This window comes from Populus alba, chromosome 16 (assembly GCF_005239225.2).
Source record: "Populus alba chromosome 16, ASM523922v2, whole genome shotgun sequence".
NCBI classification, from domain to species: Eukaryota; Viridiplantae; Streptophyta; class Magnoliopsida; order Malpighiales; family Salicaceae; genus Populus; species Populus alba.
Genome location: NC_133299.1, coordinates 6304159 through 6358897, shown reverse-complemented (window position 1 = coordinate 6358897; position 54739 = coordinate 6304159). Strand labels below are relative to the sequence as shown.

Here is a 54739-nt window from a genome sequence, read left to right as displayed (position 1 = left end):
CGAAAATTTCCAAAACTTTCAGGAACATGACAAAGAACTAGCTGTTCCTCTTTTGCAGGATTTCCGGTTCCTTAAAAACAAATCGTACGAAAACACCAGCGACAGATCATTATTAGGAAAACCGCAGAAAAAATTCCCAATCTTCATCGAAATTTGGTTACCCACATCAAGACAGAGCTACGAATTTTTTTTTCCCCCGTGCTAGCTATTAAATAAATATATATAATTTTTTAAAGTTAAATTATTAATTTTTATATATAAATTTTTAAAATTAACAATAAAATTTTAATTCAAATACATTATTTAAAATATTAAAAAATAAATTTAAAAATATATAAAAATTAAAGTGAAAGTAAAAATAAATTCATTATTAAAGTTACATCTTTCGATGTTTTGTGAAATAATAATTCATCTATGATTAAATCTGAATCGATATTGTAACAACCCCTCAACCTGGATAAAATAATAATGTTATGTCAACTGAAAAATAAAGTAATTAAATTTTTTCACTTTCTCAATTTCTCCTTCCTTCACTTGATTCTTTTTTAGATTAATATTTTACAAGTTAGACTTTGTAAGTTTACAAGATTATTCTCTAACTTTTCTTATTTTTTTTCTTAGATTTATTTTATGTTTTCCCCTTACTTTTCTCTCTTTCTCTCTCGCCTTTTCTTTTATTTTTTTTCTATTCTACTTCTGCCCAGTTGGCAACATATAAAAGGAAAGAAGAACTGATTTGTTTTATTTTTTAATGGCAAATAACCATTTTACCCTTAATAAGTCGTTTTTCTTTTATTTGATATATTTTTTTGTTAGCACTACCAAACTCTATTCATCCTAAAATTTTAACCAAAATTTTATTCAATATATTTTAAGATCCCTCGTAAAATTTCAGATCAATTTGATGGTTATATTGAAAATTACAACCAATAACGTAAAAGTAGTCAAATTGTGATTTTTTTTTTTATCAAATTTCTGAAATTTTATCCCAAGCTAAAGCATCATATTAGAAGACTTTACGTTTGATACCTCAATTAAGAATTACAAATTTTCTTTACATAAAACTAGTAAAAAAATATTGATAAAATCTTGACCTAGGCTAGAGCCCACCCGAGCCCATACATGCCTCCGCCCTTGACCCACATAAAATCATTGTATTTAGACTCAACCCAATCTAAGTCTAGGTTTCAAGTTTTGACTGAGTCATCAGGTTGTCCGGGATAATTTTTTTTGTTTTAAATCAAACGTTGTCGTTTTAGTAAAAAAAAAAAAGGGAAAACTAACGGGCTTGCAACTGGGTTTTTTATTGGGTTTTGTCAGGTCATACCAGGTTTTTCTTTCTCTATTTTGTTTTTCAACCCAGCCCGGTTCCAGTTATAGGGTGGCTAGATCCTGAGTAACCTATCGGGACAGACCAGATTTCAAAACTATGCATTAAAATAATGATAGACATCTAACCTTTTTATCTTTAACCAAATTCTCTCTCTCTCTCTCTCTCTCTCTCTCTATATATATATATATATATATATATATATATATATATATATATATATATATATATATATATACACGCGCGCGTGCGCTTAGTTGTTAATTAACGTACGATTACTGTTACAATTACACAAGAAACTGTTTGGGAATTTGAACATTTTTCCGTCTTTGTTCACCCTAACTCATAACTGTTTATTTCTACAAAAACGCAATTTTTTTATTATTTCTTTGTGATTTCACCCCCAAGTTAAATTAGCATAGTTTTATGTATGGAGATTTTTCGCACTTTGCATGCTCTCACAACATATACGAAGTGTCCAGAAATTGTTTTATGTAAAATTAAAAATCAATTTTACTAAGTAAAATTTTAATAAAATAATAAAAAAACAATAATCAAATTAAATAATAAACAAAACCAAAACCCATTGTTAAGACGTGGGAAGCTTCAGTTTTATTCGTAAAAAGTTTTAATATATACATTATTTGGTCCTTAAAGTTTTAATATTTTTATGTTTTGTTTTTAAAGTTTATTTTTTTCAGGATTCATTTTGCATGCTCTCACAACTTATACGAAGTGTCCACAAATTGTTTTACGTAAAATTAAAAAATCAATTTTACTAAGTAGAATTTTAGTAAAATAATAAAAAAAAAAAATAATCAAATTAAATAATAAACAAAACCAAAGCCCATTGTTAAGACGTGGGAAGCTTCAGTTTTATCTCAAAAAGTTTTAATTTATGCATTATTTGGTCCTTAAAGTTTTAATATTTTATGTTTTGTTTTTAAAGTTCATTTTTTTCACGATTTATTTTGAGTTTTGAAAAAATAAATAGAAAATTACTGAAAAATAGATGGAGTAAGAAAGTGTTTGGCAGACCACAAAAAAATTAGTTTTGGTGTCAATAGGTTTATCTTTGCATCGGTGTTCAATGAAGATGGAAACGTCCATTAAGCATACTAGAAAAAAAAAAAGATCAGGGTAAATAGAAGTTTTTTTATTTATATAGTTTTTATTTTTTAAAGTGATTAAAAGGTTTTTTTGGGATTGAAAATAAGTTTATTGGGGTTTTAAAAATGTTTTAGAGGTGTAATAAGTTGAAAAACAAGTTGAAGAAAGAGTTTTGTGAGGTAACAAAAACTCAAACTCTAATTTTCTAGTTCATATTTTTTAAAAAAAAATTGTTATATTAAGCTTAAATACCATCTTTTCATTTTCTTAATTAAAAAAAACATAATAATAGAAAAACACATTTATTATCGATAATACTAATACCTTCTTCTCTTGCACTAGAAATTAACTTAAAATTCTATCCACGGCATAGTGGGGGTGATATGACTAATTTAAACTATTTGTGCTTAGTTTGGTGAACAAAAAATATTTTTTTTCTTGATTTATAAATTTTGAAATTTAAAACTAAGAGATTTTTTTTGTTATACATGTTATAAACTTATATGGAGATATATTTTTAAAATCAACTTATAAAAAATTATAGTCTTAATTGACATAAAAATTGACTTGAAAATATACATTGACATCAATACACACACACACCCCTCAACATCAAGAATATGTGTTAACAAAACTCTAAAACATATGCAGAGAAATCAGTGTATGTACAAACATAAAAAACTATTCATTTCTATATTGATATTACATTTTATACCATTTGAACAAAAAATAGGATGCATTGGTATTAAGGGTCATCCGGTCTTTTTCAACGTCCATTGATCATTAAAGGATTGTCAAGAGTATATGTATCTTATTCACTTCTAAGACATTAAAATGAATAATTCACCTCCAAGTAAACCAAAAAAAATTAAAACTATTGACCAAGGGTATTTCTACTTTTAGAATGTCGTAAAAGAACATTTTTTTTCCCTTGGATTTAAATTAAAAGAAAAAAAAAACAAGGGGCATTTCTTCCTTTAAAGAGTTTTTGTTGTTAATTATATACTTATTAAGGGCATTTTAGTCTTTTAACATTGAATAATTAATTTTATATTCAAAAAGCTGATGGCACATGTTCTCCACAAGCAGCACGGGGGATGTGCCTGCGGCCTTTGGACAGCTTATGTGATGCATCTTGTTGGCCAAACCTGCTTTTTTGTCATGTCGTTGGAAGCTCCTTTGCATCTATTTCCTTCAAGTGTGGCACATGAATGCTGCTGATAGGTTTATCACCGATGATAAATTTTTTTTCTCTCTCCTTTCTCAAATATTACATGTTGGTCCTTTTTATTTTTGGTATTTTAATTTCAGCCCTTATTTTTTTATTAGTAATTTTTTTTCTTGGTCCTTTTATATAAATTTTTTTTGCTTTCAATTTATTCCTTCAATTACAATTTGTCATATATTATATTATATTCTTTTGATTTCAATTCTTTTGTCCTTGACCCTTTGGTTAAAGTTTTATTGGTTTTCAATTTTATCCTTCAATCAAATTTTATGGTCTTACTTTTTTTAATTTGGTTCTCATTCTTTTGATTCTTTTTTCTTTTGTTAATTTTTTTTTCTTTTTAGTTTAATCATGCAATCAACAAATTTACGTTGCCCTCTAATTCTTGTTTTATTTTGATTTTCACTCTTATTCTTTTAATTACAATATTTTGCTTTAAATCATTTTATGTAATTGATTTTTTTTTTCTAGTTTCATCTTTAAGCGTTTAATTTGTTGGGGATTGAACTTCACAGTTTTTTTTTATTTATAGACCTTGTAGTCTAATCACCCAAGTCACAAGTTTGAAAAGTTAACTCAGGTTGACATTCTTTTTTAGCTTTTTATTTATTTATTTAATCGTTTGACATTATTATTATTTTTTTTAAAATTACGTTTGTCAATTTCTTTTCTATCTAGTTCAATAAGTCTCATGACTTGGACCACGAGTTTTGGAGGTTAACTTGAGTTGGCTTGCCTGTTATTATCTAGGTTACATGTCTATCATGCTAACTCAGGTTGACTCAAAATTGTTTTATTTGTTTTTTTTAATCCAATTTTGTACTTCTAATTTAAGTGATACCTTTTTTATATATATTTTTAAAAATTTATGTTTCCATTGATATATCTCCTTTACGATTTTTTATTTTCTTATTTAGCCTTTTTCTGAATCGAGATTTTTATTTTTAAGAAATTTTTTTGTATGTATTTATTTTATTAAGAGAATATTATGATTCATATATAATATTTTTTATGTTTTATGTTTTATATATATGTATTTTATTTTTAAGAATAAAATAATATTTTTTAGATAATATTTCTAATATGTGCAACATTGCATAATATTCTTTTCCGTTTTATTTTATTCAATTAGTTTCATGTATGTATCTATTTCTATTATCATTTGATTAAATAAAAAAATAATTTAATAAAACAAACTCACTAAATACAATCAAGTAAATATTTTATATTGTAGAATCAAATATCAAGATCTATATTTATCTTTTAGTTTTCTAGTTTTGCTTTTAGTTATCTTTAATGTCTTGATTCTTTAGGTCGGTTTATAACTATAATCTAATTATTTGAGTCTAGATTATCTAGGACTAGTTGTTGTTAAAGTTTGTCCATGTTTGAGTACATTCAATTTCTACCTATCCAACTTTAGAATCTAATGTGTTTATGGAAGTCTATTGTACTTCCTTTGTACAGGCTAAACTACCATGCCATTTAATAAATATTTAATAGAGCAGCATAGTCAAATAGTTAATTGAACTAGTTTATAAATTGGAACTAGGGTTTGCTTAAATTTAGTTGCTATAAAATTGGCTTAAATAGTTACAGATTTAATAAGCTACATCTTGAAAGTTGGTCGGTGGTATAAATGAGTTTATTACAAGTATTGGTACTAATACTAATAAATTTTTTGTATTTTATAATTTTGATATAATATTTTGCTTCTCATATGTATTTTTATTCATGCAGACCGTGGCACTAATGTTGTATCAAGTTGATGTGTATGTGTTGGAGCTTTAGTTTAATGTTTAATTGTCTGGCATAACAAATTAGATATAATGCATGTTATTAATTGAAAATGCAATCTCTAGAAATTAGAGGTTATTTATTGAAAAATTGTGCAGGTTATAGATTTTGTAGAAGAAACAAGCACCCTTGCAAAAGACTGGTGATCACGAGGAAATGTTTTCTTTGAGTTGAACCTGTTTTGTTTAAAGAACTTGTTGTTAAATGTTCCTATTTTATTTGTTTAAAAGGTGTACTTGTTGTATTTTTTTTTCTAGCATTTGAAATACACCCCTCTCTATTAATATATTAATGTCTGATTTTTATTGTTTATTTATGTTGTTAATCTATATGATTGATGTAAATTTGAATGATTTTTAAATTGCTATATTTAAATCATTAGATAAAAAAAAAAATAGATCTTTATATTTTGGTATTTTGTTCAAATTGAAAAACGGATATCCAATGAATACCTAAGGGATGAACAATGAATACTTAAAACCTAATTGAGTTAGGTTTAAATTATACTTGATCAAGTTCAGGTTTGGGTTAGGATGGAGCTCAGGTGCATATATTGCAATTCCAACGCAACGGTAACATCACCGATCTTAGTTTAATACATGAAAAGAGGGAAGTTAAAGAAAGTGTTTGGCTCTGTGTTAGATGTTGCATTTTTTTGTCAAACTCAATAATATAATGTTTGGTTATTTTTAGCAGCTGCGTTTTGGCTCACGGGACCTACAAAAATCTGATGTTTGATCACAGGTTTTGCGCAAGCAATTTTTTCATGCTTCTTGCTGCGTTTTTGTTAAGTGAAGAGTTGTACTCTCCACTTGTTAAGTGAAGAGTTGTACTCTCCACTTGTAATCACGAGGAAATGTTTTTTTGGAATTGAACTTGTTTTATTTAAAGAATTTGTTGTTAAATGTTTTGTTTTATTTGTTTTAAAGGTGTACTTGCTGTTTTTTTATCTAGTATTTGAAATGCACCCCCCTCATTGAGCATGTTAATGTTTAGATTTCTATTGTTTATTTCTATTGTTAATCTATATGATTGATACAAATTTGAAGTGTTTTTTAAAATTGTTATATTTTAAATCATTAGATAAAAAGATAAATCCTTTTACTTTTATACAAGATTTATTAAACGCACAACACGTTATATTTTGATTTTTTTGTTCAAATTGGAGTATGAACATCTAATAAATACCCAAGGGATGAACAATGAATGCTCAAACCCTAATTGAGTTAGGTTTAATTTATACTCAATCAAGTTCAGGTTTGGATTGGGATCGAGCTCAGGTGCAGATATTGTAGTCCGACCCAACGGTAACATCACCGAACCTAGTTTAATACATGAAAAGAGGGAAGTTATAACAAAGCAGGTCCACTTTTCTGTCGTCCTTCTCATTGGTTTTAAAAAAGCGAGGCGGACAAATTATTGAATGGAGACAGAGCATGTCCTGTTGTTGTTTGTTGCGCATGATTTGGGTGATCAATTTGTATATGCCTTGCAGTTGAACAGAGAGATGAGCTCCAGAATATGCCCCCCCCCCCCACAAACTTGTCTGTCGTCCTTCTCATTGGTTGATTCTTATTGGTGATTTTTCTAGGCAATTAAAAACCGTAGTAATTAGGACCTGGAAATTAACACCCCCACAAACTTTCCATGATTCTTTAGCAAATTAAGCTGTTTCCTCTTGGTAAGAAAACAAGAACATATACAAAAGAAAAATCATCATATTCCTGCAGCCTGTTTTTTTTTTCTTTGTTTTAAAAATTTAATTTTTTTTATTAATTTTAAATTAATATGTTTTTAGTTTTTTTAAATTATTTTGATATGCTGATATCAAAAATAATTTTTTAAAAATAAAAATATATATATATAATTAGCATGTATTTTAACATGAAAAATTATTTAAAAAACAACCATAATTATATTGTTAAATAAACTCTATATGATGAAAAAAATCCACCCATATATCCCATATCAAATCCCATTATAGGTAGGAGCTAGCTACTTTGGTTGCAATCCACACACAAGAGATTGGGATTTTTCTTGTGTAAAATTAATACTTTCGAAACAATTCATACGTTAATCAAATTAAATCTATTTTAAGATTAATGAATTTATGCACTCAAAATTGAAGGATAAATAAGGGGTTAGTTTGAGGTAGCAATTTGCATGGAAGAGGTGGAGTATTTATTGAAATCATGGAGGGGACCACACATACATGGAGTAAACACACCTTCGATCTACCCCTCCGACCTAAACTACCATCCTTTCGCTTCAATACCCACAATTCGCGTGAATAATTTTTATTTTATTTATTTTTTATTTATTTTTGACCTAAATATATACATCCATGAAACAATTTATCCATAATTCGCCGACCAACTTGGGCCTTTATATGAATTAGCTTGCACCCTTTCTAGCCTATAAGCATCTCAGTTATGCCACCTTTGCAGGTCCAACCTCATGTTTTTTCTTACCATTTGGTTCTTTGTATGATAATAATAAAAATCATAAATATATCGAACACGTGTCTGTGTCCAATAAAAATATTATATTCTTCACACTTTAAATTATCACATTTATGTCAAAACCAAAACTTAAAATATATATTTTTATTTAAAATGAAATAATAAAACATATATAGATATGTTAGGAGACATGTAGAATTAAAGGCTTTGGAAAAACTCTTTCCATACAGACTCAGAGGTAATATTTACTTGAACATGATAATTTTAGACTTCCCATACAAATTATTAAGTTGGTTACCGTGTGTAGTAGTTATTATTAGATTGTTTAGGGAAAAATAAATCTTTTTATACGATGAAACAACTCCACTGAAACCACATATTTTAAAATTGATGTCCAAGGAATTTTTGTATTTTTAATCTGTTTTCATGAATATAAAATATAGAAAAAAAAATTTAAATTGATTAATGCGCTTCAATGCACACTCTAACGTGTGGGAGAAATTGATGTTTCTCAGGCCATACGGGCAACGTCTTTTAATATTTAAAAATATTTTTTTATTGTATCATTTGAATTGCCGTGACATCTTTTTTCTGCTAAGGTATTGAAATGATGGTTTATCACCAATATTTATAAAATATAATTAAGTTTGTTAATTTATATTTATAATTTTTATATAAAAAAAGTTTTTTTTTCAAAAACCTGTATTTTTTATGAAAAAATAAATATAACCCATGTTGAATCGCAAATTATTAAGACTCTATTTGTATGTTAAAATTTAATATAGTTTATATGTTTTGGATCATTTTGATATGCTGATATTAAAAATAATTTTTTAAAAAAATAAAAAAATATTATTAACATATATTTTTACATAAAAAATTATTTAAAAAACAATTCCTATTCCATTGAAAAACATACTCTAAATAGCTAGTGTGTATATAAAAAAGGTACTAAACGGTCCTGAGGAGAAGCCATGAACCGGTCAAATGTAAAGTGTACTGCGTTAACACCAATGTACTGTTCACTGCGGGGGAGATGGACAACACTGTCCTCCTCTGATTACAAAGAAGAAAAATGTCCTGACACAGCTACAGAAGTACCTGCCTGACATTCCAACCTTTAGCAGTTGCTTAGCCCTTGCAATTCTCAGAATCCCCCCACCGTCATGATTTATTAGCCTTTTGCCTCCTTTCTGATCACCAACAAAAAAAAAAAAAAATCACCATTTTTAGTGATCAATCCCTTGTTAACAACGGAATTGAAATTTAAAAAACAAAGAATTAAAGGAAAAGAGATTCAGGGTGTGTTTGTTTAATTGTAGTTTTTATATTTATGGTGTAAAAAAAATATAATTAGATGTTTAGTAATATATCAGATTGTATTTTATACTGTGAAGCCTATTAAAAACTTGAGTTTGAAATCATAATTTTTTGTGAAGCGGTTTTGACATGTTTTTTTATATTTGTAGTTTTTATGTTTATGGTATAAAAAATTATAGTTAGGTGTTTAGTAATATATCATACTATGTTTTATATTATAGAGTCTATAAAAAACTTGAGTTTAAGATATAGTTTTTATTAATTAATTTTTTATATTTTTTTTAACTGAGTTTCGTAAAATTTTATTTGATTTTATGTTTCAAAAGTATTTTTTTTAAAAAAAAATTTAATTTTTTACTTTACTTCAAATTAATTTTTATTTTTTTTGTATTTTCATATCATTTTGATGTAATGATATTAAAATAAGTTTTTTTTTAAAAAAAATATTTTAATACATTTCCAAGTAAAAAACACTTTTGAAAAAACAATCACAACTATATATTTTATACATATTTTTTTCTATATATAAACCTCAACCACAATTTTTACCAAACATGTATCTAAATCCAATTAATCACACCTAACCAAACTTCTTTTAAATTTATTTTTTAAAAATTACAATCACAGAAGCTATCTTAAAAACAAACACATTTTTTTTTATTTTTAATATATTTTCAAACAAAAAAAAATCACTTTAAAACATACCTATCATCAAAATATCAATCTACGCTCTTAGTAATTCTTTTTGTCAATTTAATACATGAAAAGAGGCTAGTTATAACAAAGCAGGCACCCTTTTCTGTCTTCTTTCTCTTTCGTTTTAAAGAGAGAGGTGGACAAATTATTGAGTGATCAATTTGTACATGCCTTGCAGTTGAACAGAGATATGCACTCCAAAGTACGGCCCACGATTGATTCTTATGGGTATTTTTCTAGGCAGTCTATAAGCGTATTAGCACCTGCAGGCTGCAAATATCCCACAAACTTTCATGATTTTTTAAAAATATGTTTTTTTATATAAATATATTGATATAATATTTTTTTAAAAAAAATTATTTTTAATTTCAATAAATTAAAATAATTTTAAAAGCACTAAAAACTTAAATTAAATTAAAACCAAAAAAATTAAAAAATAAAGAAATGTTTGAAAGTGTAATAAAGATTGATTTTGAAAGATTTTTTTACTTGAAAATGTATTAAAAATAATAAATTTAATTTTTTAAAAAAATTAATTTTTAACATCAAAACAATAAAAAAAATTAAAATAATAATTTAAAATACAAAAATTAAAATGTAATAAAAAATAACGGCAACTTCTAACCTGTGATTGAGCTGCTGCTCTTTGCAAGGAAAAAAAAAGTAAAAGAAAACCATCCATCTTATTTTATATATATTATATATATATATATATATATATATATATATATATATATTAAAAAAAAAAAACTGAAAATCATGTTCAGATAATGAGTAGGACCCATTTGCGGGGAATCTTGGTAACAACCTGCCTTCCTTCTGACAGAAAAGGAAGGAAATCATCACATGAAAAATAGTTAACAATCCTGACGAAGATTTTTTCTTGAAGAACACCGCCCTCCCCAACTAATTCATTTGAATTCCAACACTAAAGAATAATATATAATATATATTATTTTATTAGAATTATTTTATTAATATTTGTATAAAATACACAGTATTCAGTTACAACTTTCAATTCCCTTTCTCCTCCTACCTCCTCCTTTCCCCTTCCTATATAGGAGTATAAAATTCCATCTCTCTCTCTCTCTCTCAGAACTAGCTAATCAAGAAAGCAAGCTTTTTCTTTGTAAGTTCTTCAATGGAGTACTAGCTAGTACTGTCAACTTCTTTGGTTTCTTTTTGGGTTTTTGTTTTCCATCACGAACTCATAAATTTCATTTCATTTCTTTCTTTCTTTCTGGGGGTCTCATTTTTGGTTCTAACTAATACATTTTGCAGGAGACCAAAGGGTAACCAAGGCATATTGTCATCCTAAACATGTATGTAGAGACAGCTTGCTTTGAACCCAACAACTCCATGGTAGAAGATGTTACTGATGATGGGTTTTGCCATGCTATACCACTCATGGCAGGTAACAGTACCACAAATAGCTTTGAAGAGCATCTCAAACTATCCATGGAAGAGTTTTCCAATCATTACCCCCAAGAAGAGTCTGCTGCTGCTGCCTCCATGGAAGAAATCCAACTTCAACATCACATGGCTTTCAGCAATAACAATACCAACCACCATTTAATGCAACAGTACCCTACTCAACTCCTATCATATGACCACTCCTCCAATTGGGATCCCAATATCATTCAATTCCAAGAGATGCACCAAGTACTTGATCAAAATAGTAGCTTTGATGCTACTGCTAATACACAATCCTCCTTGCCACCAGACCTTCTTAATCTTTTCAACTTGCCTAGATGCACATCAACATCTACTTTGCTTCCTAATTCATCAATTTCCTTTACAAACCCTGCCCATAAGGCTCCTTTGGGCTTCATGGGGGTGGACAACACATCTGCGCGTTTCGACCCATACACACTTGCTCCACAGCCTCATTTGTTTAGGGAACTGGTTCAGTCTTTGCCCCCGCATGGTTATACTTTGCCCACGCCCTTGTTTGGTGGAGGCCAAGGGGATGATCATGTGGATGGACAAAGTGGTGGAGGCCTTAGTTACCAGGATGGGGATCATGGAGATGGGGTTTTTGAGTTTACTGATGAAATGGCTTGCATTGGTAAGGGAATTAGGAAGACTGGCAAAGTTACTAAGCATTTCGCTACGGAACGCCAAAGGAGAGAACACTTGAATGGAAAGTACACTGCTTTGAGGAACTTGGTTCCAAATCCTTCCAAGGTACTAGTTAATATCACATGATCAGCTCTATTACATTTGCTTAATTACCATATATATATTAATTGATCATTGTTATTTGGTGTCATTTGCTTCTTAATGACCCTGTTCATATTTTTGGATGCTAAATATCCATTATTTGGTGTGGTAGAACGATAGGGCATCTGTGGTGGGAGAAGCAATTGATTATATCAAAGAACTTCTTCGGACGGTTCAGGAGCTAAAATTACTAGTGGAGAAGAAGAGATGCGGTCGAGAGAGAAGCAAATGGCGCAAGACTGAAGAAGATGGTGGGGTAGAAGTTCTTGATAATTCTGACACCAAGGTTGAACCAGATCAGTCAACATACAGTAACGGATCATTAAGAAGTTCTTGGCTTCAGAGGAAGTCCAAGGACACCGAGGTAGATGTCCGCCTAATCGAAGACGAAGTTACAATCAAACTGGTTCAGAGAAAGAGAGTTAATTGCTTGTTATATGTCTCCAAAGTCCTTGATGAGCTTCAGCTTGATCTCCACCATGCTGCTGGTGGCCTTATCGGTGATTACTACAGCTTTCTGTTCAACACCAAGGTCAGTTTTCATGTATCAGCCTCCATCTTTAAATTTAAATTGCTTGGTTTAATAAGCACACAATTAATTCAAAAAGGAGGGGTTTTGATGGAGACATGTACTTGTAATGTTGCAGATAAATGAAGGATCATGTGTTTATGCTAGTGCCATAGCCAACAGACTGATTGAGGTTGTGGACAGGCAGTATGCATCTAGTACTACTACTGTACCAGCTGCAGGCAGTTGTTATTAGTGTGGGAGGACATCGTATTCATATTCTTTAGTTATAATTAAGAACATCAAACTCTTTTTCTGTGCTCTTGTTTAGACGATCACTCTTTGCCTGTGTTGAGGGAACAATAGGGAATTAATAGGCAAGGTATAGATACTAGTGGTTACAATGTTGGTGGGAGGATAATCATACAGCTGCTTTTATATGTTTATTCCCAAGGTTGAAGTTTATGCTAATTAACTAAGTTCCTTGTCATGTTGGTGAACTATGTGGTATGCTCTGATTGTTTCTGCACAATCTCATTTGATAATCCCATAAAAAAAGGTTTCAACTCTTGCTTGAATTAAGTGCTGACTCACCGACAATGAAGATGTTTCTGTGTTCAAGGATGCTAAGGAGTGAAAGAGTCCTATATTCATTTTTGGGCGAAGGCTAGAATCACTGCCATAAAATTAGCAAAATATACAGACACACCAATTGGAAATATTCCGTTGATAATTTGTGTGAATTTTTCCAATTAAATATGACCTAGTAGTAGTTATTAATAAACACCGACAACAATGATGCGTCATATTTACAGACAAAATTAATGATAAATTTAAATCCTTCGATTAAATTTGTTTATAATATTTAATTTATGACCTGGCAAATAACTTTCCTCTCAATTCCCCATTCTTCTTCCTCTATTTTTCTCAAAAACAAACACCCCCCCAATTTTATTATAGATCAACCTCACACTTCATACAAATTCAACCACTTCAATACTCAGATTGCCAGCATTTTTGTTTTGATTTAGATTTTATTGAATTTTCCACTTCAAGCAAGCAAAAATATTCTCTCTCTTTTTAAACTCAATTTTAAAATGTTAATTTTTATTGTATATTTTTGTAGTAAATATTTTTTTTTTTAGTGTTTACTTGTATTATAGCTTTTTTCCATAGAAATTTATTGTATGAATATATGATTTGTACATGTTAGGGTTTGTTTGAGATTTTGTAAAATTATACTTGTTTGTAAATTGTTAAAATTTAATTTTAATTTGTGACTTAGGTGTTTTGTGATGAAATAAATAATGACTTATTTAACGAGTTCATTTTATATTTTGTTAATTTTGTTGTTAAGTTGAAATTTTTGGTAAATGTATAAAAAATTGAATTTATTTAGATAATTGATAATGATATAGTTGTACTATTAGAATAGTTTGATTTAAACCAATGTTCTATTGTTTATTTAGTTTGCGTAATTATTTAATACTTATTGTCATCAAATTTCTATATAAGTTTGACATAAGTAATGGATGATCATTCATGAATGTATTGAGATTCACCTGAAGGGTTGTGTAGGATGAATTAATTATCTTAATAGGGTTTAAGGTTTTATTAATTACACATTATATAACTAAGAGATATTAGTGAATTAGGCATTAGATGTCCATGTAAGAGGTATAAAAATAAAATGTTTCTCAATCTAACTATTATAATGATGCATCCTCTATCAAAAAAGGGTTTTTGGAGAGATACATGTGTTAGTTTGCACACAAAGAATCATATGTTCCTTATGAAACCATGATAGAAAGGGTGGTTAAGTCAACTTTTAGTTTTAGCAACGTGCATGAAGTTATAGATGATAATAATAATCATTATATGAATATGGTTATGGATGTAATGAGAATGAATCGAGATTATATCAATCAATGTCCAATAGTAGATGGAGAACTTAATGTAGACACGACTAGGTTTTTTTTTTTTTTTTAATCTTTTGAAAGACTCTAACAAACCATCATGAGATGGGTGTATAAATCATAGTAAATTATTGGCCATTGCATATGTGTATTTGAACTCTTTAAATTTGTAATAAATATTTAAATTTTATATTAATTTATTTTTTTAATTATTTTCTGTTTCTATTTAATAGATTTTTTAAAAAATATATTTTTAAAATTCTTACTGACGGGGTTATCGATAAACATAGCACATCAGTATATTTCAAAGAGTTGAAAAAGAATTACTAGAAATACCACTACCACTGTTTACTCCTTGACGAAATAATAAACAGTCTGTTTGACAGTTACATGTCAAATTCACTGACAAACAAAAAAATCACTGATAGAATGATATACGATTTTTCTGTTGGTGATATTTTATATTTAATGATGGAAGTACTGATGAAATGAAGTGGACAAAGTTTGTTTTTGTTGCACACTTTATCCGTAAGTAAATCCATTTATAAAATTATTACTGACGAACTCACCGACACACAACAAATCACCAACTAGAGTTTTTTTAATGACTTCTGTTCATGATCATGTCAGCAAGTTTTGTATTGAAGGATTGTAAGTATAAATATCCTGAAAAATATCGTCGGTAAATTTGAAAATTCTAGTAGTAAATTACCATAAAAAGGATTGTTTATATAGAATCATGAATTAAGCCCATTAGGCCCATTACACCAATTTTCAACAACACCACTTGATCACAACACTACTCCAGTTAAATAATTTAACAAAGAAAGCAACAATTAATAATTGAAACTACCGGTAGAAATACGCATCATGACGAGCTCTTTTGATCATAATCAACTGTATAGTAATCAAAGTTACTTTCTTATTTTAACATGGATCCAAGTTGTCTATTAAATGACCCGTCATTCGATGTGATATTAAGATTATGATCCAACGGACCAGGTTCTTTCTCTTGTTATGTATAATTTCTCTGGAATGCGAACAGCCTTTCTAGAAATTGGGCCAGGAAAACCAGTCTCGAAACATTTGGACGAACAGATCAGAACTTCGCTAAACAGGGCCATGGGCCCTAAACTACAGAGCCTGTTGGTATAATAGTGGTCCATTTTGACAGCCAGTGAACGACGTCGCTTACGAAGGGGAAGTAATAAGTGCTCCTTCAGAGACACCACCAAACAGGAAGTTCTGTCTCTGAATAGCAATGGCAACCTTACGAATGATAGGCGAGTGATACTAACTATAAATCCCTCTCTTTTCTTTTCTTGTCTTTTATCTCTAATCTCGAAAAACCTAAATTTACTCAATTCATTCCCTTTTTTTTTTCCGTGTTATTTTGTTGTTTTCTCTAAAAGCAGATATAGCTGTGAACTTCACAGGTCAGTCAGACATTTCATCAAACACATTGTTAACATATTTTTAAATTCCATTCTATCTTATTCTCAACTTCTTAAACTGAACAGTGCGTGTGTAAAATTCCGTGCAGATGGAATGTTCAAAGGAATCTACAATGGGAAGCAGTACCATGTAGCTGATATAGCCAACGTGTTGAGCAGGGCTTGGAACGCTGGTGTAGATCGAATCATTGTATGTTTCGTTACCCTCTTATCATGTTTGGTCTTTTAATCATTTTAATAACTTAATTGGTCTAATGAAGTTCCATTTATGCGTTTTTGATAATTTTAAGAACTTAAATGAAGTAGTTTTTGATATTATTGGTTTTTAAATATCAAGTTGCCGTTTCTGCGTTTTGACTTGTTTTAGATTATCAAATGTTAAAAAATGGTTAATAAACAAAATGGGAAAATTTTACCTGAAACCTTTAGTAGATAATGAAATCGTTTGCTTTAAGATGATGTTAATTGATCTGGGTTTGTGTTCATAGGTGACTGGTGGGTCCCTTGAGGAGTCGAAGGAAGCTCTTGCCATTTCGGAGACTGATGGTCTTGCAATTGTTATCTTCTTAATAATACATGTTGCTTTTGCTTATTTATTAGAAGGGTTTCTGGTTTTTGTTTATCTGAAAGTTTTTTGTTTGTCACAGGAAGGCTTTTTTGTACGGTTGGAGTCCACCCAACAAGGTGTAAGGTTGATTACTCATCTTGAAGTTTGGTTACTTGTAGTGATTTCATGTGTTCTAAATTTATCTACAAACTGTGGTTTTGTTGGAGTCTAGAGATGTTCCTGATGGTGCTCTTTTTTGTTTTCCTTTTCTTTTAATCTATTCAGGAGTTTGAAGAGAGTGGGGATCCAGAAAAGCATTTTCAGGCTCTCTTGTCGTTGGCCAAAGAGGGAATTCAAAAAGGAAAGGTATGCTTTTTTTGGTCTTCTTCATAGGACAATGATAAGGCATCACAAATTTGAGAATATGTGAAATATTAATATAATTGGATCATAAAAGATATTAAATTAACGTTTAACTTAATTCTTTCTAAGAAGAGAGTGATGCAGAATCCTACAATCCCAACCTATCCAATGAATTTTGTTATTCCCCTAATAATGATGCCCAATTTTTTATTTTTTTATAAAAAAATTTAACTTAATTCTTTCTAAGAAGAGAGTGATGCAAAATGCTATAATCCCAACACATATCCACTGAATTTTATTATTCTCTGAATAATGATGCCTCATTTAAAAAAAAAAAAAAAACAAATTTGCATTTAATTGTGCATGTGGCCTTACATTGTTGATATTAATAGCAAGTCATTAAATCTTATTTATTCTTGACTTAAATATGATTAATAATTCTATATATAGAAGAGTTATCTTGTGTCATTATGTAGCCTCTTGTTCTTGGAGAGTGATTCTAATGATACTATTAATTTGAAAACTTTCTGCTTCTTTGATCTCTAGTCTTAACCTTTTCATTGATTTTCCACATTTCAAAACTTGTTTGTTATACTATTCTACTTACATCAGTAGTGTTCTTTATGATGCACTTTGTTCTTGGATGTTGAATGTAAGGTGGTGGCTATTGGCGAGTGTGGACTGGATTATGACAGGCTTCACTTTTGCCCAGCAGATATTCAAAAGAAGTAAGCCATTGCTGACAAAAATGTTCCTTGTGGATTTCTTTGGTCCTCATTATTTAGTTGCGCGTCATTCTCATCTATTCCTATTACATGTGGGCACTTTAATTATCCATAATTCCATATCAACAAGCAGGTACTTTGAGAAGCAGTTTGAATTAGCACATGCCACAAAGCTACCGATGTTTCTACATATGCGTGCAGCTGCGGCAGATTTCTGTGAAATTGTAGAACGTAACAAAGAAAGGTTAGTTTCCTCTATTTGTAGATGAAGGAACCAGATAATGGTGGCTAAAATTTTGTTTTATCACCTTTCTTTCAGGCTGCCCAATAGCCTTTTGCATAAATTATTGATGTAGAACCACAACAACATCACCAAATCAAGAGATAACTAAAACAAGAGAGAAACACTCAATCATGAAGAAAATTTTAGGTTTTTTATTTCAATCAATAAACAGTGCATTTGTTTTGAGGGAAAGGAGTTGAAAGGAGAATAATGTAAAGGAACTTAAGCCACTTTCCTTTGTTTGGATGCTAAAATTATCAATAGAAATGAAAGGAAGAGAAGGGAAAAGAGGGAAAAATAAATCTGACCTTTTGACTTACTAAATTTTTTCGCCTAAATTGGGAGGATAGCGAAGGAAATGAAAAAATTGACAGAATTTTGCTCATTGTGACCTCTAAAAAACTGTTTTCCTTTCTTTTCCATCAATATATCAAAACAACGAAAACTTCATTTCTCTCACTTCTCTTAATCCAAACAAAAGAAATTTGATTTCCCTTCTTTTCCTCCTCCCTTTTATCATCAGTTTAGTTTCTCGTTTATTCTCTAGAGTTTCTTAGTTGCCATAAAAACTGAAAATGTTAAGCTGTATCTGTCTAGGGTGTTTATTTATAGGCACCCAAATAAAATAAAAGGTCCTCATAAGAGTAGGAAACATGAGGAAATTAAATATTAAAATTAAACCCTATATTTCTTTCTAAAATAAGTGGTCCTAAAAACTCTATTATGTGGTTCTGCATCAATTATATCCATAAATATTAACCATTGTTCTAAAAAATGACCGCCCAATCATTTGCATGTTAATGGTTCAACTTGAATATGCTTTTCAGGGAAAACCATTTCATGCTCCAAATGTGTTGACATTGAGTGAAAAATGAAAGGCATAGTTTAAAATGTGGTTCGGACATTAATAAATTTCACTTATTTATAACTGTTTTCCTTTGATGGCATATGTCCAGGCAGTATGTGGAGTGAACTGATTTCCATAGTAAATTGTAATTTACAGATTCAGTGGCGGGGTCACTCATTCATTTACTGGTAGTGCAGAAGATTGCGGAAAACTCCTTGCAATTAATAATATGTATATAGGTGAGCATACACTTTTTGCATCTGCTAGTTTCTTTTACCCTGCTTTTCATTAGATTTTTCTTTTTGGTGCTTGAGTCTTCGACATAGTGACATGAGAGGAATTATTTCACCGGATAAATTTATAAGCCATCTTCTTAAGAAGCTGAATTCATGGTAGATGCATTTATCTTTGTAAATGCAAATTTTGTATAAAGTGTTGCTAATTAGGGGAAGAAAGAAAAGATTGTAATGGTTTTAGGTGGATTTGATGTGGGACAATTAAAAAAAAAAAAAAAAAGGGAAAGAAAGTAAAGCTACAAAGAGAAGAGAATTTAGAGGAGGAATAATATGTGATATATATTCAATTCATAAAATACTGTCTCATAAGATGAAAAAGAAACATATCAATAGTATAATTCTAAAACATCCAACTATTGAGCTTGGCCCATCAATTAAAATTGTCAAACATAAATAACCCAAATCAAATCAAAACAAAGAGTGATGGGCTCAATCTCCCAACCAAAGAGTGACAGGCCGAACCATTCTTCGTCTATATACTCGTATAATCTGCGGTGTGGGTTTGATATCTCCATCATCTCTCCCATGGTCGAAGAAACTCAACCCCGTCGAGTGTAGCTCTGATTTGGAGAAGATGAGCAGATCGAGTTTGTGATGTGGTCAACTCTGCAGCGGCTGTGGTGTTAGAAGTGTGCTTTGTGGGTGATGGCTGGTAGGTGTGGGTTTAGGGATGAATGAGCTTGTGTTGAAGATGAACAATATATATATATATATATATGTTCAGTTCTGCTGTTGTAAACGAAAGGCTAAAAGAAATAAATTTTATGGATTGCTACTTTTTTTTTACTGTTGATGAAAGCTTCCCACAAAATCTAGAATTTACTGACTAGATTGAATGTCGGGAATTTAACAAGCTCATAGATCATTTAATTGTGAGAACAATTAAAAGAACTTGACTCTGATACTTAAGTTGACATGGGACAATAAATAAAAGAAATAAAAGCAGAGAAAGAAATAAAGAAGCCAAGAATTAAAAGTAAGGAAGAAAAGCTAGGAAAAAGAGAGGATTTAGAAAAATTATTCATATCATAAGATGAAAAAAATATATAAATAACATAACCCTAAAACATCCAACTGGGCTTGACTCATTAATTGAAACTGTTTAACATAAATAACTCAAATAAATAAAACAAAACAATGAAATAGGCCTAGATGGGCTCAATCTCCCAAACCAAAAAGTGACAGGCTAGGCCATCATTTATCGTCTTTGTTCATTACTTGTGTAATCTGTGGTGTGAGCTTGGTGTCCTCACCAGGATTGGTATTGCAGTTACAGAGGATGCAGTTAAGGCCCTAGAAATCCCTGGTTTGAAATTTTGACATTGCTTGCAGAGGCCAAAATGTTACTGGAATTCCAAAGGGTTTTCAAGACTGGAATATGATTACTTTTCCATGTTCTTTGAAACTGATCATTTTTGGCAGTAACACACATGCTAAGAAGATAAGGAGGCATTAATAGCACAAGTAAAATATTAGGTAGTCTGAGTAGATATATGGTGTTTGGTGACTTAGAAAAGGGGATGCAGTGTATCTTGTGGAGATTGTTTGGCTTTCTCTTCAAACAAATTGGTCAGAGATGTGAAATAATGGAGCTTGCTTGACTTACCTGATAGAGATGTGATGGATGCTCTTTTTTTGTTGCGAAGATTCTGATGGGTTTGTTTATGTAAGATGTAGAGTTATGACTTGCTGGTTTGGGTTTACTATACATCGATTATATAGATTCAGTGGTCATCAGAGAAAAAATATGACAACAACTGGGGTGCAATATTTTTCTGCTCTTTTTCCTTAGGCACGCTCTCTTAATCCTTAGATACAATTTAATATTATTATTATCCAAATTAAAAAGATGCTCATGATGGAATTTAGGCATTCATTGTCTAGGTTGTCTCAAAAACAATATCTGAAAGTTAAGTTTTTTCTGTTCTGCACTAAATGCTTAAGAGAATTTATTACTTATTTCCTAGTCACCAACTAGCAAGAATTTCTTGGTGTTTGATTTTCAAGTTATCAATGGCTACATGAATTGTTCTTTACTAGGGTTCTACCAACAGGTGTAAATGGTTGCTCTCTGAAAACTCCTGAAAATCTAGATGTTGTGAGCGGTATCCCTGTTGAGAAAATGATGATTGAAACGGATTCTCCATATTGTGAAATCAAGAATAGTCATGCTGGGATTAAGTTTGTAAAATCTACTTGGCCTTCTAAGAAGAAAGAGAAGCATGAGCAGGATTGCATTGTCAAAGGTCGTAACGAGCCTTGTTTAGTTCGGTAAGTGAAACATTTTGTTCAATGGCATATCCGACATTATTATTTCATATTTTTATTTTTGTTTCTAAAGATGAGAAGCCTTTTCTTAACATTTATATAAAGGAGTTTATATATGTTGGATAGACGGAGTGTTTTAGAATGGGAGGCTTGCAAATTAGTTATGGAAACTGTTTTCAAATACTATTGCAGTCTTGACATCAAATCAGTTATAATTACTTTAAGGTTGATGCTTATATATAAGCTGAATTCTCTGACAATATAAAGATTATCCTTCTGGATCAGAAATCTCAGCTGACACGAGTATTTCCATGGTGCACACAGATGCATTTTGGGGAAATCCTGGAATCTGCTACTCATTCTTCTTGAAACCTGTAGCCCTTAAAAAAAATGAAAAATCCATGCTTCTTTAAGTTGGGATTGTTTATTGTGGCTTTTATACTAATCAACCTAAGTTTCATCCTGGACAGCAATTAAGAAACTGTGGTAGTAAAGTTTCTTCGTGGTTTTTGAGTTGGATTCACTATTTTTCATCTGTTTCTTGAAACAAAACGGGTTTATTTTCCAGGCAAGTTCTTGAGGTTGTGGCTGGATGCAAAGGCATCACTGAAATAGAATCAATGAGCAGGACCATTCACCACAACACCTGCAGGTAAGCACCTTCTGAAGTTCCTGGATTCGCTGCTGTTGATTTAGGCATCAAATAAAGCACTCACTAAGCGATGGAACTAATCATGGGATGATCTTTTGCTATTTTCCTATCATGGTTAATCGATGATTCTTTTCTCTGGGAATATTAAAATTAGAACATGGTGAAATGCAGCCAGGTTAATGAAAATTCAGGGCCTGGCGAATTACTTTCTAGAGTTATTTTAGATTTAAAGTTTTTTCTCTGTAAAACATATGTTGTTTTGCAGGGTTTTCTTTCCCCAAGATTTGGATTCTGCTGCAGATGCACTTCTTTCAGGTCATCTTGATTCTCAATGAACTTCTAGTGGTTTTGCTTGAGCCATAAAAAGAAAAATTCCCATTAGTGTTAACATTGCCAGTTCCGCCGCCATTTGTTGAAGCCATAAATAATGCTTCCATCTCATGGCATCTTGTTGTAACGAGAACATTGGCATCATCTTGTGAAGGTTGCATATTTGCCAGGTGTCTTTTTTACTTTGTTTTTTTATTTTTTGTCTAGAACTGCCCAGCGGTTTGGAATGGGGAGGATTTCTCCTTGCATACTTTTCAATTAACTGTTTATCAGCAAATTTACTTGGACAAGTGACAATACACATTGACTTGTACCGAAACAACTCCTCTCGTGAGATTCTATATAATCCTTAAGGTCAAGGTTGTGTTTGTTTATTGTCAATAGAAGGAACAAAGATAATAGAAATAGAAATGTGTTGTAGTTAAAAAAATAGACAAAAAAAAATGGTTTTGAGACAGTTTTAGAATGAATTTATGTTTTTCCAAAACAAGAGGTATATAGTACATGTTTCTATAGAATATTTATTATTTTTATTTTTATTTCTAAAATATTTTTGTAAAAACTTTTAATTTCAAAATTGTTTAATATAGACATGTAAGAATAAAAATGATTATTGTTAAAGTTTTAAAACTCAACTAAGGGTCGATCCAGGACAAAGCCTTGGTCACTAATCGAGTCTAGGGTCACGGGTCGAGTTGACATAAGTTTATCTAAGTCAACTTAAGAATAAAAATAATAATTATTATAATTTTAAAACTTGATTTGAGGGTCTATCCAGAGCAAGGCCGGGTTAGAAGTGGGGTTGACTATTAGCTCGGGTTAACATAAGGACAAAATAGTTATTATCAAAGTCTTAAAACTCGATTCGAGGATCGACTAGGGGTAAGTTTTAAGTCACGTGTTAGGAGGATTAACCCGGGTTAACCTCAACATAAAATAAAAATAATAATTATTATAGTTTTAAAACTTAATTTGGGGATTAATTCAGGACAAGGCCTCTGTCATGGATCAGGAGGGTCAACCTGGGTTGATTTATGTTAATATATGGATAAAAATTGTTACTATTGTAATTTTAAAACTCGATTAAAAAATCAATTGAGGCAAGGTCCAAGCCATGGCCAGGAGGGTCAACACGGGTAGACTTAAGTCAATGTATGAATAAAAATAGTTATTATCATAATTTTAAAATTTAACTCTAGAGTTGATTCGAGATAAAATTCAAGTCAAGGTTCAAGAGAATTAACTTGATTGACCCAAATTTTTATGTTAAAAAAAAATCAATAAATTTTTACTCATGTTTTATTTCAAGTTGTCCTGCATAAAACATTGCTTGCACCTCAAGAGTTTGTGGCCTGCTCTACTTTACACAGAGATGATCTGATTTTTTAAAAAAATATTATGAAATGTTATAGTATTGTTATTGAATCTAGATCTATTGCATTGTTTTTTTTATTGAAAGTACTATTTTTGTTTTTAAAAAATTATGATTATTAAAATAAAATAAATACAAAAAAGAAACATGTCTATTTTATGTGACTAAAAACTAAAAAAATCATAAAAATAATAAAAACCATATTTCAAATCTATTTAAATATTCTAATAATAAATAACCTATTTGAATTCTATTCTTAGTATTATTATTTTTAGATAAAATACATAATCATTAAAAAAATATTAAAATTAAAATTAAAATACCACATTAAAATTAAAAAGAAAATTAATCCAATAAATATTTTCTGGAGTTAAAAAAAAGAAAAAAAAAAAAGAGCCAGTAAAGGATCAACCCAGGCCCCGCCCCTTATTTTTAAAAAATACAGATTGGAGGCTATCTATAACCATTTAGAAAATAGACATGCCTTCAAGCTCTCAAACCCTTAATGGAATACTTGGATTTGTTCTAAAATGATTAAAAATAATATTCAGATGCTTCATTTTTTATATATATATATATGTAAATAGTAAAACTCGATAAGTAACCAGTTCTTTTAGTGTCATAGGTTAATTGGCACTATTTAAAATTTTTACTATCCAAGCCATAATGCTCAAATTGCACAGCAAAGGACTGCAGCCCTAATCAAATTCTACGGATTTTGTACCAACTGGCTTGTCTACAGTTATGAAGGGAAACACATGATCAAAAGAGGTCCATATAGTCAAAGATTTGGAAGTTGATGGCTATATCTTCTCAGAGTGCTCCATCTAACAGAAAATTTAAGCACCCACAGAGTTACCATTGTTCTCTCAGGCTCCAATGCTGGACAACAATTCACTGCTCTCAAGATTGTTTTCTGTGTTGTTTTCCTTAGGTGGAGGAGGGTAGGATCTTTCTCCAGCCAAATTCAATCGCAAAGGCCGCCCTTCAACCTCCTATTACAATTACATATCAGCTGATCAAAACACTGGATGACAAGCAAAATAATTCAAGCATGCAAAAGCAACAGCAGCCAGTTCAGGTCTTACCTCTCCGTTCATGGCTTCTAAAGCAGCTTCTGCATTCTCTGCAGATTCAAAGGAGACAAAGCCAAAACCACGAGATCTCCCCGTGTCTCTCTCGTAGATGACTTTGGCACTTAATAAGCCCGGCTGGTTGGAAAATGCATCTCTAAGACCTTCAGAAGTGAGGCGCCATCCAAGGTTTCCTGCATATATCTTGTGCTCACTGTCTATAAAGCCCTTGTAGCCACTCCGTATCCTTGGCTCCATTACCTCCCTCTCACCTCCCCTTGGTACTTCTGGAAAGTTAACCCTCAAAGTTCGACCTCCAACTTGCTGTCAACCATCACCAACATCATTGTCACCATTTTTCATCTTCTCATATAGTACTCAATTAGCAGCAGTCAAATATAAACATGATTCTCACCTTTGATAACAGGCGTCTAGAAAAGAGCACACATGTGGAATAAAAAAACATTGTTTGGGACAAGGATAGGAGCTCAGTTATGCTAAGTACCAAGTTCAGGACAAAACTTCCATAAAGAAACTCTTTAGTTGACAAAGCATTTTCTAACACCACCAATCAGAGCTTGGATTCTTTCTATTCAGATAAAGACCGAACACAGATGCAGTTGACAGCTAAAATCATGATCAGAATTGGACCACATCTCAGAACAAGTTGTTAACCATCTGAAAATTAATTTGAAGCCAACTTACATTTCGTTTTTAGCAGTTCGCAGAGATGGCAATAACACATGATTGGTTTTGCACCAGCTCAATGCAATGACAACAGAAGTCGAAATGCAGACAACTAGTAAGTGAACAAAATGGACTTCTAATGTCGTTGACACAAAACACAATTAACTCTAGCCACGATCGATTAGAGATATAAGCATTATCCACCTCCTCAACATACACTTAAACAACCTCATAACAGATCATACCAGTGCAAAACTAAGGAATTTGGCATGGTTTTGGCACTCGAAATCATAGACAAAGCTCAACCCAGAAAAATGGAAGTCACTTACTGATCCATTGAACATCCGAATAGCTTCTTTAGCTTCTTCAACACTTTCCATTGTAACAAACCCGAAGCCCCTGCTCCTATCCGTAACTCGATCACAAATAACCTTAAAATCCCCCCGCAAAAAAAGAAGAATCATAAGCATTATTCCTTTGTCTACTACTCCATAGACAGAGAAAAAGGGAAAAAGAAAAAAGAAGAACATTCAGAACGTAACAAGAAGACAAAAGAAATCAGACCTCAGCACCAAAAACACGACCAGCTTCCTCAAAAACCTCAGCCAATTCCGAAGAGGTCATAGAATATGGTAAATTGCCCACATAAAGCTTCCCTTCTTCTCTTGCTTTGATCGCAACCACATCTTCTTCTTCTTCTTCTTCTTCTTCTTCTTCTTCTTCTACAATTTCCTGGTCAAATTCGTCTGTTTCACTTTGTGGGTCATCTTGAGCTGTGATGTTTTCATCTGTTTCAACTTCAAAATTGTCAAAAGAGGCAGCAAAAGTGCCTTGGGAACGAGGGAGGGAATTGGAGTTTTGGCTGTTGAGTTTGAGGGGTTTTAGAGGTTTAAGGAAGGGTTTTGATAAGAAGCGGGATGGGATTGGAAGTTGTGAGTGAGTGAAGGAGAGTTTTGAGAGCTTTGTGTGTAATGGAGAGGAAGTTATAGTTGAAGCTGCCACGGAGAAAGCTGACATTTTTATTCTGTGAGACAAATTGACAAGGAATGGAGGGTTTGAAATATGTTTTGATGATTTTTTTGGAGTAGTAAGAAAGATAAGGTTTTTTATTTGCATTTATTGGTTTCGGCCCTTTGGGTTTGGGTCTTCTTGTTTCTGGGCATGGACCAGAATTTCTCCTCGGCTGCCCACCTTCGTTTCTCTCCGTATCACTGTAGCAATTTCATCTGACAAGATTGCCATGCCAAGAAAAGGTGCTAAATGCTATTATATGCTTGTGTTTCGATAGTACTGTTCCATCAATTTGCAGATATAAAATGGGATGAAATTTATAATAATAGAATTACTTAAGATAACACAAATACATAGTTATTTCTTACAATTAGGAATCCATGGAGTAGATATCAAGATTCAAGAGCATGAATCATTCTTCAACATAATTTAGGGTAGAGTCTTTACAACAGTTTATTATCTTGTCCATTTGCTAAAAAATTTACAGTGCATTAAGGATTTAGCACCTCTAACCATCCCCTGACAGCAAGGTTGTATGGAATGGAATAGATGACATTAATTCAATAGAGCCAAGAACGACTTGCCCTAACAACCAATGGTGAAGTCAAACTTCAAGCCATAATTAGGTTGCGGGTTCCTGCAAGGGTGGGGTCTAGTCTAGTTCAAGAAACAAGCACCAACCCGATTTTCGTTCCCTCGCTATTTTAAGTTGCAGCAGTTGTCAGCTGCTGCAACCCACTTACTGGGCATAACAATGCCATGCCCTCTGTCCATCATGCCTGAGAAACTATGGAAAGTCCGCCCAAGATTATTGATCTGAAGGAGGTCAAGTTCTCCCCTATTGTACATGCTTGTCACTTCTGACCCTGAGAGAATCGATCCACCACCATTTGCTTCCATTGAGGAGTTCAAAGTTGCTCCACCTGATTCCAGGACTTCAGAATTCGGTGAACCAGTTGCCTGAGAAAGTCGAAAATCACCAGCTTTCTTTGCCTCCATTGTCCCTTTCCCTTCATTCAACTCTTTTGTATTCAAGAAACGGCCACCACATCCCCTTGGCCGGCGCATTGCATGGAGATGGCGTGAATAGTGCATATAGGGCTGTCAGCAGAAAAAAACTTAGTTATTGAGCCAGAATGCGGAGAGGGATCATTTCTTTCAAGAGACAAGAGTCTTTCCACTAGCCCTAAGTGGCAGATTGAGACCATGGTTGAATCTCCAATACAAAACCATAATAAGAACCAGGCTAATGAATTCATCAGAGACTCATTTAAGCCAAAATAATACCTCATACATGGATTAATCGTGGTCGCTAATTTAGAGATATACTAATGTATTGCATTGACAAACCTGTCAGTTTGAGTCAAATGTTTTCCAAAGGGAAGATACCAAAGCCTGCCTTGAATTGCAAACTTGAACTAATGTACAAGGGGCAAGAATTAAGACATCGGTTACTTGAAAGATTTTATTTGTCTGCCCTTGTTTTCAGTCTCATATGATGTGAAGTTTCAAGTCCTATAGGAAGTGCAAGATTGAGCTACCAAATCAAGAGATCATACCTTACGACTGTTGGTCGATTTATTCTCCAGCACAGCTTTTGCACGGGACTTCCTACGCCTCATAATTCCATGGTACTGCTTAGCATTTACATATATAGGTCCATCATCTGCGGTCATGCTCATCGGCAGCATAATTCGACCCTACATTATTATGAATAAGCTTAGAATTAGTTAATTTCCAAGAATTCTAATTGTTGCTGGTTGTCTTCAACATAAAAGAGAACTCAAATATGAAAAGGGTTTATTGTCGCTATAATCTATGGCACAGGTTTTTTTTCTGATTTTTCTTGGGGCTATGATGGGAGTGCTGGACCACATTACTATCAGTAGATTACAGATTAGTATACCAAGTATTTTGCTTCACATGAGTAAATGTAATTGCAAAAGATATAATTTCACTCGTGAGAAGAAACACAAACCGAAATTTGATGTCCAAAAGTTGAGAATACTCCGTAACATTGATCCACAAGAGGATACTTTGTGCAAATCTACAGTTTTATCAACGTGCAAACCATTAGCCATCAGCTACTATAAATCAGGTTTGAATACTGGCAATATAAAACCTAAACGGAAATAAAATTCTCACCACAGGCTGACCAAATCCCAGATCAAAATGAGCACGATACTCTGGCAGAGCTGTTTGCAATGAAATGGCTGCCTGAAGATTTCTCTGTTCATCACCAGAAGTTTTCCAGTCACCTGAAAGAGAAATTACCTGGTTGGTTAACAGATAGTCATACTGGAAGCACCTAGAAAATTTTTTGTAGATAGCTTGGAGCCTAATTAGCTGATGCATCAACTGGGGACCAGAACTGTCGTCTGTGATGCTTTATTTCATATTAATGGATCAAAATAACTCAGCAGAAGTTCTAGATACGCATTAAAGATATCTGATATCAAATGGGAAGAAGATAGTCTTTGAACAGGTTCTGGAAAATATAAACGCTAGGAAGAAATATCTAATCCTTCAGGAAGAATTTATCCATTACTTAATCAAATGAGGACTACTAGACAAAGAATAAGAGAAAATATGCTCTGACTTATGATACCACCATGCCAAAAAAATGGCTTTGAGATGCAATCATCATTGATCATGATTTCTTCCCATTGGTGATATGTATTTGTCGATGCAAACAAAACTAAATGCATCAGGACACAGTCCATTTATCATCAATCTTGTTTTCATGTTACCTCAGTTTATTCCTTATCATAGGAGAAAGAAATCTTCTTTAGGATATTCTTTTATCCCTGAGTTCATCTAGCATCAAGCATTAGCCAGGACATTGCTGCCTCCTAAATTGTACACGAACTACTTTCATGATTTTATCCATTTCATTATGAAAATCCTCCAAAATTTGCAAGTCACCGTTCAGAGCTATATGCTGCAACACATTTGACCAGAAAATTTTCCAGCTTGTTCATAATTATCTTTCTCGAGTGTTTTTTTGTCTGGATCCTAGTTCGAATGTTCATTGTTTGCACATAGATATGCCTTGTGTACCATGCCTAGACAGAAACTAACAACTGCCATTGTTTACAAAAATATGGATCAATCTACCATAACACTCATCACTCTACTTTATCTAATTTGATTCGTACGATGATTCCAAACAAACTCGCGCTTCCAACATTTTGGCACACCCATTACTGTGAAGGAAAACTGAAAGTTAACCTTATATCCTACTTGACCATTAATTACTGGCTAAGTTCTGTGTCCTCATTTGGGAAACAACTTTGTTAACTCTAATGTCACTCTTATATCAATCAATTTTGGGAAAAAAATCATTATAAATTTGTTTAATTTTGTGATTCAAGACAGTATCTAAAACTGTCTGGTGCATACAGCTGTGATCCAAAGGTTACACAGAACACAGTTTTTCTATGCCTTTTGAGGCTGTAATTTTGTAACTAAAGACAAAAGAAATGTAACAAATGAATCAGAAATACATGTATGAAAAATTCTAAACCATAAAAAAGGAGAAAGATTTACCTGGAAATATAGTGAATTGAGTAATATTCCCTTGATCTAGCCTTCGGTCAGTACTCAGCCTGGCCTGCTTAGTCGCAGCTTCACCTCCAATGGCAAGCTGTTCTACAGGTAAAGCCCTCAAGAGGCCACACGATTCACCAGTAACAGCTTGTGACCCAAATGCAGTCCACCATGGCACTGCTGACAACTGCCCGCTTGGATTATGGACAATTCCTTCATATTCTTTCATTTTCATTGTCGTTAAATTCCCTCTGCAATGACCTTTGTGATTGCGTTAATCGTCTTTATCCCAACAGTAGTTCAAACTAATTCCTGCAAGTTGAAATTTTTAATCAAAATTCTCTCCAAGATTTCTGCTGAATTCAACTCCGTAAAAACACGAAAAATATACATGGACAGAACTCCTACAAATTACATATCACCAAATACTTTTCCATCGTAAATCACAATCCCCCAGCATAAAAATCTCAGCTTCGTCAACCAAATCTTCTCAGAGAAAATGAAGCAGAAAAGATACTTTCTTTTCTTATCTTTTTAAGAAAAAACTTGAAATTGCCAAATATCAAATCCTAGAATAAGATCATCATCATCATATTATAAAGATCAATTAAACACCAACCAAATAAAGGGAAAATAAAAGAAAAGGAAGTGAAAATACATGAACAGAAGACAGTTTCTATGCATAAAAAATAAACAAGGCATAAAATGAGCCCCATCTTAGAGTACAAAGATAGCTAGTGACCAAATAAACCATAAATACACAGCGAAGAAACCAAGATAATAAAACAGGAAAAAAAAAAAAAAAAAAACAGAGTCAAAACTGGAATATGCTGATAAAATACAAACTTTGAGAGACAGAGAAGATGGTGTGCGTACTCAGAAGTAGAAGCAAGCAACAACTTAGGTCTCATACAGAAGCAAAGAAACCCCATTTCTTAAGAGCCATTTCTGTAAAATCTCAAGCAACAAACAAAAAGAAAGCAAACGGAGAGGGGGAGGGGGGAGGGGGAGGGAGGTGGGGGGGTGGGGGGTGGATAAATGCATCCATGTGTAATGGATTTACACGCCAGTAACCAATAAGCACTAGCTTTCATGCAAATCTTTTGGACACTCACTGTACGTACAAGAATATTATTGCAATAATTTATTCGTCTCTCTCTCAGTCTCTCACCCGCTTTTTAACCTTGTTTTTTTTGTTTTTTTTTCCCAATTACTATAAATAATCCAACATCGAAGATCTCATTTCCACTTCTGTTTTTAAGTCCAAAAGGGGGTCTGTAGTGAGCGTCGTATAACTGCTAGGTGCCATCTATTTGTGGTAACATTGTAACTGCACAATTTTTTCCCCAGCTGATACAAAGTGGGTTGCAAATATGTTTAGAAATAGGTTTAAGTGGTGTTTTTGGTAAAACCCAGGCTATCTATATAATTTTATATGAAGATAGATAATCATGTATTGTTGGGAACTATTTAATTTCTTTGACGATTTTTTTTTCAATACTAAAATAATAATATATTGAATTAATTCAAGTTTATTTATATCAATTCACCAAACCCAAATACATATTATATTTTTTTGGGTCTGTGCATGTCAAGTGTCTTATTGCTCCATTAAATCCAAAAAAGGGTGATCCAACTCCTCAAAAGCTTAATTGACGTAACTAGCCAATAAGACAACACAACTTGGTAGAGGGGTGGACACACCTGAAGGCACACGTCTGCATAGACATACCTTGACCCTGAAGTACTTCATCCACTCCTATGCTTAATATAGAATGATTAAAAGCTTATAGTTTTTTTTTTTTTTTTTGGGGTCATAATTAGGCTCACAAAACCACATTAGAGTATGTCTATGTATAGTGGATGACCTGCGTAATTGTTGGGTTTTTCAAAACTTTTAGACGCAACGGAAACAATAGTTTTAAATATTTTGCAGGAGCTTCAAGAATCTTGTTAAATAATTTAGGATTGTTTAGAATTTATATAAAGATTATTTTAAAATTATATATATTTTTTTTTAGGTTTGATTAATTTTTTCAAAATGAGTTGTCACAAATCACAAGTTATTCATTTATTTGATTTATATCAATAATCCACATAAATTACTAATAATGAATCTTCTAAAGTCCATCCAGAAAAGAGAAGTCACTATGCTATTAAGTTCTCACTCTTTATTTTTTATGTTTTCATATGTTTTTGTACCGTATGTTTTATAAAATACTTCTCTATCTTATCACATCAATGCTTACATCAAAGAATATGAGGCATAGTAGTTTATTTCTAGCAAAAATATGATAACCATTTTAATGATAAAATATAACTTTACCCCCCTAAAAAATATAACATATATTATTTTTAAGATAATTTTAAAAATTATTCAATCAAGTCCCTAATTGATTTTTCTAGGTCTAGATTGTAATCCATGTATTAATTACAACTTAGTCTTTAATTTATAAAACTTATTTTCAATTAAGTCACACTTACTAATCTAATCATTCCAGTTTAATTTCTGACCAATGGGTCTTAATATATGTGACCCGCGAGGTTCCTAATAAGTTGATCCAAACATAAATCACAATTCTAAATAAAAAAAGATTAAATAAATTAAATATTTTTTTTATCAATTTAATAAATTATTTAATTTATATTTGAAGATCAAGTCGACCCCTCTAATACTAGGAACGTAATACATTACTTAACCTTTTAGTAACTAGTTTCTTCAGGAATGTTCTACTCTGTCAAATTAAATAAGATCTGAAACTATTTTCAAATCTTATTCTATTTTACACAATAATTTCACAATCATTACTATTCGAGAACAAGTGAAACATTATCCTTAATCCATCTAGAGTAATGATTCATCTCTTAATCATTCATATATTTAGTGTTATACATCATATTTACCCATCTGCTACTATTTATTAGGATAATGTGTTGTCAATATCAAAACATAGCATTCTCTATATAAGATAACTTAGTGATTTTTAGTTTAGTGATCACTTAAATAATTGTCACATGATTTTTTCTACGACACATGTAATATCTTCATATAAAATCTTTATGCGGGTTAATTTATTATACATGGCAACTAAAATCTAACAACATATTATTCTAGGTATCCCTCATATCTCAACTTATGAGAATAACTGCTTCATTTGATAAATGAATAAACATGATATATATATATATATATATATATATATATATATCAATCTTAACGACTTCAATTAATATATAGTTTTGATAGAATATCAACCATGAATATTTAAAAATAATGTATTGATGCAATATAAATCTTATAATATAACAACTTTATAATTTTCTTTATAAAGCATTTTTATCCCAATAACTTTATATTGATTGTAGACTTCTTAATCAAACATAAATAAATATTAAAAATAAAGAATATCTTTATAAATAATAAACATGTTTTTACATAAACAAAATTAAAGTTACATATATCCAATCAATTAGCTATATGATATATACACTAACAATAACATTACCATTTCCACTTAACAGTGCATCATTGATCATAAGGGCTGAATCCAACAATTAAGCTAATTGAAAACTATAAAGCCAATTCTAAAACAAAAAAGGTGAAATGACTGAATCATAAAGAAAAAAAAAAAACTCGTGAATCTATAGTAATTAAAACAGTAAATCACCAAGGCAAATTAGTTTTTATAACAATAGATAACATACATCAATTATTGTCTTACTGAGGGCTGCAATGTGAAATTAATCTTTTGTCACTGTTTTTTCCATGCTATTCATATCCTGACAGCCATGTTCATGGTCGTTGGCTTTAAGGTAGAGTTAGCTAGATAAGTAAATATTGCAATATATATGTCGTCAATTTGTACTATTGTTTATTATCGAACATAAATAATCATTTTTGTTCAATTTGATTTTTATATAAAAAAAAAATCAAACTAAATTTAAAAAAAAAAATAAAACCGGTTCAAACCGACTGGTTTTGGTTCGGTTTGATTTTTTAGAACAAAACCGGTTCAAACAGGTTTGGCTTGATTTTTCTGTTTAGCCTGATTTTGGCTCGGTTTTCCGTTTAGCTTGGTTTTTTCCAGATTTGCTTGGTTTTTTCTAGTTTTTTTTAATTTAGGATTCGGTTCGGTTTGATTTTTTCAGTTTTAGATTTATAAAACCGAACCAAACAGATTATATTTTTAAAAATTTTAATTAATTTAATTGAATTTTTTTTACCATTCGATTTTTTTAATTAAATTTTTCTAGTTTTCTTAATCTAATCAGTTTTTTTTAATTTTTTTATTTACTTCAACTACCAAAGGTCAGTTATGAAGTCATAATCATTTGGTTGTATAGTAATTAGAAAAGTAAGTAGACCAAGTTAAAGGAAGGAATCAAGATGCATTAATAAGGTTTAATTTTGGATAAATGCCGGTTCGTATTCCATCAATACCTGTCCTTTTTTTCTTTTCTGGCGATGCATGTGTCTATTGTTGGATTGAAATTCCTATATTAACTCCAAAATAGTTGGCTTGCATAGCCGCCAAAGCTTCAATAATTTAATCCCTTTTCCCCCTGTTTTCTTTTAGTTGAAAGGATTCAATTTAAAATATATTAAAATAATTTTTTTATTTTAAAACAAGTACATTAAAATTATTATAAAATATTAAAAAAATATTAATATAATATTTCTTCAAGCCCACACACACTCAAATATAATTTCAAAAACAAAAATAAACCAATTAAGTGAAGTGTTTGCAAAAGATGCATGTAACTTCTTATAAGTCTATCGCCTTTTATAGAAAACAATAGTATTTACAGTTCATAACACATTTGAAAAATTATAATTTTTTTTAATTTTAAATTATTTTGATATACTGATGTCAATAATAAATTAAAAATTTATATATTTTGATATATTTTTAAACAAAAAAACACTTGAAAAACCAATATTTATCACACTCTCAAAAATACCCCTATTAAAAAAAAAATGGAAAGAAATAGAAGGAGGCATTGTTATTTTATTTAATTAAATTCTGACGGTTCATGTGGTTTTTCTGTTGATAGAGGTAGATATTTCCAGTTCCTAAGGTGGGCACAAGATGTTTGTCATGTCTAATTAGGTCCATCTTGTTTTCTTTTTTTTTTGTCCTTGGATGTTGGGGTCGGAACGCATTGGTTTTATCCCATAACATGATCTGAAAGATGGAACAAGGGCCCTTGTCTTATTCTGCATACGCTCCAACCAATAAAATATGATTTAAGTACAGTTTGTTTCCCAAAACTAACATTTTAAAAAAATTATTTTTATAAAAATTAAATTTTAATGAAAAATATTTTTCAATATGTCATAAAAAACAAAAAAAGATTGAAATTGATAAAAATAAAATTAGTTTTATAAATTAAATAAATAACAATAAAAAAAAATAAGAACAATATTTAACAAATAAAAAAGATGAAGGATGATAAAATTAAAAAAACAATCTTTTATTTTGTCAATTATTTCAAATAAAGAAAATAATGATAAAAACAAGGACAAATTTTGCAAAACAAACAAATTAAAAAGCTGCTTTGAAAATTTTGAGGGTTAAGCATAAAAATTAAGTGTGAGAAAAAAAAATGTTGTCAATACCAAATGAGAAATTAGCACGCACACTTGCCACCCAAGAAGGGAGAGGTTGCCAACAATTCTTAACCATACTAAGGAAGGCCTCCTTCAGACATTATATGCGGTCTGACGATTCGTCTAAATGTGGTGGCATGTCTGATATATCGACTTGTCTAATACAAATGCCAACCATTGTTTTTTTTTTTAAAAAAAATTATATTTTATATTTATTAAAATACCAAATTGCTTCCTAGTCACTTATTTATCACTATAAACAATATGAAAAATACAAAAAAACCCTTGCATCCTAATTTAATAAAATTTTAATTTTAAAGGTATTTTAGTTATCTCACTTTACTTTTTTATTAAATCTAGAAAGTGTTTTCTAGAGTTGAGAGAAGGAAAACACTTTTCTTTATAAAGGCTTAAGTTTTTTCTTTAGCTAGAAACCATTTTTATTGACCAAAGTTCTTAAAGTTAAAAGTGATTTTCAGGATATTTAGATATTTTTGTTTTTTACCCATAGTAGAATTGCACATGTACATTTGAAGACAAGACATTGAATTCATTGTAATTATGGATATTTGGGTCTTTTAGCCTTGATATTTTTTTTGTTAATTGTAAGTTTAGTTGAGAGTAATAATTTAATTTTAAATTAAGATAATTATTTTATGTTTAAAAAGCTGCTAGCATATTGGAGCTGCCATACACTTTGGGTGGTGCGTGTTGTGGTTTTTGGCAGTAAAAAAAGTATTTTGTTGTCTTAGTTTATTTTTCATTGTCTCCTCTTTCATTACAAATGACATGTATTTTCCAGATATGGCTATTGTATCATTGTGATATTTTTCTTCTTCTTTCATTTCTCCCTCCTACCTCGGTAAATATATATAGTCCTTATTGTTATTGTTATTTCAAATTCAAATTTTTTAATTTTGATTACTGTTTTTTAGTCATTTTTTATTTTGTTGAAGTTTTGTTTATTTTCAATTTAACCCTTAGTGTTTAATTTGTATATAAAAGGTATTTTGATTCAGTCTTACTACTTTTATTTATTTATTTTTACCCTCGCCCTTTTGTTAAAGTTTTATGGATTTCACTTTTATCCTTCAAGTCAAGTTTATGATTTTTGTTTTTTTTTCAATGATAATAATGATTTCAATTTGGTCTATTTTCTCTTTATTTCTTATTGTTTTTCTTTGCTTTTTTTGTCAAAGTTTTTATAGTTTTCAATTCTATTCTTTAAATCAAGCTCGTGTTTTTTATTTTTTCAATAATAATAATAGCAATAGTAATAGTAACAGTAGTTGTTGTTATTGTTATGATGGTGGTGGTAACAATATTGTTGTTACTATAACAATAACAACAACAACAACTATTAATAATAATAATAATAATAACAATAACTCTAATGGGTGGTCAGGCCTGAGTTTGCTCTCCAGAGGTTACCAGCTCGAGTCTCATAAACCTCAGGACTATTGAAGGCTTACATGGTCATTAACTTCAGGGCCCGTTGAATTAGTCGAGGTGTGTGCAAATTGACCCAGATACCCATATTAATATAAAAAAAATATGAGAGGAAAAGAAAAATAGTGATGATAATAAAAATACTAATAATAATTGTTATGTAGATAGTGATAATGATAATAGTAATAATAGTAGCAACAATATCAACAACAATTATGGTAATGATTGTTAAAATAATAATAATATTAATAAGAATGCTAGTATTATTACTAATAATAATAATGTTAGCAATAGTTGATGTTATGATGATGATATAAACAATTTTTTTTAATAATAATAGAAATAATAATAGTGGTCACAATGATAAAAGTAATAGTGATGATATTACTTATTAATAATAATAGTGATAATAATTTTGATCTTTATTTTTTGAATTAATATATTGTAAAATCCTTTTGTATGTTTATATATATATATTTATATATATTTTATTTTTTAATATTTAATTTTTTTAGAAATTGAATTTCATATTTTTTTTAAATTGAGTACTTCAAATTTAATAACTCGGTTCACAGCTTATAAAATTTAATATTTATTTTTTAAAGGCTTTGTAATTTTTTTATTTTTAACTGGATTATTCTAATCATATAATTTGAAGCACAAGTTTAACGAAATGTCTCCAATTGACTTAGTTCTAATTAGTGTTTTTATATATTTATCATAAAAAAAATTATATCTTTTTTTCAACTATTTCTAATACTTAAATATTATTTTTTATTAAAAAATAATTAAGTCTCGCAGTGAAGCGCGGGCATAAAGGCTAAGTTACATGTATGTATGTATGTTGACTTGCTTTGGCCGTTAGGATTTTCCCTTTTCTTTTTGGTGGGACAGTGAGGAGTTAAAATTCTTGTGAGTTGAGATCTCTATGACTCTGTCCATATCTTCATGTGATTTTCCTTAATCTACACTACACGATCCTTTCTAGCTAGGGTCGAGGAATGCTAGCTGTGTACCAAAGATTTTACTTTATTAATTTAACCTTACTGCCATGCTAAATTATTAACTTTATTAATTAACTAAAAAAACCAAAAGAGAACGAGGTTTCGCTCTATCATTCCTCAAAAAATACGATTCACTTGAATAGTTTTTATTTTATTTTATTTTTAAATATTAAATATATTAGAGATTAAATATATTTAACTGACTCCAGTTTCTAATTAACTATTTTAAATTTTATCATTTAAAATTAAATTGATTAAGAATTAGTCTTTATAATTTATTTCAGTTTGGTTTCAATGAAAGTTATCTTTATCTCATAGTTTAGGTCAAAGGGTTTGGCAATTAGGACAAATTAACTCGAGTCGTTTTATGTGTTTTTTTTAAATTAATTTTTTAATTTCAGTTACATCCTTCCACATTAGGTTTATTGATATTAAACTTCATAATTTGTTTCAATTTATTTTTCTATTAGGTTATTATGGTTTCATGATCTAAGTTACAGGTTTGATAGGTTAATTTAGGTTGATTCGAGTTATTTTTTTTTTTTTTATTATTTTTTTTTCAATTTCATCCTTTAACATTGAATTTATTGAAAATTAGACTTCATGATTTATTTTGATTTGTTTTTTTATGAGGTTAACATAGATCATAACCCAACACGAAAATTGATAAATTAACTCAAGTTAATCCGAATCAATCCAATATGTTGTTATCCTAATATTTATTAAAAAAATATCATTTTGAATATTTATTTTAAGTCAAATTACATTTTCACTGGTTGTCTAAGTTGTTTTTGGACATGTCAAATCGACAAGGTCATATTAGATCATTTCTCACATGGTTTAAAAATTACTTTTACTAGAAAAACCATTAGCAATGCCTAGATATTTTTTTCTTGTAAAAAAAATGACCTTACTTGCAACGTAGTGTTGGTCAATGATCTAGTAAAAAACTAAAAGAAAAGGTGATTTCACTATATCTCTCCTTAAAAAACATTATTCACTAGAATAATTTTTTTTCATTTGTTTTATTTTTTAATTTTAATTTCATCCTTCAATATTAGGTTTATTAGAGACTAAACTTCATTATTTGTTTCTCATAACCTAAATTATGAGTTTAATAAGTTAACTCAAGTTTTCCCTTCTTTTTCTAATTAATTTTTTTTTTTTCAAATTCATCCTTCAATATTTGATTTAATGTAGAATTAGACTTTATGTTTTGTTTTAGTTTATTTCTACAAAGTTATACCTGTCTCATAACTAGGATTACGAGTTTGATGGGTTAACTCGAGTTGACTCAAGATGTTTTTTTGTATGTTTTTTAATGATGTTTTTTTTTTCAATTTAATCTTTCTAATACTGAATTGATTTTACAGCTCCAATAATAAAAACAAATGAAGAGCTAAAATGACTTTTCTATTAAAGAAAAATAATTTCTATATCTCTATCATAAAAGCCAAAACATTAAATAGATTATATAAAGATTCATTCTTTCATTAGTTAAACTTCTTCAAGAAAATCAAAAGTATTGATATTAAATATATTAAAACACAAATGAGTTGTTAAAATGATTTTTTTTCATTGGAGTGCAATTAAAAAAAATTATATTTACATTATTTAAAATTTCATGTCTATAATTTGGCTATTGTAAATGAATTTTTCCATTAAAAACACTCTTAACAATGTTTAAATATTTTTTTACTTTAAAAAATAAATTTAATTCAACACACAACATAATTAGTTTTAAACTGTGCAAGTTCCGCCATTTAGTAGACTCATTGGAGTACATAAAAGCACAAACAGATCTGATTAACCAAAATAATACCCTCAGTAATCATCAAATAAACAGATCTAATTTACTCTTGGCTAGTGAAAAAACATAGTGGCGGGTGGGTCACTAGGGTGGTGGGGACAATCTTAACTTTTGCCTCTCCTCTCCTCTCCTCTAAGCAAACCGAGGTGGTCCAAACAAGCTCACCACTCATTCTTCTTTGAGGCCTCTCGTAGTCACGTATTTATCCTTTTCCTTCTCTCTTTCCGGCGGCCCCTTCCTTTCATCTCTTTTTAGGGCACTGTTTATGTTCTCCAAAAAGAAAAAGGTCTCCCCTCCTCCTCCTCCTCCTCCTCTTATGGGATGTGACGTCTGCTACTTGTCCATTTTACAAGGCAGAAATGGATCCTGTTGGCACGCATTCATCTTTCCAAGTGGAGATGATCTCTCCTAAGTGCAACGTAGAAAAAAGCAGGCTTCCTGTTGGATTTTGCAAGTCCACATCAGATTGTGCTTGGCTCCTGCTTTTCTTTTCTTTTCTTTAGAGCTACCGGAGCACCGCCAATGGTTCCGTGTGGATATGTAGAAAAACTTTTTATTTGTTTGTGTGCGGGAAAGATGTGCATTACTAAAAGGTAGAACTTACCTCAGCTAGGATTCATGATCTGTGAAAAGACTTTAATAAAAAAGGAAACGAGTAAAATAGAGAAAGTGATCCCACAAGTACGTGAAGGTTGCAGGAGATATATCGTGATTGTTTTTCTTCTTTGAGTATATAGGTGCATGCTACGTACCTAGCTAGGAAAATGTTAGTTAATTTATAACCTTTTTACAGGATAACAATGGAGTATATGAAGTTCCTTTTTCGTTGAAAATCTAAGAGTCGTTTGGCGTGATTTAAAGCAAAATATAATCATGTTTGGTTTTAGTTTTTGACATATATTTCCAAATTTATATTATATTTCATTATCAACGCTATGCTGTTCGTCGACCAAAGTTTTTTGATATTTTTATTAAATTCTTTAAATAATTATTGAACTCATTAATTTCTTAGTTTTTGACCCAATGAACAAGCAATTAAAATAATTTATTGTTCATGAAAGATATCATGGTGATCATCCTTTCAAATTGGGTATTAAATATAAAAAATACAATGAATTTTTGTTTTTTAATAGTTTAAAGATTTGAGTCGCCGCCTAGTATTTTCATTATCAAAAACTTTAACTGGTTTACAAAATCAAGATAAGAAAGTTGATTGCATATAAAAAATATAATATCCCTCTTAATATATTTATCTAAAATAAGGAATTCACGTGTTATCGTTATTATCGATGCGTGGTTACAACACACCATCACCAATTAAAGAAAAAACTGGTGGATTCGAAGTAGTTTCTTCTCCTCTTTCTTCTTAATTCACCGCTGAGATTCATCAATATTACATGCAAACAAAGAAATCCACAACACAATTTTGTTTTATTTATATCTTCTGCTATTTAATTTGTAGGTCTTGCGAGATTCCCTTCATTTTATTTTTAGAGCATACTAAATATTCGTCACAGTACTTGACCTAAAGTTTAAAACTTTAATGATCAATTAATCTCTTCCCAGACCACTACGTAGCAAGTGATGAACGAGTCAACTAGTTGGGGTCGGGAATATCTAACTAGATAATTAAATTATTAAATGAGGAAAAATCAACGATCTTGACCAAAGAGAGTATTATATTATTAACAGAGATAAGAAGGGTGGGTTATAAATGGGATTACCACTAAGCAAGTGGATTGGGATCCCTTCTTCTTTGTCTTAACCATACCTAATGATGGGTTAATTTAAATTAGAAAAATTAAACTTTATAAGAATCTCCCCTAATTACTTTATAACCACCATTAGCTTCTTTATTCTAAGGAGCCACCATCAAACAAGTGGAGAGGCTTCTTTGTTTCAAATATTTATAAGTAAATATTCTTTGATAACTGTGACATTTGCATACAGGTGGATATCATTAGCAATAGCAGACATTAGCAGTAATCGAATATATTTGCACTTGCATAGAATCCCATTAAATTAAATTAAGAAAAGAAATTGAAGAGAAAATTCTGAACTCAAATGTGATGTCTTGAGCTATATGTGATGGGCGAATCATTTGGAGGTAGGCAGCATGGGTGTTTTCCATTCAGCTTCTGTATGTGTATATTTGGATTATTTTGATGTATTGATGTCAAAAATAAATTTTTAAAATAAATATATATTTTATTAATTTTATTGCTAAGTTGAGAATTTTAGAGAAATTAGTTTTTTTTGAAATTAATAACAAAATAAACAGTATGAATTTAGACGGAATATGTTGAATTGAACAAATGACCGATTACTTCTTGTTATTTTGATTTATTTAGTTCATATTTGATGCAACATTAAATTTTTGTATAAATAATAATAGGTTATTAGATTATGAATTATTTTTATTTACCAAAGTTGAATTTTGAATTAATGGTTACATTATTAATAAATGTTGTCATCAATATTCTATATATGTTTCCTAAATAATAGATAATCGTTCTTGGATGTATCGAGATTCACCCCAAGAGTTGTATAAGAAAAATTATTGTAAAGACGTTGAGTGTTTTATTAATTTTGCACTTTCAAATCTATAGAATATTAGTGGAGATAGGAATTAGATATTCATGTGTGAAGTATAAAAATGATACATATTCTAAAAAATATTTTATCGAGAAATAATTGTGTTGATTTGCACTTAAAAAACTCTATATTCCTTATAAAATTATATTAGAAATGATTGCCGGTTAAACATCTTTTTCTAGCAACATATATCAAGTTATAAATAATAGTAGTAATTATTATTATACATTTTTTTCTAGCCCTAACAATATTTATAATTTTAGCTCAAAACATAGAACAAATGAAATTTTGATTTCTAGAATAATTTTCTAAATTTAGCTCCATTATTTTATTTGGCGGCTCTCGCCCCAACCTGAAATGGTATATGAGTCAATAATACTTGGAGCGTGTTTGGTAGTATGATAGCGGTTGCTTTTCAAATAGCTTTTCGTGCCGAAATACATGCCAATGATGTTTTTTTATTTTTTAAAAATTATTTTTGACATCAGCACATCAAAATGATCCAAAAAGTACAAACCGCACTTAATTTTAACAAAAAAAAAAAATTCAAAATTTGAATGAAACGCAGGTTGAAACGCACAACCAAACACTACCTTAATGTAATTAAGGACCTATGATGTTGACTAAAGTCCTTCAGTTAATTAACATACCAACATCATAGTTGGAATTAAATAACACCTTGTGAATTAGTGCTCCGAATATCCACTTTAAAAATGTCGTTTAGTCCTCTTGCATAAGTAATTAATTGGGAAAAGCATACATAAACTCAATTTTGAGAAATAAATGAAAAATGAGTTCTATCGTGTTTTTTCTAATATTTATAAAATTCAATTTTCAAAATTTTCTCTTAAACAATTTTATATTTTGAATTATATTCTTATAGAAGCCTTTTTTTTTTTTCTTTAGAGAAGACCTTATAATAATAATAATAATAATAATCCACAGTCCACAGTTTTTAATAGAATAGGTAACGAAGCAACTTAGGCATCCACTGTCACTAAATTATTATCGCTTTTGATTCTTTTATAAATCTAAAAAGCAATTTTAAAACGTAGTGCAATAACCATTATTAAATGATCCTCAACTTGGACTGTGCTACATCCGTAATCAATTTGTATACTTATTTTTTTCACCCATCTTTTGTTTATCTGTTTATATTATCACCCTCATTTTATTTTATTTTTTCCTTTTAAACACTAAAAACCAAAAATTATAAATGTTGACCGTTCTCGTAGAATTGTTATAAACAACTCTTTAATTCTTCTTCACACTTGTGAACTATTAAAACGATCTACTTTGAAGGTTGTAATCTTTATATTAATAAGCTCTTAAAATAATTTATCTAAGAATTATAACTGCATAGACTACTTATTTATAAATGACATAATATATGTTGATTGTTTTTTTAGAGTCGTTATAAACGACTCTCTAACTTTCCTTCACACTTATAAATTATTAAAATGATTCATTTTAAAAGTTATAATCTTTATATTTATGAGTTTTTAAAGTAATTTATCTAGAAATTATAAACTGGGTAGACTATTTATCTATAATTTGTTATATATTTATGAGATGGCTAGATAGATTGAGAAAAAAAAAAACAAAAAAAACAAAAAAATAGAAGAAAATGACGAAGAGATTTTTGTTATTATTGAAAGAAAGAAACGCTTCATGAGATTTCTTCTCATTACAAGGATAGTATGCTATACTATGATGGGCCTACATTTTCACAAGGCCCGGTTATTAATAGGCCAAAGGCCCAAGTACAGAAAACAACGAAATTAAGGAGAAGGCTGACAGCTCAGCTCCTGCAACCCTATTTGCTAATCAAGTCAGCCCTTAATTATGAGTTTAGGACCCGAATTTAATTTAGTTTAGTTTAGGACATGAATCATCTTTAAAGTCTTCCTACCATTTACTACAAGGCAAATGTTTCAAGAAACTAGAATAATCTTCGCATGAGTAATTATTATGTTCTCTGTAGAAATATTTTTTCTTTATAATTCTCTCTTTTTTTTTTTAATTGATTTATTCCAATCACCTTAATTAAATTATAGATTTAATAAGATATCCTAAATTAACTCAACTTTACTTTACTAATGTGATTGCAAGTTTTTCATAGTTCATTTTTTATATATTTTTTATTTAATTTTAAAATATAAATATCATATTTTATACAAAAAAATAATAATAATAATCTAGCTCCTGCAAAAATAAGAGCATATACTGAGGCTGTGTATTTGGAAGTGTAGTTGTTGTTTTTTAAAGTGTTTTTCACTTGGAAAAGCATTAATTTTTTTTTAATTTTTTAAAAATTATTTTTGACATATCAACGCATCAAAATGATAAAAAAAAACAATAAAAATATATTAATTTAAAACAAAGAAAAAAAATAAAAAATATATCGAAATTTTTTTAAAAATATTTTTAAAAACACAAAAACAAATAGACATTAATTTATTTTAATAAATTGAAGACAGAGAACATAATTTATCACGGTAATTGGAAGTTTTGCCTAGCTTACCCAATACCATACAATTCGTAAGTCCAAGCATTTACATTGCCATATAAATTCATGTGTATTCTATTTCCATATGCCAAATATAAGTTTTTTTTTTTTTATTACAATTTTCTTTTTCCTACTCAAGAACTGAACTCTCACTTGTTTGCTTATTATTTTATTACTGTTATGACTAAGCAATATATAGAAATATGTGCTGGAAGTTCCAACAATAACAAATTTGCTTGAGATGTTTAAAATAACACTAATTATATATATATTATATATTTTCTTACAGATAAAAGTCATTAATTGAATTTCTTACAATAAACACATTCTATTTTCTGAATAAATTTATTTTCACTGAAGTACCTATATGTCAACTATTAAATTTTGACAAAATTGTGACAATTGATATATGATATTCTAAGATTTTTTTTTTAATTGAGTTATATTGGCTTAAATCTTACCTTGTCCATCAACTTATTTAAATTACATATTTTTTAATTAAAAATTATATATCTATAATAATATGAGGAAACAAATAAAAGTCAAATTAAAAACACTTTAATGGCTGCTTTGGTATTGACTTTAAAGTCTTTTTCAATATACTCTTGATGATTATTTAAAAAAAAAACACTTTAATGGCCTAAAAATAATAATTATTTTCAATAATAATTTTTGTTTCCTATAATATCATATAACTATTATGAGAATATTTCTGTAGATTTATTTTCTTATGTTTTGTCTTATTTTTTTAAAATTTGAGATTTTGAAAATAATTTTTTAAAATAAAATTATGAAAATAGATTGTTTGACTAATTGTGATCAAGTTTTTAAGATTTAACATGTTGTAAATATCATTCAGGACTCAATTTATTTTACTGTAAAATATGAGAAACAGAAAAAAAAAAAAACTTTATAATTAAGACTTATTTGTAAGAAAAATAAAATATATGGATCAAAGTAAATTTTTTCAAAAAATTTAGAGAAAGAATTAATAGATATTAATGATGTATTCCCTACTATGAAAAACTAAAAATTGTTATTATTTAATGATAACAACTGATGAAATGACTTAACCATGATAAAAATATAACATTTTGAGATGTTTTTAAAATAAAAAAATAATAGACTTATTAAATATAAAAGAAAGAGTAGATGAATGTAGAACAACATTAATTTAGCATTAGATTTATCGACACATCAAGTCTATATAATACTTTTTTTTTTAATCATCTAATTAAGAATAATAATTTAATTCAAAATCGATGAATATCGGTCTGATCTTACCTAAATGAGTGAATATATTTTGGAAATGAATAATGAGTAGGATATGGATATTATCAAATCCAACTAAAAACTTGCCCAAATCTAACTTGAAATATATTTTTATGTTATATAAATATATTTGTAGAACATTTAGATTTTTTAAAAATATTATGATATATACATATATGATATTAACACATATAATATTTAATATATATATATATATATATAACTATTTTATTTTTTATTGAATAATAAATAATAGTAGGTATAATGGATACCTATATGTGCATCCAAAATCTAACAAATAATTTATAAATATTTAAATTTATTACTTGATGAATAATAATAGGATATAAAAATAAAAAAATCTAACCCGTAGAAATCCATAGCCATCTCTGAACCTAATGCTACAGCTATATAAGAGGGAACATTAGAACATACACTAAACCCATTTCCAATTTCTTACTCGCCAAAAATAATGTGACTTTCACAATTTTGCACCTTTTGCTATGACATACAAATTTGAATTATTAACTTGTAACTCTATCAATGAAACTACTGTGCAACCCAGTGCAAATTTGCACCATGAAAAACCAGATACCAGATATATACAACACCGGTCCACACAGATTTTGAAAACCTGTAAATAAAAGTGTATGATTTATCCTACCATAGAAAGCAAATAAATTTTATACTGTTTCCAAAAATGCATAATTCTAGAATCTTGACTTCTGGATTCTTAACCTAAATCCAGATAACCTCTCTTAAAATCCAATATGGCCTTGACGTTTTTTTCTTTGGCCTTTTCCAATTTTGGCGACTGCATTGAATGCTTCCCTAGTCTCTGTCACTGTTGTTACCCGTTATATAGACCTCCCACTGGGTTTGGTTGAGAGCACGAGTGAAAAGCAAACATGGCGAGAAAGAAGGTTAAGCTTATGTGGATAGTGAATGATGCTGCTAGGAAAGCTAGCCTCAAGAAAAGGAGAGTTGGGTTACTGAAAAAAGTGAGCGAACTGACCATACTATGTGGTATCGAGGCCTTTGTTATCATCTACAGTCCAGATGATCCCGAACCCGCTTTCTGGCCATCACGTCCCGACGTTCAACGACTTGTTACGAGGTTCCGAAACATTCCTGTCATGGAGCGTTGCAAGAAGATGATGAATCAAGAAAGTTACCTGAAAGAGAGGATGGGAAAACAAAATGATCAGTTCAGGAAGCACCTAAAGAAGAACAGGGATTTGGAGATGGCCGACCTCATGCAACAAGTTTATCAAGATAAGGGATTCGATGGCTTAGACCAAACTCAATTGTGTGGTTTAGCATGGTTGGTAGCGGAGAAAATGAGGGACATAAGGAAAAGGGTTGAATATTTTCAACAAATTCCGCCACTCCAAGATCCGTCCCTTCCACCGGGTCCTTTCCATCCTCAGTACCCTAACGAGTATGGTGATGGCGACGGTGATGACACAGGAGGCCAAGTATTTGGAGAACCTGGAGATGGGAGGAACAATCCTACAGATGGCGGTGTACCATGGGACCAATGGTTCAATGATATAATAAACAACCGTGAGCATAATGTTGCTGGAGGTAGCACCACCAAAAGTGACCTGGGGCTGCCACATCCATTTAACATTGCTGGTGTCAGCTCTGGTGGGGGAGCTGACATAGGGTTCCACCCTGGGCATAATGGTGGTGGTGGCAGCAGTACGAGCAACATTTTTGGGCTGGGCCTCTCTCGAAGCAGAAATATAGGAGACATCAGTGGTGGAAATATTTTTCATCCGGGGCTGCTGCCTCATGACAATGATATCTTAAGCGGCAGGAGTTCCGGTGGAAACAACTTTGATTTGGGGCTTCCTATTGAGAGTAACATGATAGGATGCAATAATGCTGGAAACAGCTTTGATCCACGGCTGCCTCGTGGCCTAGGGTTTAATCCAGGAGGCAACACTGGTGGTGGAAACAATTTTGATCTGGGGTTGGCTCAAGGAAATGATACAAGAAGCGATGGTACCGGTGGAAACAACTATGACCTGTGGCTGCCTCATGTCAAGAACGTGGGGGGCAACAGTGCTGCCGTGAATAACGTGAATCCTTGGCCAGCCGCTGGTGGAGATATAGGCGGGGAGAGTTTAGGACTGGGGCTTCTTCCTGGAACTAGTTTTTCAGGCAGCGGTACTGGTGAAAATCCTTTCCATGGGCTGCACGGGATGCGTCATCGCGGAAATAGCGGGGCTGGAGATAGCGGTGATGGAGGAAGCGATTTAGGGCATCCTGGATTTTTTGGAACTGGTTCAACCGATCTCAGGCTGCCATTCGATGTTACCAAGAACTGGTTTAATGACAACTTCAATCCTTGAATATTTGCAATGAATTTCTAGTGTGTTCCGGTCTAAATTTTCATTTCTGTACTTTATGTTTGTCAAAATTGTTTTCCTTATAAGTCATCGTGTGTCATTTGGCTTAAACTTTATGCTTATCGAAATGTTATGTTTCCAAGTTTGTCTTAATTTATATCCATCTTGCATTCCTTTTTTTTTTTCTTTTCTTTTTTAATTTTAAGAATGAGAATTATACGGTATATATAGGAATTACAATATATAATTAATGAACAAACAATTATAAAGAGTTTTGTTTTGAAACAACGCATAACGAAAATACGGTTTGTTAATTCTCAAACACTCTTGAAATAATAACATCAAAGCTCTAGGAATCTCAGAACTTGAAATTCTTTTTCAATAGATAACTGCTAGTCAAAAGCGTAAAGAGTAGTTTAAATCATTTTTACTAGTTGATTAAAGGAAAAAAACTAAGATTAAAAATAACACAAAATTCAAAATTAATATGGAAATAAAGAAAAGAGATATATAGAAAAGTTATAATTCTTAGATAAAAACAGGCTGGATTTATACTGTAAAAACTTGTTTCGAAATGTAGGTAACATTAAATTTTCTTTTTTAAAGTGTATTTTAATTGAAAATATATCAAAATGATAAAAGAAAATGAATATATATATATATATATATATATATATATATATATATATATATATATATATATATAATGAAGTTAGAAAAGCTAAAAGGAAAGAAAAGTTTCAGAAATCCCTTGCTATGTTTAATCTAGCATAGAGTTCCATTTGTTGAGACTTTATGTATAAGGATTTAGATTTAATTTTTTCTATTGTTATATTCCTGATTTTCTTTTATAATTTTTTTTTTTAAAGTTAGCTTGATTAGTGTGTGTATTGTATTTTTCTCATTATTTCAAAAAAAAAAAATACAATTTTTTTTTTATTGAAATTATGATATCAAAGTCATGTTATTCTTGAGTTTTTTTAAAATCTGGTCCATCAAAGAAAAAAAGAGAGATATAAGACAAATAATACAAATGTATTATTTGATAGTTTTGCCTATATTTACCTAGTATTTTACCCATGTTTGTCTAATATTGGCAGATTTGATATTTGATCGATGTTTTATGCAAAAATTGAGTTATAGAGGTTGAAATCAAGTGATTATAATGGCATTAGAAATCTAAAACCACACCTTTCTATCTATATATGGCAAGAAAAATAAAATAAAAAGAAAGAGCATGGAAATCACAGATTTTAAAAACAAGTTTTGCATTCTGCCAATCTTGGCCTTCAACCATTTCGACTTAAATATCGTTGCAAACTCAAGTTTGGTGGATTCATAACTTAAAAACCTATATAAACCTACCAAATTTCAGCATAAAACAAACTCATATGAGAGAGATATGAGTTTTCTAAGACAACCCATAAATTCTACCAACAACCAGGATTTATTAAGAAACAAGTCTAACTTACTTTCTAAGCATCCAAACCGACATAGAGATTATTTCTTCATATGAAAAAGGTCTTTATATGGCCAAATTAGCTTCACCAAGTCCAAAGTCAAAGCTTGAAGATTTCATAAATTCCCACAAATTATGTCAGCAACCAGGAATTATGGGTATTAGGTTTTTTTTTTTTTATCTAATAAAAACGAAAAGAGAGAGGTGAAAAAGGTGGCGATCATAAAAAAGAACAAAAAACTCACTTGTTTTTTTCTACACTCGAAATTATATTTTCATCTTTTCTCTTCCTTGGTTTTTCGATAATCATGCAAGGCTAAGTTATTTTTATTAGTTGAAAAGATACAAAAGCCTTCGGATTTTAAAAATTGTGAGATTTATTTTATATTTTCTTTTCAATTTATATGATAAGTATGAATGTTTTCATATGCTTATTTTCTATGATTGTTTAGTTTGATTATTAAAGTAGACTATAAGTTATTATTCTAATAAATTTATTGCTAAGTTTGATATCAAAACCAGAGTTGCGATATTTAACTTGTAAAGCGACTAAGTTTAATAATTATGGTGGATCTACGTTGTTAATCTTAAAAAAAACATTTAATTAAATTGAGCACAGACTGCAGATAGTTATGTTGTCTAGATTTATCAACCTATATGATTCAAACTAGATCTTGTTGTCATTAAATTAAATTACTAGCGCAGATGTTTTTGTTGTTTAATGGTTAGGGTTAGTTATATTGCAGGTCAGTTAACTGACTAATAATAAGGAAAGATAAATATTCATAACATAAATTGACATATTGTTTCAACGATTAGTTTTGATTTTGGTCGGTGAATGTTTATATGAGACCAAGGTTTTTCTCTAAGTAATTTTGGTTTATTTAATTTAGTTTGATTATTTTATTTTGTTTACCCTTGTATAGCTTAGATAATGCCAAAACCCCCCATCTTCTAATCATTTAGCATAAAGACTCGAACTAGATCTTCCTTATGAGACAACCCTTTGCTTATTCTATATTATCTTATTTGTTTAAGCTAGGGTAATTAATTTGCACGACCGCGACATCATAATAACAAATCAACAACCTTGTTATCTAGAATAGTCTATTCTAGCCACTCCATATTTTGATTTGACTTTCTATAATAGTAGCGGTGACAACACAACAACAATGACAATATAATTTATTTGAACCGACTTGAACAACATTAAAATAATAAGTGAAAAGTATTGAATCACCTCTTATCATCATTTAAATTGAGAGTGTTTTTAAAGCTAGAATTATTCTTACTAAATCAAATTTTGATATTTGGTTCTAGTTGATAGAGATGTAAATTGTCAAAAAGGAAAAACCCTTTTATATTTTTGGCATTTTTGATAAAATTAAGCAAGTTATAATCAGATGATGAGTATGAAAATTGGAATGTTGAGAATCAAAAAGTGAATAGGTGGTTATTTATGTATATGACTACATAAATTATAAAGTGGTATTTACGCTTCTCAACTGCTCATGAAATTTGAAATGATATATCAACTACCTTTTATGATGAAAATTATAAGCCGCAAGAATTTAAAATAATAGTAAATGAATGAATAAATCATAATGAAGATTTTATAAATCACAATTAAGAAAAAGATAAATTGGACTCGAGTGGTGTAATTTTATATCAAATTAGTAATGAACACTTAAAAGCTGAAGATGTGACTCACATAAATACTTCTCCAACAAATACTTCGCTCAAGTTAGAATCTCTTATAACTAATACACTAAACCAAATGATTGTTTAGGATAATCGTAACTTAGTAAATATTACCACAACATCTTACTAGAGGTATTCCCAGACCCACATATAAGCTAAAAGTTTCAATCAAAGTCAAATATCATATGACTTATTATATGTATAACTATTAGTTGTCAAAATCAAATTTGCCTTATATAAATCAATTATCTATTGTATTTATTCCTAACAATATATGTAACTCATTAGTTGACTAAAGGTGGAAAGCATTTATGAATATAGGGATGAAATCCTTACATAAAAATAGAATATGAGAACTCGTTAATCTTTCATTGGGAAAGAAACCACTTGGATACCGATGGATTTATATGATAAAATACAAGATTGATGGAAAAATTAAACTTTTCAAATCAAGACTTGTAGTAAAAAGTTACTCTAAAACCTATGGGATCAATTCAACAAAGACATTTATTTTTGTAGCCAACATCAACATATTTTGAGTTTTATTATCTTTATTTGAAAACCTAGATTCGCCATTATAACAATTCAATATGAAGAATGTTTTTTTTTGTATAGCTATTTATCCAAAAAAGTATACACGAGTCTCCCACTAAGATTCATGATACTTAAAAGGTTAAAGTAGTAATTTAATGGATTAAAATAATCTCCGAGAACTTGGTTTGGAAGGTTTCACAGAATCTATGATAATAATTGGTTATCACCAAAGCAATTCAAATCATATATTGTTCTTGAATAAATGAAAAGATAAACATTATCATTGTAAACCCTAGTAAAGAATATGATTAGATTTGATATTTGTTAAATAAATTCTAAGAAGAAAATGTCAATAATAAGAGAGTTAATGGGTTTGTAGAATCGAAGTATGATTAAAAAGATGAGAAAATAAATAGTGTAGACCTGAAAATTCTTAGAAGTTTTGTTAGCAAATATATAGGTATTTAAAAAGATAGGAATAAGTTCAATTAAAAAGACAAAATGATAATAAAGGGAATGGTTAGGCTAGTAAGCATTAAATGGGACTTAAAAGAACAAGGGGCGATACATAAAGGTATGACAAAAAAAAGGGAAAGGATAAAGATCACATAAAAAAAGGTCAAGGTGCCAAATACTAAACAAATAAAACAAGTCCACCCCTTTATTTTTCAAAGAAAAGCAATTAGGAAGAAGGAATACACCTACTCCTTTATTATCTCTTCAAAAAATCTCCTTACCAAAACCTTGCATTAAGAAATTAAGACCTAATAAGTGGAGTAAAGATGAAATATATTTGAAATATGACATAAGTGCTAAAAAATAATGAAGAAAAATGGACATTAGGGTTTGGCTAAAAAGGGAAGAATTAAAGGAAAGTTTTTTCAAATGAATTGTGTACTTACATTGTTATAATTGGTGTTGTTAGACAAAATTACAGTGATTTCTTTTGCTGAAATGAATATTTAAAGATTTCCTTAAATTGATATGGATATGCTTGAAAGAATGAGTAGAATTACAAAGAATAAACTATACTATTTAATGTGAGCTTGCTAATATGAAAGTAGCAAAGGAATTTTATGAAGAAAAAAAATGGGTGTTTAAGGACTACAATGTTTCGGCCAAGTAAGTAATTCCTAATGCAAAATCTTTAAAATTCTGATATTTTTTTCAAGTATGTCGAGGAGTTAGACCATTAAACATAGTTATGGTGATTCCTTGATGAAATGGACACTCTAGAGACATGGTAGGTTTTAACTTTTAGTTTGAAGTGCTTGAATGCATGGTTATTATTGAATGTAGAGTAAATCTCACTATGATATGTAAACTTGAGAAGCATGTTAAATTTAGTGAGAAATTTAATAGAAAATCTCTAGCCAAATCGGAGATGAGATTTCAGCCATGTGGGAAGAAATGAATATAATACTTTCCACCGTGATAGAATTAGAATAGATGTGTGCAATTTAGCTTATTATTCATGAATATAGGTGTTAATCCTAAAAATCTTTACTTGGGATTTATAAGTCAAGATATACAAAATCAAGTAAATTAATATTTAGAGAAACCTTAAAACAATAGAGAAATGTAGAGTGTTGTATGCTTTATGAAAAAATAATGAAATGAACACTAAGGGAGCATGGCCTAAAAATTAAACCAACCAAGAAATGGGAAAGAAAAGAAACTTTTTCATGATGTAATTAATGTTAGGCATGCATGTAGTAGGAAAAAAAGAAATTAAATGAGCAAGTTAAGTTCATATAGGAAATAGTGAACATAAAGAGGGCTAGAAAAGTGATATAATAAATGAGGTGTTATGGTTGGTGATATACTAATATGAATGCATTAAATAGTTTCAAGGAAATACCTAGAAGGAAGTGTGTATGTGTCTGGGTTTCGGTCAAATGAAATTTTTAGGGAGAAAATGTTCCAATAAGTACAAGTTGGTAAGGATAAACAAGATTGGAAATAAAATGAATATAATCCCTCAAACGAGGAGGAAAATTGAAGAGATATTATGTGAAATGTAAACTAAAAGTATAAGATGAATATTACAAAGCAATGGAAATGAATGCGGTATAAACACATAGTTATGTACTTTGGTATGTACATAAATAATGTAGTATAAATGGTTTTACTTGGTATATTGACTTAAAAACTCCTTGCGGGTTAAGGAGAACACCGGGGACTGGATCATTGATTGGAGAAGATCATGCTGTAAGAAAAGCATATAGGCTATCTTTTCTTATGGTCTTATTTTAATTTGATAAAATCTCTTAATTTAGCTTGTGATTATTATAAATTGTATTATGGATATTATTCTAATTTCATGAAACTCGATGGAAGAAAATAAAAGACTATTATGTCGTTAGTTCCAAGTGGTGGGACCTAATATGT

The 54739-nt window shown here is 30.1% G+C and overlaps 5 protein-coding genes across 6 annotated transcripts; 3 read left to right on the top strand and 2 right to left on the bottom strand.

The window, feature by feature from the left end:
- The first annotated feature begins 10833 nt into the window (after window positions 1–10833).
- Window positions 10834–13164, top strand: LOC118050951 (transcription factor bHLH91). Its single transcript, XM_035061433.2, has 4 exons — window positions 10834–11072; window positions 11225–12130; window positions 12279–12698; window positions 12814–13164. The coding sequence occupies exons 2-4, from the start codon at window positions 11264–11266 to the stop codon at window positions 12928–12930; spliced, it is 1404 nt and encodes a 467-aa protein (XP_034917324.1). The 5' UTR covers window positions 10834–11072; window positions 11225–11263; the 3' UTR covers window positions 12931–13164.
- A 2614-nt stretch (window positions 13165–15778) lies between these two features.
- Window positions 15779–22723, top strand: LOC118050963 (uncharacterized). The gene is made up of 12 exons (XM_035061454.2): window positions 15779–15873; window positions 16006–16026; window positions 16134–16234; window positions 16533–16590; window positions 16692–16735; window positions 16877–16957; window positions 17612–17682; window positions 17813–17923; window positions 18966–19048; window positions 21160–21376; window positions 21942–22025; window positions 22291–22723. The coding sequence occupies exons 1-12, from the start codon at window positions 15852–15854 to the stop codon at window positions 22358–22360; spliced, it is 963 nt and encodes a 320-aa protein (XP_034917345.1). The 5' UTR covers window positions 15779–15851; the 3' UTR covers window positions 22361–22723.
- Window positions 22724–24299: 1576 nt separating this feature from the next.
- LOC118050972 (33 kDa ribonucleoprotein, chloroplastic) lies at window positions 24300–26620 on the bottom strand. The gene is made up of 4 exons (XM_035061465.2): window positions 26052–26620; window positions 25817–25918; window positions 24816–25124; window positions 24300–24722 (listed from the first exon to the last, which is right to left on the bottom strand). The coding sequence occupies exons 1-4, from the start codon at window positions 26601–26603 to the stop codon at window positions 24597–24599; spliced, it is 1089 nt and encodes a 362-aa protein (XP_034917356.1). The 5' UTR covers window positions 26604–26620; the 3' UTR covers window positions 24300–24596.
- Window positions 26621–26811: 191 nt separating this feature from the next.
- Window positions 26812–31068, bottom strand: LOC118050981 (nuclear transcription factor Y subunit A-10). 2 transcript variants are annotated; one of them, XM_035061477.2, is made up of 6 exons: window positions 30924–31068; window positions 30048–30359; window positions 28644–28756; window positions 28477–28545; window positions 28058–28198; window positions 26812–27599 (listed from the first exon to the last, which is right to left on the bottom strand). In XM_035061477.2, the coding sequence occupies exons 2-6, from the start codon at window positions 30280–30282 to the stop codon at window positions 27198–27200; spliced, it is 960 nt and encodes a 319-aa protein (XP_034917368.1). In that variant the 5' UTR covers window positions 30283–30359; window positions 30924–31068; the 3' UTR covers window positions 26812–27197. The 2 variants fall into 2 exon arrangements, with proteins under 2 accessions (XP_034917368.1, XP_034917374.1); XM_035061483.2 differs by having other exon boundaries at window positions 30894–31049.
- Window positions 31069–47205: 16137 nt separating this feature from the next.
- LOC118051563 (uncharacterized) lies at window positions 47206–48657 on the top strand. The gene has a single exon (XM_035062229.1). It carries the CDS (start codon window positions 47206–47208, stop codon window positions 48655–48657), a length of 1452 nt encoding a protein of 483 aa, XP_034918120.1.
- Window positions 48658–54739: the final 6082 nt, after the last annotated feature.

Bases quoted from the DNA above. Each gene is read 5' to 3' on its own strand.
- LOC118050951 (XM_035061433.2), top strand. From the start codon at position 11,264: ATGTATGTAGAGACAGCTTGCTTTGAACCCAACAACTCCATGGTAGAA. The intron at 12,131-12,278 runs GTACTAGTTAAT...TTGGTGTGGTAG, and splicing joins TGGTTCCAAATCCTTCCAAG to AACGATAGGGCATCTGTGGT. The intron at 12,699-12,813 runs GTCAGTTTTCAT...GTAATGTTGCAG, and splicing joins GCTTTCTGTTCAACACCAAG to ATAAATGAAGGATCATGTGT.
- LOC118050963 (XM_035061454.2), top strand. From the start codon at position 15,852: ATGGCAACCTTACGAATGATAG. The intron at 16,235-16,532 runs GTATGTTTCGTT...TTGTGTTCATAG, and splicing joins CTGGTGTAGATCGAATCATT to GTGACTGGTGGGTCCCTTGA. The intron at 22,026-22,290 runs GTAAGCACCTTC...GTTGTTTTGCAG, and splicing joins ATTCACCACAACACCTGCAG to GGTTTTCTTTCCCCAAGATT.
- LOC118050972 (XM_035061465.2), bottom strand. From the start codon at position 26,603: ATGCAAATAAAAAACCTTATCTTTCTTACTACTCCAAAAAAATCATCA. The intron at 25,919-26,051 runs GTCTGATTTCTT...GGGGATTTTAAG, and splicing joins GTCGTGTTTTTGGTGCTGAG to GTTATTTGTGATCGAGTTAC. The intron at 25,125-25,816 runs GTAAGTGACTTC...GATGGTTGACAG, and splicing joins TTCGGATGTTCAATGGATCA to CAAGTTGGAGGTCGAACTTT.
- LOC118050981 (XM_035061477.2), bottom strand. From the start codon at position 30,282: ATGAAAATGAAAGAATATGAAGGAATTGTCCATAATCCAAGCGGGCAG. The intron at 28,546-28,643 runs GTGAGAATTTTA...ATAAAACTGTAG, and splicing joins TGGGATTTGGTCAGCCTGTG to ATTTGCACAAAGTATCCTCT. The intron at 28,199-28,476 runs GTTTGTGTTTCT...ATAATAATGTAG, and splicing joins CTTTTGGACATCAAATTTCG to GGTCGAATTATGCTGCCGAT.
- LOC118051563 (XM_035062229.1), top strand. From the start codon at position 47,206: ATGGCGAGAAAGAAGGTTAAGCTTATGTGGATAGTGAATGATGCTGCT.